The sequence below is a fragment of the Micromys minutus genome (genome assembly GCF_963924665.1).
Source record: "Micromys minutus genome assembly, chromosome: 29".
Classification (NCBI taxonomy): domain Eukaryota; kingdom Metazoa; phylum Chordata; class Mammalia; order Rodentia; family Muridae; genus Micromys; species Micromys minutus.
The window spans coordinates 20,454,210-20,525,474 of NC_137964.1; the positions used below are offsets into that span (position 1 = coordinate 20,454,210).

Genomic DNA, 71,265 nt, shown 5'->3' on the forward strand with positions numbered 1-71,265 from the left:
AACAGAGGGGACCTTGGCAAATTGATCGTAGCCTCCGAAGATTCGGGGAGGTGGGGGATGGGGGAATAGGGATGTAGGGGTGGCTGGGCAGGCAGGTTGCCAGTAGAGGATGCTGCGCTTAGCCAACAGCCTGTGTGTTTGGGTTGGTGAGGGTTGGGGGTGGGGCAAATGCAGAGGCTCTTGGGATAGCATGGGAGGGTGTTTTTCTTGTTTTTGAGTAAGGCTCTCCCTATGTAGCCCAGGCTGACTTTGATCGGGCAACCTCCATACCTCAACCTCACAAATACTAGAATTTCAGCTATGTGCTACCCTGCTTTTAGGGTCCTTATAAAAAGTGAGAATAGCTTTAAGATACTGTCTAGTACTCAGGCTGAGGACTCTACCCCAAAGGCCCCCAGAAGACACAGCCTTCTAGACAGAGGCCGGTGCCAGGAATGGCTCTGAATCCTTTCATTGACACTAAAGCCCCTGGAGGAGAAGCTGGGAATCCCCACTTTTTAATTAAAAATGTCATCTAATAAAAGGCAAGATACCATGCCTTCTGAAAGTTCCCGTAGGCCGCAGAGGACCTGCCAGAGATCCAACCGTGTCATTGTCCTAGGGGTGTCCCCAATTACAACAGCTCACCTACCTGATGGAAACTCATTCTTTTTGGATTTCAAACGCCTCTGTCCCTCCTCCCCCCAGCTTGGCCTTCGCACTCTTAATAAAACATGAAAACCCCCAGCCCCATGTCATCCTGGGGCTCCCCTGCAGCCTGTCTGCATTTCTCCTCTTCAAGCTGTTGCGGCTGCGCGCCATTCGTTTGTGTGGGGAGGAGTCCATACCGTACAGAGAGCCCTTGTCCCTGGGAGGTGGCTATGATGTGAGGGTGTTCAAAGTCACAGAGCTAGGATCCCCCTCACCGGGCGAAGCCACTGCGCCACCGCCTTTTACACTTGCAAGATCAGAGGGTACTCTCGGAATCCTGTGCCTGGCATCCGAAAGTGTTCCCGTAAGGAAACCTCAAAGCTCGTTCTCTTTGGAGACCATTAGCGAGGCAAGGTTGACTCTCTGAGGGGAGGGGCAATGGATATATTAAGTAGGCCTGGCCTCTCCATTGTGGCACTGGGCTGTACAGGGCATAGTGCTCCTCCCACATCCTGGCTTCTAGGAATATCGGAGGGATCCTGAATGTGAACCCCTTGCTCCCTGTCAATACTGGAGTGTAGCAGTGTATTCGTAATTCCGGTGCTAGAGAGGCAGAGACAAGAGGATTGCCTGAGTTTACTGGCCAGTCTTGCTAAACTTAGTTTAGCGACCCTGAGTTCAAAAAAAATAAGCTCTGAGACTTTAGGCTGGACTCCAGAGCTGGTGTTTCTTGGATCCCCCACCCCACCCCACCAACCTCATCTACTGAAAGATGGCTTCCTGAACCAGTGGTCCAGAGAGGTACTCATATCTGCCTGTGCTGTGACCACATGTTCTTTCCCTGTGGCCTGTACTGCCTGAAAAAGATTGTGAAGGGGAACCACCCAGGTCCTGCCTATCACTTTTTCAATGGGGTGTTCTATTCCTTACCCTTAATTCTGCCTTCGCCTTTTGCATGACCCAGCAGCTTCACTGTGCTCTTGCAGGGACTTGTGCTGGATCTTCCAACCCCAGGGGGAACCCCTGCCTCAGGATAGCTCCTCGATATTTGGAACTCATGTGATGTGAGCTGCTGTCTCCTCTATGAGGCTATGGTTGCCCTAAGGCAGGGCTCCCTACATCACCCGTGAGCCATTGCTGGTGGTAGGAGACCAAGAGCGGAGTGCTTACATGACCTTGACATTCACCTTCTCTGGGCAGCTTCTAACTATATCACTTCTCTGTGGTCCTGGAGTGAAGCCTGCAGTCTCCAAATTAAGCAAGCGGTTCCCTTCTGAGGTATGGACAGAGCTGAGTGGGTCCAAAGATAAGCGGTGTGTTTGTGCGTGCATATATGCGTGCGGATGTCCGCTTGTGCGCATAGGCTTACACAGCTTGGGTGTAAGCTTCCTAACCCTTAAGCTTTGATGTTTTCCTTTAGAACTACCATCATGTTGATGACTAGAGTTCATCTGCAAGAGACAGACAGATAGATACAGGTAGAGATAGAGAGATGGGACGAAACGAGAGAAGGTGCAGGAAAAGTATGTTAGAAGCTCAGGCTGTTGTCACTGTGGCTCAAGGAGTCCATGTTAAAGCATACTTGTCCAGGGTCACTGGTTAGAGTCTCCTGATATTTGTAAGCAAGATCCCCGTCGCTTTTGGGGATGGGGCCACTGGCAAGCAGGTTCACAGCTGAACAAGAAAGGTTTTATCCATGTTCTTGGCCTTGGCATTCCTCTGGATGAACTTTCAAAACCTACACAACTAACCACTACAGCTTATGTGGCGCAGATGAGCCTGGGTCTGGTAGCTTCTGGGAGGGCAGGCAACAATGGTCTAAAATATAGAGGTTTTATTTCCATGATTCTGGATTCTGGGTTTTATGCTCACTGACGGCCCAGCTGCCTGGCACTTGATTTCTAGAACTTGTTCCCAGACTACCCAGTTCACCTACCCTTCCTGCTCAAGCACCCATAGCCCTGTGATATTTCCACAACCTTTCTGGGTCCTTCATTCTGGTCTGACTGAAGGGAGAGCACCCTTCCAGATACTTGCGTCAGAAAGCCGCAAGCAAGCTGGTATGTCTGCTTCAGAAGGACTCAATAGTTTAAAGTGCTTCTGAGTTCTGGAGGTCAGAGTTGGGGATGGCACAGTAGGTCTACACTGAGCACCCTTTCCCCCAGCTCCTCTGAGATGAACTGTGGCCTTGGGTACGTCTAGCTAGAACTTTGGCTTAGTCAAGCCTTAATACAGCAGATCCTGGGTCTGCTCCAGGCCTTATAGCTGCCCCAGTGATGAACAGAAAGGGTACCGGGAGCTTTGAGGTGGCCAAGCTTCTGAACTTGTTGCTGGTAATCCGCCCCCCCCCCCACTTACTTCCACTTTCACCAATCTAGCTCTGAAACGTACCCCTATGGCCCCAGAACTGCAGCAGAGTGGTGCACTCCGAATGGTAAACACGGTGTCAGGAAAACACTGTTACCTCTCCTCTGCTGGCTCCTAGAGGGACTTCATAGGATTCTTGGGGGAGTGTGGTTTGGGCATTCCATGTCCCTGGAGCCTTGTGGGCAGGAGTCACCACCGGCTTTACCCATTGCCTGCACACATGCTTCGGAGCTCCAGGATGATTTATTCTGCCAGCCTCAGAACCTGCCTATCTCCAGGTTCATGGTCAATATCCAACCAGCCTTGCACACCCAGAATCTCCCCCTCCCCCCCTCCCCGCCACCCAGAAATGGAGAAAATTCCCCCTCACCGAGGCATAGCAACTAGCAGCAAACTAAAGAACTGTCTTTTATTTTTAATAAAATAGTGGAGCATGAAAAATATCATATATTACAGATATACAGAGGCAGGCATCGCCCTTCCCTGGCTGGAGACAAAGTTTGTCTTCCCAAGTGCTTCAAGACCACTCATGGAAATCATTTGTTTAACAATTCAGAGAGTCAATAAGCCCTCAGGTGCTCTCCACTGATTTCCCCCCTTCCCTTTCCTCTCCACAAATCAGTCCCAATGTGTAGAACACACTGGCTTGGTTTCCATTAAAAAGCCACAAAATGTATCAAGCTGAAGGTTTTTTTTTTCTTTCCTTCTCTGAGGCTTGGGCCTTTTAATTCTTTTGTTAGATGATTTCTTTTGTTGCTTTTTATTTACAACAAAATACTTTTTTTCCTCTCATTTGTTTTCATAGGGAGAGGGGGGAAAATGTTTAAATAAAAAGTATTGCACACCATTTGAATTCTCCAGTGTTAGATCTGCAGTGGAATGGGAGGGTAGGGTGGGTTCTGTGTTGGAGAAACATGGCTACAAAGGCTGGGGGAATTACTCTCTTTAAGGAACCTGCAGGCAGGCCTTGGGTTTAGGGTGCCTTCTTTTATCCCCCCCCCCTAAATAGCAGCCTTGCTGGGGAAGGGAGGGAGAGCAGGCCCTTGGGTGACTCATTTGCTGGCCCAAGGGAAGCTCTTTAGCTTGCAAAGGAGCTCTCCAGCCTCAAGCTTTTACAGAGGCAGCAAAGTCTTCTGTCTACACAGATGTGTGTTTGAGGCCTAGACAAAAGTTTTCTTGAGGGTGGTTGAAAATCAGCTACTTTACCACAAATTAGTTACACAAGAGGCTCCTTCCTTAATGAGCGACCCTTCAGGGAGGCAGCAAACTGAACAGAATCCTTTACCTTCAGCCTATGATGTCATTCTGAACTTCAAGGTAGACTTCATGTGTGTGTGTGTGTGTGTGTGTGTGTGTATACACACACACATACACTTTGATTTACCAAGAACCAGCCAACCAAGAAAAGCTGCCCATTTGGGCTTTGACTATCTTGTTCTTGCAGCCAGCAGCCTTCACACGCAGGCTGAAGGCTGGGCAGGAAGTTCATACTTCCCAAGATGAGGTTTCTGGGGGTGCTGGGCTTTTTTGTAGATCCCTGCACTGGTGACCACACTGGCTGGTTTCCTCCGGCTTTTTCTCTTTAGCCCCCGGCTGCAAACGTGTTGCCAGGACTGCAGGGTCTTGGAAGTCCAGACCCACACCCCACTGGTAATGCCCACCACCAGAAGCATGGACACTTTGACCATGAAGACCTCCACAGCAGGGATGGAGGTGGTCATCAGGCAGTCAGGTGTCTTGGTCTGATTGTTCATCTTACACTTGTGCTGGGTGGCCAGCATCTTCCAGTAGTCCATGTTGAGACGTTCATAAAAGTAACAAGCAATCACACAGGTGGCGGGCACAGTGTAGAGGAGGGAGAAGACCCCTATGCGTACCATGAGCTTCTCCAGCTTGTCCGTGTTCTCCCCACCTGTTTTCATCACCCTCCGGATGTGGAATAAAGCCACAAAACCGGACAGGATGAAGGACGTGCCGATGACTAGGTAGCAAGCCAGTGGGACCAGCACGAAGCCGGTCAGAGCATTGACATCCATGCTGCCCACGTAACACACACCAGTGAGCTCATCCCCCGCCACCCTGCGCATCACCAGGATCAAGATGGTCTTCACAGCCGGGATGGCCCAGGCTGCCAGGTGAAAGTAGCTGCTGTTGGCTTCGATGGCTTCATGGCCCCACTTCTTGCCAGCAGCCAGGAACCAAGTGAGGGTGAGAACCACCCACCATAAAGAGCTGGCCATGCCGAAGTAGTAAAGTACCAAGAAGACTAAGGTACAGCCCGTGCTCTCCAGCCCTTCCTGGATAACATACAGCTGCCCACTGTCCCGGTCGCAGGCGATGCTCTCCGCGCCCGCGAAGAGGCGGATGATATAGCCCACCGAATAAACGCAGTAGCACATGGAGAGGAAGATGATGGGACGTTCCGGGTACCTGAAGCGTGATGGGTCGATGAGGAAAGTGAGCACGGTGAAGGCGCTGGAGAAGAAGCACAGCACGGACCAGATGGCCAGCCAGACCACTGCGAAGCGCTTGTCGTCACGGCTCCAATAGACATCCACCCCCGGAGTGCAGAGCGGTGCGCAGGATTCGCTCTTCTCCACGTGGTGGAACTTGCCTGGGTTGTCACAGCCTGCGCGCCCGGTACCCCCGTCCTTTAGTGGGTGCTCCTGCGCGCTGTGAGGCCTCTGGGGCCTGAAGAGCGGAGGGAACATGCCAGAGCCCCGACTGGGCTCATCTGAGCCGTTGTTGGGTGCCTCCATGCACAGGTAGTTGGGGTCATTCTTGTTGGGGAGCTTGCTGCAATCCAGGGAGTCCGGCCACCTGAACTTAAACTGCTCCATGATCGGCGAGCACTTGAGCCGGGCCTGCTCGCACATGACCCGGCAAGCAGGGATGGGTGTGGAGACCTGCTCGGTGCACATGGGCGCGTACAGCGAGCACAGGAAGAAGCGGAGGTGGCCGTGGCAGCCGTACTCCACGAGCGGCGCGAACTCGTGCAGTTGGATGGCCGCCTCCCGCTGGTTCTCGTGGCCCATCAGGTTGGGCATGCGAGTGGTGTTGTAGCCGATGTCCTTACACATGGGAATCTCCACCGGTTGGCACTTGCCGTCTCCTGGGCGCTCTAAGTCCATGGAGCTGATGGCCGCACACGAGCCCATCATCACCTGCAGCACCAGCCACAGGCGCGGGCCCGGGTGTTGCATGGTGGCGCCCGCGGTGTCCCTCTGCCTCTCAGGGCTGCCGCTCCCGGGCACGGGCTGTAGCTGCTGCCCGCGGCTCCGCGCCCCGGCTCGGGCCCCCGCGCATGCCCATCCAGTCTGGCTGGAGCGCTCGCGGCGCCCGGGGCCACGGCGGTGGGCGCGCGGCTTCAGCCGAGTCCCGGGCGGCGGGGGAGGGGAGCGAAGTTTGCAAACAATACTACCGAGCGAGCGCGGCTCTGCGCGCAAACTTTGGCCTCTTCTTCCGGACGCGCGCGATCGCGGACCGCAGTGGGGCAGCGCGGACGCACGGTGGCCCTGGACCCCGGAGCTCCTCCCTCCCGGCGCCCGCAGCTGTTTCCAGCTCGGCGTCCCGGGATGAGAAGACTTGCAAAGAGGCAAAGGGTAGGAAAGAGGAGAAAAAAAAAAAAAAGCAGATTGGTGACAGGCCCCGCCTCCGCCCGCCGCCCCGCCCCGCTGCTGCTTTGCATCAGAAAGCCTTGCGCCCCGGGCAGCCTCCGCCCTCAGCCCCAGCTTGGGGCTGGACCCGGGCCTCCAGCCTCACCTCCTGACGGCCTCTCCGCCTGCCCACCCCGCCCCAGGTTGTTGGGGGGAAAGCTTGCGATTGTCCCCAGTACCCCAAGGACGCCAAGGTTACGGGAAGTTTGGGGACCCGGGTAAGGGTGGTCCTCATTGGGGTCGGGGGCTGGGGAACGCATCTTCTACTTTTACGACCCAGCCCTGGCGGAGGGCACTTTCAAAGAGACACGGGATTTGCGTTTTATGACCGTGCTCATAAAGTGGCCCCTCGGCTTGTAAAGCTGCCCGCATCTTCCCGACGCCGGGGGTTTGCTGCCCGGGGCGCGGAGCTCCGACTCCGGGGAGGGGCTGCCTTTGAAATTTCAAAAGGGCAGAGCGCTGGGGAGGGGGAGGGGAGTTTAGGGCCTCTTCTGCAAGGTCTACTCAAAGAAAGAGGGGAGGGGACGGGGAGGAGACTTTCCGGGCCGCTGACACCCCGCACCCCGAGAAGAGGGGCTCGGCTTGAATCGTAGTGACCCTTGCCCCGCCAAGGCCACTGTGTTGGGGGCCATCGTGCCAAGCGGACTGGCGGTTTCTCCAAGCGGTTGGGTTTATTATAGGAAATTGTGTATTTATATTTGGCGAAAGATGTGCTTGGCCTGCGCCCTCCTGGGAGGCGGAGGCTGAGTCCCGGTCTACACGCACACGGCTGGTTCCCACGCAGAGTGGAGAGACCTTTCCTTTCTGTGTCTTGCTGGGCTGGCTCCCGTCTCCTGGTTGGTTTTGCGCTAGTCTGTGATAAAGACCTAGAGCTTCCACCTCCGTTCCCCACACAGGGAGTGAGTGTACTGTGGGAGTCCACACCAGTCCTTAGATGTCCGAGAGATCTGGGATGAGGCACCTGTCGCAGACTCTTGGCTTTGGATAAACAGCCTTCAGGGCGGTGGCCCACTCTCTGCTTAGACCCCACCCCCATTTAAGTCTGCGTTTGATATGTTTGGAAAACTACCAGTACCTCCAGTGCGGACTCCCCAACTGAAGTGGGGCAGCCCCCTGCTCATCTTTCGACCAGTCCTGCACACCCCAGGGCCGAGTTAGGTGCACTCGTGCCTGGAACCCCTCGGAGGCCAGCTTCAACAGCCAAGTTAGGAGCGAGGCCGCCCAGGACCCCTCCTCTCCGCCCTGCCCTACGCTTCCTCCAGAGGATAGACTACTAATTAAAACAAGGCCTCTGCGTCCCATATGCAGGGAGTTAGTTCTCCTTCCTCCTCCCTCCTTTCATTTGTCGGACTTAGCGGACAGACCTGAGGCTGGGACGCGCCCTGGACCCGCTAAGTCCTGGGGGGCAGACTCATGCCTCACCTTTGGATCCCCTGGTCCTCTGCCTTTCACGGGAGGAAACTGGGTCCCGGAGAACAGTAGTCTGGAAGGCGGAGGTTAACATAGTCAGAAACGCCACCCACCACCGTGTTAGTGACCCAAGAAAACACCTGAGGTATGGTGAGAGCTTGCAGCTTGTGTAAGGATAATTTTCTTGGATATTTATAGTCTAGTACGCTGTTTCCAAAACCTTTTAAGTTAGGTAAGATTCCTGGGCCTTCGCTTAGCTTTAAGACAGGCTGGTTTGCAAAGGGTCCTTCCTGACACTTTTGCCTTCTGCTCTCTTTTTTATTTCACATCCCCCCCTCCCCGCCCCTTGGGGCGTGGGGGCGTGGAAGTAGCCTGGGTGAGCTCAGCTCTGGAGCAGGGTGTGAGCTATTTGAGACTGCCCCCACGTAATTGGTCTTTTATGCTCTGGTTACTTCTACAGAGTTCCGACCTATTATTTTAACCATGACCACTTCACATTCCTTTCTCCCCCCCCCCACTCCCTTTAAATATATTAAGAAAAGAGGGAAAAAAAAAAAGCTAACAGAATTTCTTCCATCTGCTCAGCCCAGAAAAGAAAAAGGGAAAAGAAAAGAAAAGCAACAGATACACAGCGACTAAAAATAAGGGCCCCGAGATATCGAGAGTGGAAGGCAACTCTAATAAATGAAAGGACCCCTTTGATGGCTCCAGCTGAAAAGATATTTTATTTTTCTCTCTCCTGTGTGTGGGATTTGAGACGTGTGACTCCAGAGCAGCCGGGTCCCCTGCTGCTCAGCCCTGGCTCGGAAACTGGCCCCCCTCTGGCAAGCGTTAAGGAGAGCTAGGAGGAATTTTATGGCTGTCTCTCTCCCCTCAGCTCTTTTTTTTCTTTTGTCTTCTTTGAAGAACGACTTTAGACATTTTATTTACATATTTAACCAGGGATAAAAGAGGGAAGAGAAAGCTTTGGGGTGGGTGGGTGGGGGCTAGCCTGGGAATAGGGCTATGTTTAAATTAATGGAAATCTTATTAAGCTTCTCAAAAATTTGAGCAAGGATTTTTTTTTAATGAAACTTGATAATTAAACATGATTTTAAATAACATCTAAGAGAAAACGATACTTTGGGACCCCCAGTCTCCTAATATATCTATCTAATGTGAGATCTCAAAATACTGTCTGTGGATATTAGCTTAGAGTTTTTGTGAATGTCTACCTAGGAAAGAGCACAAAGTGTTCTGGAAGGAATACCCTCTTTAAGAGTCAGTGTCTTGAGCTAAATAATTTTGGGCATGGTGGGGAGTTGAAAGGAAGGCCCTGTTTAATTGGTAAAGTCAGAAGTTTTTTTAAAAAAAGTTCTTTGCCATAGGTTTCAGTAGTAACCAAAGCTGAATCCTTCCTCAGCATGTCTTGTGTGAAGAAGCCATAAACTTTTGAGAGGGTTTTTCTGAAATGGGATTAGAGAGAACTCAAATAATCTCTTTAAGGGGGAAAAAAAAGTACTGTGTCTTTTACAATAAAGAAAAATTAAGCCAGAAGCTTAGCCTGTTACAAGCTAATTGCAAGAGTAAGCATGCGGGGCATGGGCAGAGATTATAAAAAGACATGAACATCCTGTCTACCAGCTTGAAGATGAACCAGAGCCCTGTCTCCTTAATGTTTGTCTCGGTAGCTTCACCTTCACCGGCCTTTTTTTTTTTTTTTAGAATTTTCCTATTTGTGGGATCCAGTTGAGATTCCTGTTTGCATTTCCAAACTGTCCCTTGCAGTAAGGAAAGTGGTCCACTTACTAGTAATGGTCTCTTTTCCAACCACCTGGGTTTGGTCCCACTACTGCCTCACGGTTTTTTTTTTTTTTTTTTTGTAGGTAGTACATTAAAGTCATCCGAAGTGATACTTAGTTAACACGCACAAGCAAATACTCTCCGAGCAATAAAAACCACACACCTCATACTACAAAGCATTGCAGGCTGCCCCAAACTTAAGGACAAGTTTTAAGTCCACTTCAGGACATGTAAGATACTGGGTGGATGGGGGTGGTGAGGGGCAGAGAGAAAAGGCCCTTGGCCCTCTGCCTTATAAAATGTGCATGAAGGAGTGTCCGGGCCACGGCAGAACAATTTAGGCCGCTATTTTAAGGCCACTTCCCTTGAAATGTGGATTGAAATATTACCAGAGGTTCGCGGGGCGCTTTCGTGTGAATTGCAAATCAAGCATCGCTTTAATCCTCTTTCAAGGCCGGGCCTTGGATCGCTGGCGTCGCGCGGCTCCCCACTGCTTCTGGCGTAGAAGGGACCATTCAAGGGGGCAGTTCCCCTCCTCTGTTCCCACACTCCAAAAAACAACACCGCAGACAGACACCCTCCAACTAAATTAGATTAAACTCCTACTCTTCCACAGCGCATTAGCCTTTTTACAGCCCAGCTTCTGCCGATCGCTCCTCCCTGTTTAAAGACACAGAGCAGCTTTTCCCGGCTCAGTCACCTCCGCACAAACGCGTTGAAAAAAAAGATCTTTCAAAAGGTGGAAAGTGCACCAGGCGAAGTGACTTCGGATTGCCCCTTCAGGCAATCTGTGAGCAACACTTAAACCCGAGTATATAGAGTTCTTTAATTAAAAGAAAAAAAGATAAATAAACTTTACAGAATTACCTCACAAGAATGAAGGAGGCAAATGCGTGATTCTGTTCTGCGTTAATGCCCCAGAGAACACCAAAAGACAATTTGCTGAAATTAACACCCACTTCTACCGTTGTTCTTTGGGCTCATGCTTCTGAGGCCTCTGCCCTTCCTTAGCTGCTGGGCCAATATCTTTGTCCACCATCCCAGTTACCTCTGCTTCTTTTGGCCTTATTTATTTCCTGTCCCCAGTCTGGAAACTGCATGGTTGAGGGAGCCCACCAGGGTGACACAGTAAACTGCCCTATTCGGACATAAAGCTGGGATAAGCTTTAACCTCTGGCTCCCGAGAGTGGGTCTGAAAATTTCCTCTACCAGTTTCTAAAAGCAGTGGTTCTCCACCTGTGGGTTGAACCCTCCTTAAGCTCCCAAGGGTCCTTTCACAGAGTATGAGCTATCCTACAATATAAGATGTTTACATCAGGATTCATAACAGTAACAAAATTGTAGTTACGAAGTAGCAACAAAATAGTTTTATGCGTGAAGGTCATCACAACATGTACTTACTGGGTTGCAGCATTAGGAAGGTTGAAAACCACTGGTCTAGGGCCACCTGACTAGGGCTGAGCTATTTTCGGTTTCTGGGCCTTGGTTTTCTCATCAGAAAAATAGGACAGGCGCAAGGCTGTTTCCAAGGTGACATGTAATGTCAGTGCATCGTGAGACTTGACATTTTTCTTGGGTAGGGCATTGAAAAGGTGACAACATGTCGACCACAGTTAATACATCCCAAGCATCTCATGGTTAATCTCGATTTGTCAACTCTAGGACCCAGAAGTCATGTAGGAGCCGCTCCTCAGGTCACTTCTGTGAGGGGGTTTCTATATTAGGTTAATTGAGGTTGAAAGATTTACTCTAGCTGTGAGCAGCACCACAGGACTGAAGAAAAGGGAGAAAGTGAGCCAGACACCAGCATCCATCTCTCTCTGCTTCCTGACCGGATGCATTGTGAGCAGCTGCCCCACAATCCGGTTACCATGGCTCTCCACCATGATGGACTGTGCCTTAAACTATGAGCCGAAAATAAGCCCCGACTTCCTTAAGTTGCTTCTTGTTGATTAATCTATCACAGCAAACTAATAGTAAGACAGAATCCCAGAAATAAATCATTTAAAAGCCAACATGAGTCACTTTAACAGTGAGCCTTTGACACATCCATCTACTGAGCTCTGGGGGGCAAACCAAGATACTTGATTGTACAGGAACTGGTGAAACAAGATGAGGAAGAAATCTCTTCATCTCACAGATGGGAAACTGAGTCCCAAGAGTCATGTTAGAGCTGTGATCTGAGAAGCCCCATGTGGTTCAGGGGTCCTGGGTGACATCTGCCTCAGAACAGCATGTACCCAGGAAATGTCAGCAGTCAACTGGGACTTCTAGAAACAGACTCTGTGTGGCTGTCATCGTTCCCCCTGGATGGAGAAGCATCTGTGTTCTACAGTCTCTTAAGAGGGCTGTTCAAAGTCAGGGATTGTAGGGGAGAGATGTTTATTTATGACCTCAGATGTGGCATCTCAGGCTGGTTACTTAACCTCTCTGATCTGATTTCTGTTTCCTCTGCATCAAAATGAGGGTAATGATGCCATTTTAACTTATTTTTAGATTTGGGATGGAGTGAAACCTGACAGCTACAAGGAAGGATTTAGCAGGCTGGTTGGGATTTACTGGCCAGCAGACTCCCTGGCCGGCTGAGTGTGTGAGTGTTTGCCTGCAAGTGTGCGTGTATACATACCTGGTGGCTTCGGAGGTCAGAGAAGGGTGTCAGATCTCCCGGAACTTGAGTTATAGGTCGTTGTAAACCACCATGTAAGACCTGGGAAACTGAACCTGTGTCCTCTGCAAGAGCAGCAAATGTTCTTAATGGCTGAGCCATTTCTTCCACCCCTTTTAAAAATTCTCCATTGTCCTGCTGGAAGGCAGGATGGATGAACTGACAACCTCATGCCAGAGGGGTACCAATCTCCTTCCCCATGTGCGGCTAGGCACCTCTTTCTGTCTTGTGTGTAGCCAGGGAAGAGGAGCTGCAGATCTTCTCTGGGTTGCAGAGTGAGAGACAAAGCAAGGTCTCCTGAACAGTTCTCTGGATGCTTCTGGCTACTGAATTAACAGCAGAGCTTCCTCTGCTGCTGGGATCTGACAGTGTTGCCCCTCCTGGCCTTACCTACACATAACCAGCTCAGCCTCGCAAATGATTCAATGGTTCCTGAAGCTTGTGCTCTGCCTGCCTGCCTTCATCCACAGGACAACTTGGGAGCTAGAATAGACCAGAGGCCACCATGGGACCCTGAGTGCACTTTGCCCTTACTTGGTCAAAGGAAACCTGGGAGGCCCTTGTGGTTTGCTTTGGTAGTGGAGACCCCTTCCCTGAAAAGACTCAATCACTCCGGCAGTCACGTGTCCACCTGTTGTGGGCCAGCCCCCACCCATGCTTCTGTGGTGTAAGGTAAGGTGCCCTCCAAGGCCTGGTCTTGCACTCTAAGCTGCCACTGGCTTATCCCTCTGCCTGCCGACCCCTATAACCTCCAGCCTCATCCCTGTGTTTTTTTTTGTTCACATTCTTGGGGATAACCCATTGATTTGTTGATGGGTCATTCTCTGTTCTTCGCTGGGACAGGGATGAGATGGGGGGGTGGCACAAAGAGCCACAAACAGATGACTTTGCAGTCCCACAAAATGGCTTCCAGAAGGAGGTAGAGGGTAGGCCTAAGCATGTTAACATGGAGAACAGCCAAGTGGATCTTCAATGATGGGAGAGCAGAAAGGCCCAGAGGGCTGAAGGAGGTGAATGAAGGTAGCTGCAGACCTAGGCAGGACAGTTAGGGACAGTATCAAAGCCAAAGGTGTTGTGATAGAATCACAGCTCACGTCTGGACGGACAGACCAGACCAGGCAGAAAGGTTCCACGTGGAAGATGTTTGTTGAGGGCGACAGAGATGGGGGAAGGGGGGAAGAAGAGAGAAAAGGGAAAGGGGGACAGAAGGGTCTGCCTTATATTTAAATTATGACATAACTGCTGCCAGGTAAAGGTGAGAACCAAATGTATGCAGTGAATGTATGGGCACTGCCATGGCAACAAATGCACAGTTCCCTGTCGCCTGTAGATGATGTCATTGCTGGTATCAGAGGTGAAGGCAGTTCCTGATACCAACAAAAGGGACATCTGAGAGAGCATCACGTGAAAGAGAGCCACTTGGACTTGGGAAAAGAGTCAGCTAGCTGGTCAGGGCTGCATCTAGAGCAGCAATTCTCGACCTTCCTAATGCTGTGACCCTTTAACACAGTTCCTCGTGGTATGGTGACTTCCCGGACCATATCTTGTCACTACTTCACAGCTGTGACTTGGCTACTGTTATGAATCGTAATGTAAATATCCATCGAATGGGCAGGATATCTGATACACGACCCCCTGAAGGGGTCACGACCCACAGGTTGAGGACGGCTAGTCTAGAGCCGGATCAGTGTCTGGGTGTTCAAAGAAAACAGACCGCAAAATAGTCAAGGAAAGACTGAATCCCAACAGGCCGCAGAGCAGAGGCCGTCTGGGGATTCTGGCTTTCTTTGTCATCTGCCGCAGGGATAAACACTGTGATCAAAAACAACCTGGGGAGGAAAACAGGTTTCTTTCACCTTACAGCCCGCCATGAAGGGAAGGCAGGAACCTGAAGGCAGGGATTGAAGCAGAGACTATGAAGGAATACTGCTTACTGGCTTGAACCCCAGCCTTTGTAGATCAGGCTGGCCTCGAACTCACAGAGATCTGCCTGCCTTCCCCTCCCGAGTGCTGGGACTAAAGGCATGAGCCACCTCGCCCAGCTTTGGCTTGCATATGCCTAGGGATAGCACTGCCTTCAATGAGCTGGGCCCTCCCACATCCATCATGAAGAAAATGATCCCTAGTCTTGCCTACAGTCCAGTGTGATGGGGGCATCTTCTCAAGTGATGTCACTCTTCCCAGATGACCCTAGCTTGTATCTAGTTGACAAAAATCTAAGCACCACAGCAGAGAGACTCTTAGGCCTCATTGGCAGGTTTTAGTGGGCCTGTGATTATTTTCTGCGTGAAAGGCAGGGCTCTCTGGGCTCTGGGGAGATGTATGATTCTATCTGGCTTCAGTCTTTCCAAATTACTGGTGGCTGTGTCACACCTGGGTTGGGGTGGGGGCGAGAGGAAGAACTCAGCTGAGACACAGTTGCAAATAAGGCTTGGTGAGGTCTGGACCTGAGGTCAAGACATCCCTATTCAGATAGCCAACCTTGTATATGCCGAGGTCAGAGAGAGGTCTTTGTCTTCCACTTAAGATGAGACAGGCTGGGGGTGGGGTGGGATCTCTTGTTTTGCCTTTGTGTATACTAGGTTCACTGCTCCTGGGGATTCTGGGAATTCTACTTCTTCCTCCTATCTCACTGTGAGATAGGCTGGATGGTAGATACCCTCTACCATGCTCAGCTTAAATAAGTTCTAGGGATTTGAACCCAGGACCTTGTGCTTGTATAGGTCCCAGAGCCCCCCCCACCCCCATTCCCCTCTGTCCCTAATGCTTTTGTCACAATCCTCAGTATTGGGAAACTGAAATTCTGGAGCTAAAGGCTCCAGGCCAACACACCAGGCAGACCTTGAAGCTGGCTTTCCACTGTAGTTGTTAAGGACCCAGCGCAGAAGCCCAGTGGGCACCAGAGTCAAAGGGCAGAGGATGAGGAAGGGCAAGCTCTCTAGATTCTGCAGCTGCTGTCTTCGGAGTGAGCGATTCATGCCAGATCCTCTCCAGCCCATAGAGGCAGCTGAGCTTGCTGGGACTGAGACAAGTGAGCCAGGACTTGCCTGGCAAGTCTGGGCAGTCAGCTGCCACCTAAGACTGGAGATGGGGGCCAAGATGCCTACTGTCCCAGGAGGAGAACGTCAGGTGTAACAGCCAGCAGCGCTAGGTATCTGTTGGTCAACTGCTTTCCCAAGTCAGCTAGTCAAGTAAGTGCCTGGGGCTGGGTTAATGGGCACCTGCCTGCTCATCACCCCGAGGCAGGGGCCACTGTCATTGGCATGGGGCATCCAGCACTGAGTACTAAGAAGGCCCCATGAATGGATCTGGGTTTCTTGGTGAAAGAGGAAGCTACTCAGGGACTTTATCCTCCTGTGAGGGGGTTCAACCTCACCCAAGGACCCGGAGACCTGTGATTTGTCTTATCTGTCCCCAGGAGCATGTCGGGCATATTTGGATCTTTGGTGTTGAAAACAGGACTGTGGCCATGCTTGCCGTTTGCTCTTCTTGGTGCTGTGACAGAACAACTGACTCAAGGAGAAAGGGTTTGTTCTGCCTCACGGCTGGGGGATGCAGTCCACTGTGGAGGGAAAGGCGTGGTGGCCAGAGGTTGAGGCTATTGTTCATAGGGCACTCAGACAGGAGACAAAGATGGGATGGATGCTGATACCTGCTCACATCTCCCCTCCCGCTCAGTGCTCTTGCTGGAGGTGAGACGTCATCAGAGAAACTGAGTCTCATGGGCATGGCCTTAAGGGTTACATGGGAGATGGTTACATGGCAGGGGGGGTTCTGTTTGGCTCTCTGGGGCAGCAGAAGAGGTGGGGAGGTGGGGTGGGGGATGGGGAGGTAGAGTGGGGGATGGGGAGGTAGAGTGGGGGATGGGGAGGTAGAGTGGAGTGGAGGATAGGGGTTGAAGTAGGGAGGGAGTTAGGGAGGGAGAGGGGGTTAGGGAAGGGGAGTTGTTCAAGTTGGTTCTCTACTTCCTGTTTCTAAATAAATTTCAGTATCTGAGAAGTCACAATACCATGTTGATTCCACCACCGTGGGAGGCTGTGTGTGCTCAGAACATGAGCCAAGAGAAATCCTTCTCTAATTCACTTCTCGTCTGGTTTTTAATTATAGTAACAAGAAATGTGACCATTGTGCTGTGCTAGGGATGTCAGGTGGCTCTCCATCAACCACAATAATAACCTTGCCCATCGTCCTAGTCGCTGTGATAAAACACCAGCCAAAGCTCATCTGGGGAGGAAAGGGTTCAGCCACCACACTCTACCACTTTAACTTACAGGAAACAATCCGTGGTGTTGGGTTTGTTTGGTTGGTTTGGTTTGGCTTCTTTTTTTTTTTTTTTTTTTTTTTTGAGACAGGATCTCACTGCAATTCTGGCTGTCCTGGAACTCACTCTGTAGATCAAGCTCGCCTTGAACTCAAAGAGATCCCCCTGCCTCTGGCTCCCAAGTGCTGGGATTAAAGGCATGTGCCACCACAACCCTGGTGATGATCTTAACCTTAGTGGGAGACTGGTGTTCAGATCAGCTTCATCCAGAGGCACTACCTAAGGACCAGTTAGCGAAGGGGCTGGTTCCCTGGCTCATGTGTTCTAAAAATCCATGGATATTGAGTTCTTCTCCAGCTCTTGGCTGTGCTTCCCGTGGGGACTCTTTTGTGCTGCAAAGGAGACACTTCCTGCTTTGTAGCCTGTTCTTCAGAGAGAGGCAGGCTGAGTCCAGTCTCTGGACTCCCAATGCCTCATTCACGGCCCTGGATGCTCACTTGGGGGCATTTCTTTTCCTCTGCCCCTTTGCTGAAGCAGTCTGGTGTGAGCCTGGGAGGTAAAGGGCTGGAACTCTTCCTGTGTCCATGTTTTCAGAGATCTCTGGGTGGACCTTATCTGAGCCAAGCAATTCTTACACATACTTCATTCAGGAAGGCAAGGGAAGGATTCTTAAATCTTAGTAGTCTCTGGTACAATGTACAACAACAGGTCAGGTATTAGCTGAAATGGCAAAGCCACAACCAGGAAAACTCCAGAGCTGAGTTATTCAACAGCCGAAAACATTGTGAAGGATTTCACTTCATTTGCTGCCATTTTCAATCTATAGTCTTAGCCTCGACTAACTTCCCTCTTACCCTCAAGATTGCTGCTGTTGCTCTTGCCATCCCATACACAGTCTCTGCCCAATGGGAACAAAGAGGAGACACATTGGCCTTGATGACACTAAGCAGACCACCTGGGATGTGTCTTGGGAGAAGGACAGACCCTTGAGTGGAGCTGAGGGATTGGTGACCAACAGGCGTTATAAGGTCCTCTGGGTTTGGTCCCCAGGGACAGATTGTGGCATTTGGACTGTCCCAAAGAAGGACTCCTGCACACCATCCGTTTATTAACCACAGATCTGTTTCTGTGGGGTGAGCGCTTGCTGAGGTCAGCTCCTGTGTCAGAGTAATAACTGAGCCCAGAGCAGTCACCCACTGCCCCTGTTTGAAGGCATGATTGGACCCCATTCTAGCTCCCTCGAGAGTCATCTGATGTTTGAAGTAAGGTTTTCTTCTTAGGGTGGGGAGTTGGAGCTGGGTCACTGGTGTCCTACCTAGGGAGGCACCTGTTTCCTTCTGGCTTTGGCAGCCTGTGTATGTATTCACTGGGCCCAGGGAGTGGCCTAATTACCCACATAATAGCAGGTCACTGATGGCTTCAGGTTTCACAGAGGAGAAATATCTCCAAAGAGGCTTTTGATGTGGTTTATGAAGCCAGGAGGCTGAGGGCACCTCAGATTTTAAGTGCTTTATCAAATGCACAGGAGAAGAAAAAGGAAAAAGAAAAAGAAAAGAAAAAGAAACATTCCCAGAATGCTTTGCCTAAAGGACAGCGAAGTTCCAGAGTTCAGGTTTGGGAGTATGTATCTGTTCCTGCTTCTAGAAGGAGCAGGTCTCTGCCAGCCCATGGGCTCGGCTCTTCTTATAACATCAGTGTACATAGTTTCCCCAGAAAGAAGCGGCAGGACCATTGCCAAGTTTTGTAATTACAGAGTGTCTGTCATCTAGGGTCCCCACTGCTGAGCTCTGAGTGATCCCTCCCAGTCTCCTACATGCTTTCTACCTGTTCTTTCATGATGTCTTCTGAGCCTTGACGGGGTGGCATAGAAGCCCTAGTGAGTCTTTTCATTAACTGCTGCCCACCATAATGGGAAACTTCTCTGTGGGAGCAGCACAAATCTATAGGTATAAAAATAACCATGTAAAAGGCCGTTTGATGACATGAAACTTTAGAGAATTATTATCAATAAGTCTCCCCCTAGGGCCTAGGGCTTCCTGGGCCATGTCCTTTGACCATGTTTACAGTGACAGACATGAATTGCCTCCTGTGGAGGAGGTCTTAACCCAGTCGAGAGAGCAGTTGGTTACTTCATCAGCAGTGTTACCATGATTGCACCAGTGGGTTCATTTTTGCCTAGACCCAGGGCTACATAAAACCTTTGATGATTTTCCTACACAGACTGCATAGCACCTTCTGGGAAGGGTAGCTGTCAAAGTTGAAGGTGCTATGAAAACTATGTAGCTGGGCAAGCACCTCCTGGTCAATTCCAGGTTGATTTCTCTGTACCTGCAAAGTGTGTGGTGTCTTTAGCAGTAGGGTCTTTTTTTTTTTTAAGATTTATTTATTTTATTTATTTATTTATTTATTTATTTATTTATTTAATGCACATAAGTATACTGTAGCTGTCTTCAGATACACCCGAAGAAGGCACTGGATCCCATTACAGATGGTTGTGAGCCACCATGTGTTTGCTGGGAGTTGAACTCAGGACCTCTGGGAGAGCAACCAGTGCTCTTAACTTCTGGGCCATCTCTCCAGCCCAGCAATAGGGTCTTAACATGTAGTTATGGTGGGTGGCCAAGCCAATGGCAATAACCTTTCTTGTTTTCAGACTTCTTGGCTGATAACCTTAGCTCAGTAGTTTGAACCCACACATTGAGAACACATGGACCAGGCACTGGATTTCTCTCCTCAAATCTTGATTTCCTTTAGAGCAAACCAAGAAGGGCAACAGGCATCACTGCCAGGGCTCCCACCAGACAGACCTCAAAGGGAGCTCAAAAAGTGCAGGCTGGGGCAGGAGAGGGAATTCCCCCTTTGAGGACTGTGCAGCAAACCTGTGCTGCAGAGAAAGGTACATTTGGGGACGGGGAGAGTGATCTGGCTTGGTTTAAGGGTTATAGAAGAGATATCTGGGGTTCAAACAGAGCCTTGGAAAAGGCAATGGGAGCCCCTCTGACTGAGCAAAAATGTGGGATGCAGCCTGTATGAAGATACTATTGCTGCCAAGAGAGCTTCATGGAACTCTCTTGTGTTGAGGCGCTGGGATCACAGGCTGCAGGAGTTGATTCTGGGAATCCTGGAGGGAGACGGCTGAGAGGCAGAGCCAAAATTGGGGCAGCCAGTCAGTGTGATCTTGATGAAGAATGGGATAATAAAGCAAGAGGGACTGTGTGGGATTGTCCTCCGGCTGTTTGGTGAGACAGGCAGTGAGTACACTTTCTGGCCTGAGCACTGATTCTCAGGGCCTCCAATATCCTGACTGGACCTATGGTTCCTGATTTTCCAGAACAAGCCCAATGTGGATGGAGAAATGTTGAATACAAGGCACCTGGGGACAAGACACCGAAGGATGTGCCACCTATGTATGGAGTACCCAGAGGAACAGGTCTGTAACCATTTCCTCTGAATATACATTTAAATAATACTTTGGCTTATTGGGTTGAATAGTATTATTTTACATGCTTCTCTCTCTCTCTCTCTCTCTCTCTCTCTCTCTCTCTCTTTCTTTTCTTTGTTTGCTTGTAGGATTTCATGTAGCCCAGGCTGGTTACAAAATCACTATATAGCCAAGGATGAGTGAATCCCTGATTCTCCTGCCTCCACCTCACCTGTGCCAAGATGATAGACACCCCCCTCCACACACACACCACTTCTAGTTTCTTTTTTTAGATATCTATTTTATTATTTATGTATGTGTGTGCATACCTGTCTGTGTGGGGGCATATGCACATGAGTGTGATGTCTAGGTGGAAGAGGGCATCAGACCCCCTGAAATGGGAGTGGTTGCAACCTGCCTAACATAGGTGCTGGGAACCAAACTCAGGTCCTCTGCAAGAATACTACATGCTCTTATCCCCTGAGCTATCTGTCCAGCCTCAACTCCCAGCTTCTGTGGTACTGAAGATTTAATCCAGGGTTCCATGTACGCAAGACAAGCATTGGCCAACTGAGATATGTCCCTAGTCCATCTCTTCGATCTTTAAACAGTAGCTACAAGGGCAACCACTTCATTCCTGTATACACACACACACACACACACACACACACACACGCACACACACACGCACACGAACGCACGCACGCACTCACACACATACATACCACACACTCACACATATGTGCGTGCACGCGCACACACACACAGAAGTAATAAATACTTGAAACCCTGACTTTAGCTTTACATTACTCAGCCCCTGTTCCTGTTTGTTTCTGTTTCGTTTCTCTTTTATTTTGTTTTGTTTTTGTTTTTCAAGACACTGTTTCTTTGTGTAGCCCTGGCTGTCTTGGAACTAGCTTTGTACATCAGGTTGGCCTCGAATTCTGCCTGCCTCTGCCTCCTGAATGCTAGGATTAAAGGGGCCACCTTTCTCTATACAAGCAGGAGTAATCACAGAGTAAAGAGCCTCAGTTGAGGAAATGCCTTCATGAGAGCCAGTAAGGCATTTTCTCAACTAGTGATCAAGGAGGGAGGGCCCAGCCTATTATGGGTGGTGCCATCCCTGGGCTGGTGGTCCTGAGTTCTGTAAGAAATCAGGCTGAGCAAGTCAGGGGAGCAAGCCAGTAAGTGACATCCCTCCATGCCCTCTGCATCAGCTCCTGCTTCCTGACCTGCTTGAGTTCCAGTCCTGACTTCCTTTGGTGATGAACAGCAATGTGGTAGTGTAAGCTGAATAAACCCTTTCCTCCCCAACTTGCTTCTTGGTCATGATGTCTGTGCAGGAATAGAAACCCTGTGCCACCTTTCTTAGAGGCTCAGTGCACCTGGCTTGTCTCCTTTGTTCTATACAGGGGTTTTAAAAATGTGAATTTGCTCATGACCTCTAGTGACTTTCAAAGTATTCACTATTTTCATAAAAACCAGAGCTTCTGTATCAGCTTTTCCAAAGCTCTCAATGTTGGGTCAGGGCCCAGGTCTGACTGCAAGATGGAGCTGTTGTGCCCTACAGATGAGATTCAACTATTGAGTCCTGGTACTCAACTTGGCCCTTTCAATGCCTGCAGGGCCTCAGTGCAGACAGCAGATGACATCCATTCTAGTCACCATGAATGTGGGAACTCCCTGGGTCAACTGGGGTGACCCTGCACCCAGTCACACAGTGAGATAAGAGTGCCGGGGCCATGCCCCAGTTGCAACAGAGAAGGCTCTGGCCCCTGCCTCTGTTTCCCTGCGTGGGAAGCAGTGTAATTATATGTATAGGGCAGAGCTGGGAAGCCTAATTACTGTGTGGGAAGCGGGATTCTTCCCACCTGGGCGAAGATGGTGGTCTCCCTGGCCCCTCAACCCGTGGGAGGCCCAGACTGCTTGGATACCAGGGAGAGATGAGTGTGCTCACTTTAGGATGCTGGCCTAGGCAAACTCGAGAATCTATAGTGTCGTCCTTAACCCTGTGCTTTGGAGGTTGAAAGAGACATCTGAAATTGCCAAGCATGGATTTCCACCCTGGACTTTCACATTGGCTGCACCCTTGGCAGAATTAATACTCCTAATGTTTATACCCTCTTCTCTCTTCCAGGCCCCAGTACCCAGAGTTCTCCCAGGAGAAGGAAGACAGTACAAAGACAGTGAGGAAGAGAATGGAAGTCTCACACTGGGATGCATGTCTGTGTGGAAGAGATTTCATGTCCCTGAAGGTCAGGATAGTTCTGGCATAGGGACCTGAGTGACCTAGGGCAAACAGATCACTGGGTTTCAGTTTGTTTGTTTGTTTTGTTTTTAAACTAATTTATTTTTATTTCATGCACATTGGTATTTTGCCCACATGCATATCTGTATGAGGGCATCAGGTCCCCTAGAATTGGAATTACAGATTGTTGTTAGCTGCCATGTGGGTGCTGGGAATTGAATCCATGCCCTGGAAGAGCAATCGGTGCTCCTAACCTCTGAGTCATCCCTCGAGACACCCAAGGTCTCTGTTTTGATGCTGAAGGCAAAGCCAACTCCTGTGGAGATTGGAAGCACCTGCAAGTAAGTGTTCATAGAATTGGGGCCAACCTTGAGGGGTTTTCTGGACACCCTCCGCTGGCTCCCCAAGTCAATAATAAAATTGAAATCAGAAGAGAGGGTCTCTGGTGGGCCCAATCACTGCAGGTGACCATTTGCTCTCCTGAGGACTTGCAAAATGAGTTGTGTTTGACAAAGCAATATTGATATCACTAGAGGTGTGTGTTGGCAGGTAAGGAGGTGTCTTAGGAGCCAGATAAAAAGGATGGTATTCCATCTCAGCCTTCCCCCCAACCCCTGGGTCCTTCTTGGCCCCCTCTGCCTACCTTACCTAACTCCTGAGCTCTTGATCTGGTACTCATACTCACACTGACCAACTCTTGAAGGTATTGCCTCTTTGAAGCATGGTTCCCATTTGTATTTATTTCATAAACAGTGGGTATCTCTGAGGTATCCAGGTTAGGGCTGGGAGGTCACAGACTCTTAGACAGATAGGCAAAGGAATGCTATGGGTAGGAGTCTGGCCAGCTCTTGCTTTGCATTGTCTTTGTTCCTGAGACACCAGTCCCAACTCAGTGTGATCTTGAACTCTGCATTCCTTCACCCAACAGATCCCAAGAAGACTGTGGTCACTGTCCCTATTTCAAAGCCAGAGAATAGTGGTAGAAACTCAGCAGCCTGCCCATGGGTGCAAAGAGACAAGGCCAGGTGCAGCCTGTGCCCACGATCTTGGAAGCTTGGTGATGGTGCTATGTAGGGTCTAGGGAGTTTGTCTTGGGGTTGTTGTATTTTAGAATAGGGCCATCTATGGCTGAGGCCACAGAGACCAGGACCTCTCTGAACTCTTGCATGGTACCTCACTAGGGTCTTCCTGAGAGAAATGATTCCTGTCCATCATTGAAGATGCCCATTGTGGAACCCCGGGAGAAGCTGTGGCTCCCATGATACATAAAGGAAGCAGACCAATGATGGCATGTACTGGACTCCTGTAAGGCTATGGATGTTATTCACTCCTGTAAGGCTATGGATGTTATCACAGACCTGTCACCAACTACAGCAGCATTTGCACTCTGAGGCCTTACTTTGTCCTCACTTCTCTTTGACAATCTGTTCCTGGATTCTCACTATCACTCAGAGAAAGCAGGGACCCCAAACACACTTGCATTGTTGTTCACATATATGGCCATTAGAAAAGACTTAGGCAAGATGGTTCATCTTCATTGGCAACTTGGTAGGACATAGAATCACAACAGCAACATTGCTGGGTGTGGCTATGACGGTCTTTTAAGACCTGGTTAACGAAGGAGAGAAGATGTACCCTGAATGTGGTTGCTACTGTCCTATGGGCTAGGGTCCTGAACTGAATAAAAAGCTGCAAGTGAGTTGAGTACCAGCATCCATCTCTCTTTGCTTCTTGAATGTGGATACAGTGTGACCAGCTGCCTCATGCTCCTGCCACCATGCCTTCTCTACCATGATGGAGTGTACTTTCAAACTGTGAGCCTAGATAAACCCTTCCTCCAGTTGCTTTTGTCACAACAATTAGTAAGGTGACTAGAACTCTGTAAAAATACAAACTTCCGGCGGAGACATGACAGTCACTGGATCCTCACGATATAGTTACTCCTCCTATATCTGCTCACACTTTATTCATTCTGGAGTCATGCTTACACAAAACAGGCAGGCTGGATCTCACTACATGAACCCTGTTGAAACCTTGTGTTCTTTTGTGTCCTGAGAGCGCCTCCCCTCCTTTTCTCCCCCGAACCACTTTCTGTGTGCCTGTGTGTGCACATTTCTGTGCATGTGTACGGAGGCCAGAGGGCACCCTTGAATGCCATTCACTAAGTGCCATTCACATTTTGTTGTGCTGGAACTTTACCTAATAAGTGGGGTAAACTGGCCAGTAAGCCTCAGGCATGTTTCTGTCTCTACCTTCTCAGTGCTGAGATTGCAAGTTTGAACCTTGTATCTAGCCTTTAACACGAATTCTGGGGATCCAACATCGGGCTCTCCCGCTTACAAGACAAGGGCTTTGCTGACGGAGCCATCTCCTCAGCCCTCGGTGTCACGCACTTGCTATCTTGTCACTCACCCAAAACAAACTGTTGAAGGCTCTCGGTTCTGAGTGCTGAGGGCAAGCTAGCCAGCTGGTCATCCAGTTTGGGGACTGGGATCAGAGTGTGGGATGGGTGGGATTTATCACCCCAGTCCCCTGTCTAGACAGACAGGTTCCCAGAGGTTTGGTGATGCTTCCTAAGGGCATGCAGAAAGGATCCTGAAACTTCTTGTTTTCTTTGGCTGTGACACACTTCCCTTGGCCCCTTTAAAAGTCTCCAGCGTGGGCTAGCAAGATGACTCTGTGGGTAAAGTTACTTGCTGCCAGCCAAGCCCGACTGATGACTTGAGTTCCACCTCTGGGACCCACCTAATGGAAGGAGAGAGCTGATTCCAAGTTGTCCTCTGACTTTCGAGTGCATCTCTCTCTCTCTCTCTCTCACACACACACACACACACACACACACACACACACACACACACACACACTTTTTTTTTTATTGCCCTCTTGTGGGGGATGGGGGAAGAGGCTTCATGTCCAGCATGTCCAGTGGTATCTTTTATAGACCTCCATCTCCCAGGGCTTGGGGATGAACACACATATAAAAAGACTCCTTCCCTGTCCACAAAGACAGAGACAAGCTTTATAAGACAATACCAGCGGCTACCAAGGCACGTAGCAGGGGGCCTGGGAAAGCCGAGGGACAAAAGCCTTCCTCCAGGGTTGACTCAGAACACAGCCCGGCCTGTAGCCAGGCAGTTGGTGCCCCTGGCTTTTTAAGGGGCTCCTTGAGAGGATCCCAGGATCATAAGGCTGTTTTGTGAAAAGCTTCTCCCCCAGCAGATTCCCATTAGTGGAGGCTGGGGGGAAGTGTGGTGAGTGGGCGGGTGGGCTAAGGAGTGGGGTTGAAGGAGCACTCTGGGTGGTCTGAAAGCAGGCATGGGGCTGGGGACCGGGAGGCGCCAGCCAGTCATCCTTACAAGAGACTTAGAGAAATGCAGGCTCCACTGCGAGGCTGGGTGGCGGCTGTGATGGCTGAGAGTCAGGGTTGGGGGGTCATCTTTACGCTCAAATGTTCTTTGCTGGTTTCCAGAAAGTACAGGGAATGAACTCTAGCGCCTGGCCTCTGTTTCTCTGCTGCAGAACTCAAAGCAACATATATACAGTACCCCCTTACCCCCCCCCCCAGCCTTGCCTTACCACTCAAAATATGTCCTGCACCCCAGCAAGAGAGAGGGCATCACCCTAGCCTCCAGCTCTCCTCTTAGCTGTCGAGAAGGCAGCTAACAGGTGACGTGTAGGTGTGCTTTCAGAGCCAGACTTGGAAAGACCTAAGGGTGAATGAAGGTAGAGCTAGGACTTGTGAGGAAGGAGTAACATTACCCAAGCTTTCAGCTCATAGCTGTGTTACAGAAGTGAGTCACTGTGGCTTCAGAGCAGGGAGCCGGCTCCGTGGTACAAGTGAGACTCCATCTCTGTGCAGCACCTGTCCTGACCCTGCTTGGGGGTTTGCATACGGTCTCTCCTGCCCATTAGCTATCTACATTATGATTGGCAACAGTAGCAGAGTTACAGTTATAAAGTAGCAATGGAAGTAATGTTCAGTCTGGGGGTCAAGAGGAGTTCCAAGAGGAACTGTGTTAAAGGGTCACAGCATTAGGAAGGTTGAGAACCACTGCTTTATCTTATGCCCTATCTATCTGTCACCAATTCATCATTTATCAATCACCTGTCTATATATTAATTATCTGTTATCTGTCTAAAATCTGCTTGTTAGTTATCAATTCTCCATCTAGCTACAATCTATGAATTTCTCTATCATCTACATATATTCCTACAGACCTATATCTTTTATATATGATCTGTTACCATCCCCTGCATCTCTGTCCCTCCCTACAGCTTTCTCTCTGTCCAGCTCCTGGTAGCTGACCCCTCCCCTCAGTCCTGTCTCCTCTGCAGCCAATGGCTGGCATGAACTCATCTCTCTTTCTATCTGACTACCAGGCTCTGTTCCTACACAGGGGGACTTAGGTAAAGAACAGGCAGGTTACCGAAGGCCCAGGGTGCTCTCCGTATTTAGATGGCTCACACAGGTGTGGGCTGGGTGTGTGAATCCTTAGAGGTTGAGCAACACATCTGTTCCCATTGACCCTTCTGTTGCTCCACACTAGACTCTGCCCTGTGCCAGATGAAGGCCCATTAGGATCCATTATAACCCTGTTCATCCTTCCCAAAGAACCCTGCCCCTAGGCAGACGGTGAGGGACGGTGAAAGGGACAGGGAGACCTTCTTGACACACTTCAGACCAGGTCAATCCCAGAAGCACCAGGCTGTCAGAAACCTTGAGGACCAAGGAATCAGAGCAGTGGTTAGCACAGGGATGCAATGCCAGGACCAGGAGCTCCCCTGAAATAGAAAGCAGGAAATTCTGATGAAATGCCTGTTCACCTGGCAGGGTCATGAGGGCCGGTCACTGGCCGCCTCAGCTGCCTCCCCCCATCCCCGGGTCAAAAGCCACTTCCTGCCTTCCTTCCCTCCTACCCTGGGATGGTAACGAAAAGCTGACTCCTCCCTGTGTGGTTCGAAGCTGGCTGCCTCCCCTTCTCACAACCCTCTCTACACCCAGGAGCTGCGTGCCCCTCTCCCTGGGGCATAGGCCTCCTCTTCAGACAGACAACCTGGAGCAGGGAACCCCCGCCTGTCCGTCCTCACAGACAATGCGCTCAGCACCAGGGCCCGGAGCCAGCCTGCTTGTTTGCCCCTGTGACTCATGGTTGCTGGAATCACCACCATCAGCAGCTCACACCTCCTATTCTGGCCAGCTTGGGCTGTGCTCTGCACAGGGAGTGCCAATGGTTCATAGGAGTGGCTTAGGTACAGACAGCAAACTCTTTCTTTTTTTGGGTTTTTTTTTTTTTTTTTTTTTTTTTTTTTTTTTTTGGTTTTGGTGTAGACTTACATTTAGGCATAGGGCAGCTCCTGTTTGCCTAATTGTGACTATTGAGTCTTTGACCTACTGGGAGGTCAGTGTGGTTCTCCTGACCCCCCTGGTGTTTCCCTTGCAGGTGTTCTCCAGGCTGCTCAAGTATTTACCGGCTCTGTGTGTGACTCATATCCAGGAGATGAGGCATCCAGGCGGCTTCCCCGGGGTAAATTTCTGCATCCAGAAGATGAGCCTCCATCTTCTAGATGAATGTGTTGTCCCTTCAGCCCCAACGATTCTTTAGGACGAGTGGAGAATCTTCCTTGCGGTTATTTACCAGGCATGTTAGTATCCGTGAGCCATGGAAGCAGGGGCGTCTGGAGTTAGTGGGGAGGGGAGTGAGATAATAACATAAATTCATAGGACAGACTCTGAAGAGTGTGCTCAGCCGGACTGGCCCGGAAGGTTCCAGAAAGCTGCCCCTTTGCCTCTTGTCCTGTTTGCTGGTTAAAGCATCCCCCAACTTGTGGTTCTTCAAGCCCCTCTGTTTCTTCTTTAAGTGGCTTCTTTCTTACGTGTCTCTGTGTACCAACTCTTCTGATGGGCAGTGCCAGCTCACCTAAATGTTCTTAGTTCCAAAAGAGTCACATCCTGGGGTCTAATTTAGGATTCGGATTTATCTTTGGGGGATTGCTCCTCCACTCTTAGTACCTTCCATAATTTTGAGACTGGGTCTCACCAAGTTACCCAGACTAATCTCAAGTTCACTCTGTAGGTGGCCATGAACTTGCCGTCCTTTTGCCTCAACCTCCCTAGAGGCCAGGATGACAGGCCTGTGATATTAAACCATGCTAATTTCCTTCTTATTAGGATTACTAGTTTCCTTAGTCAGCCATCAAACCCGACAAATATTATAAATGTGGATGGCAAGAAAGAGGGTATCTGAGTATGGAGTCTTGGGTCCTGATGCCCAGGAGCATAAGAAGGGGAGGCTAAGGACCAGGACTAGAGGAGGCTGGTTTCTTTCTGCCCTGTGAAAGAGGCTAAAGTAGAAGCTATTATACTCCTGCCTTCACCAGGACACATTTCAGGAAAAGAAACAACTAGGCCATGCTCTGAGGGACAATGAAAGAAGAGGCTCCAGAACTTTCTAAGAAGTAGCTTCTAAAGCAGTGATTCCCAACCTGTTGTTTGCAACCCCCCACGGGGTCAAACAATCCTTTCCTGCATATCAGATATTACATCATGATTCATAACAGTAGCAAAATTAAAGTTATGGAGTAGCAATGAAAATAATTTTCTAATTGGGGGTCACCCTAACACGAGGAACTAGCTATTGAAGGGCCACAGGGTTAGGAGGTTGAGAACTGCTGAGCTGCATACTTCTTGTCAATGGCTGCCTAGAGTGCAGAAGTCAGTAGGTCAGAGCCTCGAGGCCTGGCTGGGACAGAACCAACCCAGCTTACATGTTTATGAGACTTATTAACTACAATGGGTATCTTGGGGACTTGGGAGCTTATGTCATCTTTCCTGGTGGGCACTGTCCTCGGTGAAATTTCTGATTTCAGTCCTAACCACTCTTGCTAAGCTTTTGCATGTATCAGCCATGTGGCTCCTCTAAGGTTGTATAATGTCAGTCTTATTAGAGATTTAAATTCCCCACTCCATTTTAAAGGTGGGGAAATGGAGGCACAGGTGGAGATTGAGCTGCGTTCAGCCAGCTCTTTGTGGCAGAATAGATGTGACTCACAGCTTCACATGGTTTAACTATACTTTAAACAGTACTCAGGATAGAACTCATGCTTGGGAGGAGAGCTCTACCACTGAGTCAACTTTTGGAGATCGTTCAGGATCACAGGAAATAACACAGCAATCCCATGCACCCTTGGGGAAGCTGTTTCACAGCAGATCTGATGTCTTATCCAAACATTGTCCTACTCTGCAAACTGATACATTGTTTTAGTTTGAATCTGATGTCAGTGTTTCTAGTTACAATGATGTCTATTGTGTACAAGGTTCCTTAAGAAAACCTCCAGAGAAATGGAGATGGTGGTCCTCAGAGATGCTTAGGGGTGTAATATCCTACCTGGGCCCCATCACAAAGTAGCTCCTCCATCGGTGTGAGCTAGACTTGCAACCACTTTCCCGATCAGGAGGAGAGTCAGGTAATCCTTGTGGGATTCTTGTCGGCTTGTGATAATAGATGAAGGATCCTAAATGAACAGGAGAATAAGTCAAGAACGGTGACCGAGCATTATCCGGCTTCCTCTGAGGATGATGCTACGCTGCGAGGAAACCCTTGCTCCCTCTGTGGAGACACTCGATGGACAGACCACAAGAGGTTGCTATGACCCCAGTCTATAGAAGGCCACTAGTGATGGGGACGTGCCAACTTCCAGCTGTAACAAGAGAGACAAGGGCAATGACCCTATTCTGTTGCATCCTCACCCCGCAGGAAACCAAGGAAGTGATGGTGTGGTGTTTATGTCCTTATGGTGTTTATGTAGCTCTGAGAACTGTGACCTAGTCCTGCAATTGCTTCCTGGGTAACTGCTGATCATACTTTCACCTTCAGTGTGCTGAGTACAGGGTATGTTATACTGGGTCGTGGTGGCCTTGGGCACCTCCATTCCGGCAAGCCCAGAAGGTGAAAGTGGCCTGTGGCTTTCTCCTCTGCCAGGGTTTGTTTATGTTGCTGTTTTATTCTTTTTTTTTTTTTTTTAATGAGAAGGAAACTTGGCCTGGATCCTCGAAGAGCTTTGAAGCTCCTGCCAGACAACTCAGCCAAGGAGCTCTTGGGTCTGATGGTGCCACTTCAGCTGGCCTGAGCAGAATTAGCTATGAGCCACTTTTTGTGGCCTTGTAGAGGTCTTTGTCCAGCCTTCAGCGTCTAACTTGGGTTGGGTTCAGAGACATGTGAGGAAGTAGAGTGCTTAGGCCCTGGCTCCGAGTCCCTTAGGGTCACTCCTTTTGAAGCTGTTTATAGAGGTCCATCTTGGGCTTCTTGGGTTCCTCCTCATAGTCTTCTAAGGAAGAAGTAGGGGTCAGTAAAGATGGGAAAAAGCCAGTTATTTTTCATGGGTTAGGCCGGGGCTCAAGTTTGCAGAGTCTATAAAAATAAGCCTTAGAGCAAGGGTTTCCAGTTCATCAGGGAGGGTGGGCAGGAGGAATTCCTAGGGACAGCTGCGGGGTGGAAACTGCCCATGGAGAAGCCAGAGACAAGAATGACCTGAGGTTGGGCACTGTGGCCCAGACCCTTGATTAACTTTCCCGTGGGAACTAGGGACAGTGACAGAGGGCCATGGCTCATACTGGCACAGTGTCTGGAACATGTATTTTTTTAAAAAAGATTTACTTATTATATATAAGTACACTATAACTGCCTTCAGACACACCAGAAGAGGACATCAGAACTCATCACAGATGGTTGTGAGCCACCATGTGGTTGCTGAAATTTTAACTCAGGATCTCTGGGAGAGCAGTCAGTGCTCTTAACCACTGAGCCACCTCTCCAGCCCAGAACATGTCTCTGTAGCATCCTATCAGCAAAAGGTGTCCTAACGTCCAAACACCCAACCTCTCTCCCCCACATCTTACATCCTAGGGTCCTATGCTTTCTTGAGGAAGCTTTCTTCACATTCTTCTCATGCTCTCTTACTACCTGCAAGGGTGGCCGACCACATTGCCATATCTCTTGGCCATGCTAATTGGCTCACAGGCAGGTACCTGACCAAATTCTGGCCAATAATAGCCATGCTTAGAATTTGGTTCAGACCTATAAGTAGAAGGAAGGAAGCTCACTTTCTATAGAGCATCAATCAGAGATGCAAAGCTGAGACCCCTAACTGGGGGACATCATGGGGACAGCGCACATTGGAGAAAGCAGGTGGGAGCATACAGTTGCACCCATCCCCACCCATTCCCTCACCCTCTGTTAAGTGAAGTGTCTTAATTACGTTTGTTATTACTATGACCAAATGCCTTTAGAAGCAACTTAAGGGAAAAGAGTTAATTTTGGTCTACAGTTCCTGCAAATCGTGGTGGGAAAGGGAGGGTAGACTTCATGGTGGCATAGTATGATGTCTCTCATACCTTGGCAGATCAGGACACAGAAAGCCAGACTAGAAGCCCCAAATTAGAGCCAGGCCATTACCCTCTAAGACCCTACCCCCAGTGACCCATCTCTGTCTTCTGTGTCTGCCGCCTCAAAATTTCCTCAAAGTTTCCACCAACTCCACAAACAGCACTACCAGCTAATACCAACTGTTCAAACCTTTGACCAGAGGGGAAAATGTCCCATCCCAAACCCCAACTCAGCAAGACAATCTTTGTATTTTATTAAGATTTATTTTTATTTTCAGTTGTGTGTGTGTGTGTGTGTGTTGTGTGTGTGGTGATGAGGATGGCACTGTTGTGCCTGCCAGTTACACAATTAGCAAGCACTCATTATGCACCTATGGTTTACCGTAAGAGTTGTTTAAAAATTAAAGAAACTTTTTTTTTTTTTTTTTTTAAATTTAAAAGCATACAACAAAGACTGTTCAAAGTGTTTGCAAAATGTCACAAATCTCAAAGGGCCAGGAAATGGCTCAGTAGGTAAAGTATTGCCTTGTAACCATAGGTATGGGAGTTCAGTTCCTAATGTTCATGTTATTAAAGAACAAAAAAGAAAAACAAAACAAAACAGAATGGTGGTTCACACTTCTAATTCCAGCACTAGGTAGGTAAGAGACAGGAGGATGCCTGGGACTTACTGGCCAGCCAGTCTGCCTAGTTGGTATGCTCCAGGCTAGTGAGAGCCTCCACCTCAAAGCACAAGATAAACAGTTACTTTGGTAAAAACCACCGTGACATCAACTTGGGGAGGAAAGAATTTATTTCATCTTACAACTTACAGTGCATCATGAAGAAAAGTCCAGTACTACAGGCAGGGACCTGGAAGCAGAAACTGAACTTGGGGCCCCAGAGAAATGGTGCTTCTTAGTTTGTTCCGCTTGGCTTGCTCAATCTTCTATCAAGAAAATGCACCATAGGCTTTCTCACAGGCCAACTTAGTGGGGGAATTTTCTCAACTGAGCTTCCCTGCTCTCAGGAGACTGTGGTTTATGCTACATTGACATAAAACTTGTCAGCATGGTACCTTAGGGAGGACAAGGGCAACCGTCTTCTGGTGCAACTCCCCCCCCCCACACACACACACAAATTATGCAACTGAAAGTTCAAATTCCAGGGGGTGACTGAGTTGCCCCTCTGGCTTCTTGTTAACAGCCTAAGTAAGACAGACTCACTCTTCTTCTTTGATTTATACAAAAGACCGGCACAAAATGTCACAGAGACAAAGAAATACTTGCCAGCTGAGAGAGTGTGTATGTGGGGTGGAGTTGTCCTGGTCAGCCCCTGTGAGCCCCCTGCCTGGATCTCCTGATGCAGATTGAGCCGGGGCACTATACCTGTCTTTACTGCATTCAATTTCCTCCTCTTGGGAAGCACGGGTCCTCTGTGGGTGTGTAACCAGGGCAGAAGAAGCTGTGGGTCTAGGTAGGAGATTAGAAGGACATGCATTGGCAGGTACACCAGTTCCTGCTGTGGAGAGCAGCAAGCACTTCTCTGCATCCAGCCCCACAGGTGCCTACTAAGCTCTGTGGGCCTTAGTTTCCTCTGGGCATGCCCATGAGCAAGTTTCTAGACTAGCTCCAGCGAGCTAGAAAGACTCACTCTGGATACCGGCAGCACTATTCTGTGGTCTGGAGGTCTAGACCAAACAAAAAGGAGACAGTGAGCTGAGCACCAGCTCCACCTCCCTCTCTTTTGCCTGACTGCGGACACAATGTGAGCAGCTGCCTCACCCTCCTGCCGCCATGCCTTCCCCGTCATGGTGGACTGTACCCTTAAACTGAGCCACAACAAACCTGTCCATCCCTAAGTTGCTTTGATGGTTTATTTTGTCGCAGAAAAAAGGGAGTAACTAAGACAGTGAGGAGCCCCTGGAATGAGAAGCTGCTTTTGTTAAGTGATCTTGGGTCCTCAGAAGGCCATTTCCAGATTATTCTTCAAGCCTGAGGCAGACTGCCTTGTGCAGAGATGCTCCCTCATCCATGCTGACTGCGGCAGTATTGTCAGTGTTCAAGTTACAGACTCAGCTGGATGCCCTCCAATAGATGAAAGAATAAAGGAAGGTAGCATGCACACACAGTAGGGTATTAGTCATAAAGAAAGAAATTACATCACCACAGGGAAATGGATGGAGCTGGAGACCATTGAGTCAAGCAAAATGAGGACTCAGGAAGACACAGATCCTCCTCTCATGAGGAACAAAGATGATACATATGTATATGATACTATATATAAATATATATATATGGTGCAAACAGAGTAGTGTATTCAAATATAAGGTACACTTGGATTAAAACGTCACAAAGTATGAAATTTATTATTGTGTACAATAAACATATGCTAATATATTTCCTATAACATGAATAAAATCGTAAACCCTCATCTTTTGCAGGTTTAGAGAGGATGGACTGCGGCAACCCAGGGTGGAGGAGATCAAACCAATAAGGATCCACCCATTAATGTGTCTCTGATGGCCACTGCATCAAACCCCAGACTGGGCAACTCGCAATCAATAGACAGTCACTTGCGGCTCCAGAGGATGCAAGGTCAAGACAGCTCTGTGTCCCCCAGTTCAGACATGGCATCTTCTCTGTGTCCTTATAACTGGAAGGGATCTGGGGCTCTATGGTGTGTCTTAATGCTGGGTTCTCGACCTGTGCTGTGCAAAACAATATAAGAAAACATTTATTCTGCCTTACAGTTTGAGTGGATCTAGTCACAGGGGCATGAGGTGGCTGCTACATCACTTCTTCAGGCAGGAAGCAGAGAGACATGGACGCTAGTGCTCAGCTCTTTTTCTCTTTTTTATTCATACCTGAGACCCCAGTTAGGGTGTGTCCTTCCTCCTCCATTCAGTGTCTCTAGAAACTTCCTCCTAGACTTACCTGGAGGTTGGTCTTCTTGGTGATTTGGCACCTTGCCAAGTTGCTGTCACTATTAACCATCACCATCATTTCCACTTTGGAAGGGAAGGTGAAAAAGGAAGGGAGGGAAAGAGCGGGGTGGTCAGGGGAGAGAGGGGGAGGGGAGAGGAGAGGAAGGAAGAGGAAGGAGAAGGTAGGTAAAGAGGAAAGAGGGGAAGGGAAGGTAAAGAGGAAGGAAGGGGAAGGAAAGAGGGTAAGGAAGGGAGCAAAGAGGAGGGTGGGGGAGGGGAGGATGCGGTGTCCCTGGAGCACTCGAATTCAGCTAAATTACGTCTCCCCCACCCTTGTTCCTAGGTTCCTAGGGCTGAGGAGGCTCTAAGCTAAGGCTGTCATTTTACCTCCATGCCTAGGTAGACAGCAGAATCCCCTGAGCAGCGCACCTCTGTATGCTGCTGTGTGACTCGCTGTCCTCGATAAAGAAGGAGAAGGCTTTTTCCACTGCCAGGGACCTGCATGAAAGTGTTTCCAGGGGAGGAAGAAGTGATTGTGGCACATAGTGACCACCATTGGCCAGCACCTCACTTGTCGCTCTGACTTGCAAGGTAGCCCGTGTTTCTGCCACACCCACTTCTGCAGTAGTGGGAGCTGGGAGCTTGCTGGACCAACCACAGATACGGCTGGGCGGGGCTTCTGGGGGCGGGGATCAGAGGAAGGTGGTCAGTTTCTCAAAAGATTGACTTAAAAGGCCAGAGAGTAGAGCTGACCCCAGGACTAAGAGAGTCTCCCAAGGGTTGCGACCCTGAGCTCATCCTGCGAAACAGACTCTGGGCACTGTCCCAGCTCAGGATCCCCCCAGTCATGGGGGCTACAAGTCTTGTCTTGTGTTTCTACCTGAACCCGAGACTCAGAACTACCCAGTGGCCTGGAATGTGTTTCATCCCCTCGCCTCCTTCTTAATTGTACGGGGGAGGTGGGAGCTTTATTACTCCTTTGAGAATCTTGAAGAGCTGGGAAGACGATTCCCATTGCCTCCATCCAGCTCAGAAAGAAGTTGTAAGCTTTTGCCAAAACTTGTGTGAGTTGTTGAGAAACCACCCAGAAGCCTGTTCTGAAGAACGTTTGGGGGAAAGAAAAGAAAAGAAAACAAAACAAAACAAAAAAAAAATCAAAAGAAAGTTTGAGAAGATAGGACCAAGGGATTTTCCTGTGGTTTCTTTCTCTGAGCTGCAGACATCTCTGTCATTTTCTAGATTGTGCTGCTGGGGGTGGGGAGGTAGATGTTTCTTCAGATTCCTCGGAAGTTCCTCTGTTGAGGTGCTTAGCCAATCCCAAGAGACCTCCCAGAAGCCATTCCCACCTGCTCTGTCTGGGTCAAGTGTTACCTTAGACTCTGAAATGTTCTCTATTCATAGATACTCTGGTTCCCTGGCTGGGTGGGTTTGAAGTCCTTGCTTTTCTGTCTTTTGCCTTCCCTACGCTCTACCCTCCCACCATTGGTCCCTGAGGACCAGGCTGTGAAGCCTCTAGCCTCTTAGCTTAAATTGGTATTTTTTTTTTTAAATTTGTTTTATGTGTATGAATGCTTTACTTGCATGTATATATTTATACCACATACACATGCGTGGTAGGTCAGAAAAGGGCATCAGATCCTCTAGATCTGGGGTTTAAGATAATTGTGAGTTGCCATGTGGGTGCTGGGAACCGAGGCCAGATCCTCTGTGAGAGCAGCCAGTGTTCTTAACAGCTGAACCCATCTCTCCAGCCTCTCGTTTTGTTTTCAATTATGGGTATGTGTGTGTGTCTTTCTGTGCGGGTCTATTCATGTGAGCACAGGCTCCCAAAAAGCCCAGAAGAGGGTGTTGAATTCCCTGGAGCTGGATTTACAGGAGGTTATTGAGACACAAGGTGGTCACTGGGAACTGAACTTCCAGTCCTCTGCAAGAGCATTCATTGCACTTAACCACTGAACCATCTGCCCATCCCCTTGATTCTTAGAATAAGTCTTTCTCTGTCTTACCAATGCTGCAGTCACCTGGGGTGGGGCTTGTGGTGGGATTCAAAACTCCAGAAGTTCAATTCTGAGCAGTCAGTAGCTGTCATCCCAACACACTTTTCCCAAGGAAGTTCTCAAGTTCCCAACATACCAGCCTGGTTTCCACCGGGTAACTCCCTTCAGAAAGGGTTGTGAGAGATAAAATGTTGCCACTTCATTACGGGTCACTTGTTGTCTTTTACAATCTTTGTTACACTTGAGAGCATAAAAGGGCTCTGGCTTCCGTGACTTCCAAGAAGCCCAAACAGAAAAGCACAAAGGCTCAGGGCCCTCAGGGTGAGGCCTCCTGGGGCCTCTGCCTCAGGGTCAGCTGCCTCCAGGAGCTGGAAGTCTGCCCCGCAGCCCATAGGGACCAGCAGGCAAGCTGAAGCTCTCCCTGCCTCTCTAGGAGGGAGTTTCAGAGAGAAAGCAGGCAGCCCTGCTGCTGTTCTTTGAAGCTGCAGCTTGTCATCCCCCTGCCTCACCCCTGCTGCTCCTGAGAAAGGCCGAACAGGGTCAGTAAGGGCTCAGCCTGGATGGTGGGAATGAAGCTTAGCTTCCCTGAGCTAAGCTGCTGTTTGCAGCCAGTCCTAGGCCCATGGCACTGCCCCTGGCCAGGGTTGCAGAAGGTGCCAGAGCCTCTTGGAAAGGGCTGCCCAGTAGGTATCAGCCAGGCTCACCCACTGCAGAGGGTGGGAGATACCCAGGCTCTGTATGCCACTCAGCAGCTTCAGGTTCTAAGTGTGTATCCATCCACCCTGCAGCCTGGAGTCACACAGCTCATCAGAGCTGTGCCCATAGCCATGGCTTCGGGTGAAACCCCCAGAAGCATGGCTGACTCCCCATCAATCATGATCATCCCCTGGGATCTTGGAGTGGGGTCTGGCTGGATACAGCTGTTCATTCCTTACCCTCTTCTTGGGGCGAGGAGCAGGCCTGGCTCCTGCTTCAGAGCACAGGCCCATGGAGCCCTGATCCTGACTCTGTCTCCAGCTACATCTGCAGAGCTCTTGTTCCTCAGTGCTGAGGATTGAATTCACATCACTAGCCCATCTGCAGAACTCTCTGTGACCCTTGAGTCAGGACCCAAATCCTTAATATACACTAAGCTGTGGGGAGAGCTGATACTGGGAAAGGCTAGGTTCCTGAAAGCCACAGAGTCTACTAGAAAATGACTCGGGAGTGTAGTCTGCAGGCAGTGTGCCGCTTCCTGGGGACTCAGAGGTGACAGGTGAATCTGAATGTGAAGGTTGGGGAGATGAAGAGTGACAGCCAGCAGGTATTGCTCTTGAGAATCCAGGCCACGTGGCTGGAGAGATGGCTCAGTGGTTAAGAGCACTGGCTGCCCTTCCAGAGGTCATGAGTTCAAATCCCAGCAACCACATGGTAATGCAATTGGATCTTCTGGTGTGTTCATATACATAAAATAAGTAAAGAAATCTTCCCAAGCTTTTAGCTTCTCATTAAGGTCTTTCTCAGAAATCACCACAAAATTAAAAAAGTCACGGAATGTCCAAACCTGCTGAGCCCCCCCTTTTCTCTCCTTCCCTCATTCCTTCACCTCCTCTCCCTTTCAACCCTTTCTCTCTCTCCCCTTCTTTTCCCTTTCCCAGACTAGGATCCAGGTCTCAACCTCAGGGCCTTGAGACCTTCCCTGTCAAAGAACCTGCAGCTGCTGCCGCTGCCCAACCACTATCTATTGAAAGGCTGATAGTCCTAGGAAGGTACAATTCCAAAACTTGACATAACTGAATGCATGCCAGAAGTCAGAAAGTCCTGTGTGGAAGCACTGAAAAATTTGAGATTATCTACCGTCATCTGTCTATCATATATATGTCTTCTGTCTTTTGGTTATTATCTATTACCTATCTGCATACTATCTATTATCTCTCTACCGTCTGTCTGTCTGTCTGTCTGTCTGTCTGTCTGTCTGCCTGCCTGTCTTTTGGCTGTCTATCATCTATCTGTGAACTATCTATCAGCCATCTGTCTACCCATCCACTATTACAATTTGCTACTTTCCTATGTGAAACCATCTGGTTTTAGTGAACCTCCGGTTCAGGCCATCACGATCAATTTCCATCTCTAAAACACTGCCATCACCCCAAGAAGACACACACTCTGGCTATTAGCAGCCACTTCCTGTCATTTTCCCTTCAGTCCACTAAAAACTACAAATGTGTATTTCTCTCTCTGTGGATTTGTCAGCTCCGGCTTTTTTATTTCAAAGGATGTACCTGACATGAGCTTTAAGCCTCACCTTCTTTACTTAGGGTGATGTTTTTAAGATTTCCCCATACTGTGATGCAAATCACTGGTTCATCCCTTTTCATGGCTGACTGTTACCCTACCCCCATTTCACTCATCCGAAAAAGGTGGATAGAGTCCTAAGGAGTGACACCCCAGAGGTTGACCTCTGGTCTTCCGATGCATAGAGACACAGATGTTCAATATGACCAAGTGCACAGGCACACTGAGGAATGAGCACTGGGTGACCTGGCAGGCTTCTTGCCTGTCCACACTTAGAAATGGAAGCCACTGGACATGTGAGAAGCATAGAAAGTACCTTTCTAAAAAAGTTACTTTCTAGAAATATCTAACAGTCATTTGACCTCTTCCCCGACACTTTCTTCAGTTGTGAATGAAGAAAATCACAGCCCCTACCCCAGATGCCATAGTCTATGGAGACAAGCCCGTCAGTGTGTCATTTTGAACCTTCGATGTCACACCACAACAGCTGTGTGACTTGTTTCCTTCCAAAGCCCGTTGCCAGGGTTCATGTTCATGAAAGTTTAGGAGAGAGCCTGTGCACACTGAGGAAGCCCAGCTGGTTCTGGCTGACTTTCAGAGTGTTTGACCAGCCTTACAACACAGCAGGGGAGCTGTCCCTCAGCTGCCTTAAAGAGCTGGGATGAGAATTGCGCATCCAAAGCTTAGAAAAAGGTCCTTGGTACTGAGTCTGCGCTTGAGCCAAACGTTTAGAAGGTTCATCTCTTTCTCTCTCCAGTCTGTCTAGACTTGGGACCTGTTGCTGTGTCTGTTCCCTGGAAGTTACAGGTGCCAGGAGAGAGAGAGAGAGAGAGAGAGAGAGAGAGAGAGAGAGAGAGAGAGACAGACAGACAGACAGACAGACAGAGACAGACAGACAGAGACAGAGAGAGACAGAGAGGAACAGAGGAAAAAAAGAGATACATAAATACATAGATAGATTCATAGACACATAGACAGACAGATACATACATACATATATACATAGACACATAGATAGACAGACAGTTGCCAATATACATACATACATATATACATACATACATACATAAACACACACACATACATACATACATACATACATACATACATACATAGACAGACAGACAGATAGTTGCCAAGCCTAAAGCAGAGAGATACACATAAGCCTCTGCAGACACTAGATGAAACCCAGAGAAGGGGCAGGACCATGATGCATTTTCTCCCAGCTTTCATTTGCTGTTGACAACCTGAGAACTAACAAAGGCATTCCTCAGAGACATATAGAAGGGCTAGAATCGTTGGTTGGTGCAGGGCATGGCAGGCTTCTGAAATACAAGTTAATTTTCACAGGTCAAGTTTGCTCCTGAATACCACCCACTGGTAAAAAGTCAAAGCCAGGCTACTTTATGTATCTTCACTGTGTGAATGTGGAGTGGCTGTTAGTTGAAAAATGGTGTATTCCTGAACAGATCACATCGAGTCAGCACACTTCCCATGAGAGAGGTCCTTTATTGAAATGGCAAAGAAGCAAGGAAGAGAAAGAGATGGGTTGGGGTCTCTGTCTTTTATCCCCGCTGTGACGTAGGTAACCCAGGTGATGATGTGCACAGGTGATGCAGGTGAGGCATGCACAGGGAGTGTGTGGTGGTTGCCATGGCAACAGACACAAGAGGGTCTTTGTCGCCTAGAGATGACATCACTGGATTCAGAGGCTGACTGTAAACAGCTTCTGATGCTACCAGTGGGTGGAAAGATAGAATGGAGAAAGCCATCCGGTCAGGGATGTAATTTGCAATGTTTATTTCATCTGTCTTGTTTTGTGGTAGCCTGGGTGGAATTCAAACTCATGATTCTCCTGCTTAAGCCCTACCTATGCTGAGGACACTGGCACAGCCCCTGAACTTACCATCCTCCTGCTTCCATCTCTCCAGTACTACATATTTGGGGTGCAAAGACAGACATGGAGGTAAAACACTCATACAAATAGAATAAAACAAACTAAAACAACTAAACAAACAGAAACACAGGATGAATGAATGGCTCTTAAGAAACAACATCCAAGGTTTTCTACAAACACACACACCAACACCAACTCTTCACCCCCAAGACGCTGTCCACAGCTTTCATCAGTACAAGTGGAGACTCACATATAGGAAAGGTGCACTGTGCCATGGAACTGTGCCAACCTAGGCCTGGTCCTGTAGGCCCCTCTGCTATATGCCCGTGGCTGCCATCCTCCCTGCTCAGATCTGACCCTTACCCCTTTTCTAATCACATGATCACAGAGCTGCTCCCATGGAAACTGCAGCCTCTTAGCTTTTTTTTTTTTTTCCCATTCCTAGGGAGGAGTCTTAATGGGATAATGCCTGCTCACCAGCCAGCTGCTGCCTGGATGGCACCCACAGTATCCCAACACAACTCCTGGTGGCTCCTTGATACCACCCTGTGAGCCTGTTTCAGGAAAGGAGGCTACATAGAGATCCCTATTGCTGAGGCTCTCTGAGCTTATCTTCTCTATCTTTCCCATCTCCTAGGTTTAGATGACATTCTCTGCCTAGTGACTGTACTACAGCAGATTCTCAAACCTGGAGACATCTCCTGGTCCCTAGACTCTTGATTCCTGTTTTTGGTAGAACACCTCAGGGCACTTGATTCCTGGACAGAGATGACTGCAGCCATCTAAGGATTCCAAGATGTTGTGGCACCGAGTAGCGACTGTCGCATGCTTTGTTGATGTGCTCGCCTGTCTCTGGGATTTGGCGGGGATGGCTCCCTGGCTCCGTACAGGGCTGGCTAGAAGACTCACTGCCCATGGCTTCCTCACGGCTGGAGTGGCAACAGGGTAGATGCTCAGTGTTCAGAGTGGTTTGAAGATCTCTTTGGTTCTACTGAGGCCTATGCCTTTCACAGCATGACTGTCTCAGGAGAGATACACAGCACAGGTAGGAGCTTGTCTCTGTGTTGTGTTCCCAGCAGCCAGCATCACAGCTGCAAGCTCCTTAGCATGAAATCCAGAATGCGCAGAGTGTCCCCTCTTCTTTGCTCTGTTAAGCCATTGTAAAAGTAGCTTTTACTCACCATGTGTAATTGCTGTCTCAGAGGCTTGCTGCTGAGTAGGTACAACCACTCACTTTCTAGCTCTTTCTGAGCTCTGGCTGGCTGATTCAACTCAGCTGTTCCGGCTCAAAAGTCTCCAAGCTGACTGATTCAAACTGGCTTCTTTCTGCTTCTCACTGAAGTGCTCTGCTTGGAAAAACTGCATCTGAAACTCCACGAGCTAAAGTGCACTGACTGCACTGACTGCACAGACTCAACTGAATTCAACTGCATTCAGCTGAACTGCACTGAACTCAGCTGAATGCCATAGTATTGCCTAAACTGAACTAAACGCCACTCAGTGAACTGCCCTTCACTCCTAACTCACTCTGGGATGCTCTTAAGTAGTCTCTCTTTCCTGTCTGTTCTCATAGGAGTTGTGCATATCCTATCTGTGACTCATCCTGTCAAATCTTTCTCTGATTCATCATTTTGTCTGCCCCTCAATTAGACATCACTTTCAAAACTTCACCTTCATTGTTTGGGATTAAAAGTCTGTACTAAAGTTGTATCTGTATTCCTGCCAGAGGAATTAAAGGTGTCTTATTCCAGTTGTCTTGACAGACCTAGAGAGTCTTTTGTTGTGATCCCTTGCCAGAGCAACCAGGTTGCTGGATAAAGATACCTCTACAGCCAGTTACCAGAGCTAGCTCATTTCCAATGGACACACACACACACACACACACACACACAACCCCTGAACAGGGTTTCTCTGTGTCGTCCTGGCTGTGCTGAAACTCAATCTGTTGATCAGGCTGGCCTTGAACTCACAGAAATCCACCTGCCTCTGCCTCTTGAATGTTGGGATAAAAGGCGTGTGCTACCACCTACCATCCAGTCATCTTTTATGTATCAAGAATGGTGCATAACACTAGGCTACAGAGTAGTTGTATTGGAGACTTTTGTGTAAGTCGACTTGTTCAAAACTTGTGTCTTTTGTGCATAAGTAAATGCAAAGGTCAGTGTTTTTGTTTTGCTCAGGGAGTCAGAGAGACACTGCAGAGCCACCCGTAAGATCTTCTGCCACTTAGTCAGGAGACACTGGCCAGTCTGAATAGGGGCACAGAACACTAGGCAGGATTTGCTGTATGGAGTGCACTAGGAACAGAGCAGCCATGCTTCTGTGGGTATCTGAGTGCTCCACTGGCTCATGCTGTTGAGGGAGGTATGCAATGAGAGTCTGCAACAGATCGCTTGGAGCAAGACCACCAAAGGATGTGTACAGAGAGGGGTCTCTTTCCTCCTACCCCAGCTCCAACAAGAGCCATTAAGCCCCACCTCAGGAGCGACTGGGTGCTCCCTCGTTTGCTATTCTGCAAAGCTGTTTTAAGCCTAGACATGAATATGATGCAGGTGGGCATCAAGCATGTGCCTATGAAGACACATGTGAGAAAGATAGATATGCAGTCTATATAAATCTATGTGGCGTCTTCTATGACAACATATAGGTAAGCATATGTGTTAGGGGTCTCCAAAAAAAATGGAACCAATAACACACAAGTGCACACACACACACACACACACACACACACACACACACCCTGACATATCTCAGTAGGGAATGTTTGTATCTGACTTCCCAGGGGCACAACATGCCTTATTATTAGGAGATCTTCCTTTTGAAGGCAGTCTCTATCCAACACCAAGATAGCTCTGAAAACTGGATGCCTACCTCTTTGGTCCTTCTCTCCTTGACCCCCCTCTCAGTAGCAGTTGGGACAAGTATCTTTAGTAGCTTCTACCCACAACATACATGGTGTATGACTTTTCTCATGGCACTGTTGAGATGTCCTGGGGATAAGTGGCTAACATTTATGCCACTAAAAATGTATTGATGTGGAGAGTGGGTGTGGCGGCAGTTCCAAGATGGCTCTTGGGACTCCGGCCGAGTCTTGTGACTAGCACCTGACTTCCTCCTGCCCCTGAGATTAGCCACTCCCACCGTGCGAGCTGCGCAGGCGCACCCATGACCCATGACACGGGATCATGCCAGATGACTCGGACCTATGAACTGCAGCCACGCAACGTGGACTGAGGAGGTGGAGTTGAGAGAGGATAAAAGGGACTGCGCTTGGGGGCGGAGGGGGAGAGAGGGAGAAAAAGGAGAGAGAGAAGGGGAGACAAAAGATTTTAACTCGCATGCTGTAAGGTCCCTGAATAAACCGCTTTGAGAAGAACGCTGTGTCGTCACTCCTTTGCTGCTGGTCAGAGACGGTAGCGACATATTTATTATTTGCAAATGAGATACAGTAATAATGTCTAGAAATTATTCCAAATATACTAGGGTTGAAGGGGTGAGCAGGAGAAAAGACAGCAGGAGCAGGCCCAGCATTGTAAAGCTGAAGGAATTATCATGTATAGGAGGATGCATATGTTCTAGAGCAGATTCTGTTAGTGTGGTAGAGTTCTCTCAGGGAAAGTGAGGGAAAGGGATCATTTCAGCTCATATTACCAGATGCAGTGTGTGCTGGCTGGTTTTGTGTCTCAATTTGACATAAGCTCGAGTCATCACAGAGAAAGGAGCCTATGTTGAAGAAATGCCTCCATGAGATTCAGCTGTAAGGCATTTTCTTAATTAGTGACCGACGGGAGAGAGCCCAGCTCATGATAGGTGGTATCATCCTTGGGCTGATAGTCCTGAGTTCTATAAAAAGGAAGACTGAGCAAGGCATAGGAAGCAAGCTAGTAAGCAGCATCCCTCCATGGCCTCTGTTTCAGCTTCTGCCTCCAGGTTCCAGTCCTGCTTGAGTTCCTAGCCCGACTTTCTTTGGTGACGAACAGCAATGTGGAAGTATAAGTCGAATAAACCCTTTCCCCCCAACTTGCTTTACAGTCACGATATTTTGTCCCAGCAATAGAAGCCCTAAGACACAATCCATCATAGTGGGAAGTCAAGACTAGTCACATCATAATCACAGTCAAGAGCAGAGAGAAATTACTTGCTTGTGGTCAGCTGATTTCCCTACTCTTACACAGTTCAGGACCTTTTGCCTAGGAACTAGTGTCGCCCATAGTGGACTAATATTTTTACATTCATTAGTTTAAAATGATTCCCCACAGACATGTCTGAAGGCCAAACTGATCTAGGCAACTCCTCACTGAAACCCTCTTCCCAAGAGACTCTAGCTTGTGCTAATTGACAATTACCCTTAACCATCACAGTATTTTACACACTAAGATCTAGTCACTGTACCCAGGAAGGAGCACTGCGTTCTCTTCATCGATGTCTCTGGGTAAGATACAGAGACAGCAAAGGTTCCTGGGACCCGTGTCAGTTTTACAAAATCATTTCGGCAGCATCCAGGAGGCAGCCAGGATTCAACAGGGTGGGCGCTTCCTTTTTTGGCAACAGTTTCCATCCACTTGTAGAACGGGCCAATCCCCCCTTTTTATCCCTTAAAGACAAAATCCTTCAAAACCTTCCCGACAGCAGCCAGATGCCATGAATTGGCTGTAAAAGATTTCAAGGTCTCTGCACAATTGAATGCCCCATGACAATAAAATAAATTGTGTACAATAATTCCGTCAGCTTGGGGAACTGTGTAGGGGTGGGTGCTAAGCCATGTCACAGATGGTACCTCCGGGCGGTTCACTAAAGCCAGTTTCATAATTTAACAAAACCATCCTGGCATCCCACACAAAGGCTTCCCTGTTTGATCCCCTAACAACCCCGCTTAGCACTTTCTGAGGAACTGGGCTTTGGAGCCTGAGCTGTTTCCAGCATTAGATAATCAATCATCAAAAGGTACTTTCGACACAGGGGGCTGGCTCGGAGTCCTGGCTTGACCTCTGTGGTTGGACGTGTAGTAAGGGATTTTTTTCAAGGTCAGGGCTGGGTGTAGTGGGGGGGTTGACGGACAGGTCACTGCTGGGGTCTCGCCTGCAAGTGGTTTGCTTCTAACCGTTGCTAACCCCTTTTCTTTAACCACAGGGTTCACCTGCATAATCCCAGCTGCTGATAGCCCCTCACCCATCTGAGTGCCCAGTCAGCACTGTGTTTATCAAAGCTCAGGTGTGAGGTTGGTGTAGCTGCCTCATCCTGGTTCTAAGAGTGGACCACATCCATTCTGTTGTCCCCAAAGCAGAGAGAGCTCTGTCCCTGTCTGTTCAATGGCTTCATTATTATTATCATTATTGTTGTTGTTATTGGTGCTGTCTGTGTGTGGCGTTATAGGTTTTAAAGTGAGAAGTAATAAAGGATCTCTGGACCCTCCAGTAAGAATTCATTGAGAGAGGTGCTGAAGGAATATACTGTGGTCCCGTGAGCATATTGAGGTGTCCATTCGGCCATCTCAACTGCTACCGCCACTGTCATGTAGTCTCTGGTATTTGTCCCCAAATCCAGGCTGACTGTGATGAGGTGAAACTTCTGCAACCCTCCTCTCTTGTATTCGCCGAGGCTCTCTTATCTGGAGTCACAAAGCAAGGAACAGATGAAGAGAACACGGCCTGGGGTGGGAGAAGGCTAGAGAATCGCACACAGGGCCTTCTCAAAGGAGCCCTGGAACACAAAGGATCTTATAGTAAAACAGATCTAAGTGGAGCGGGGACTGGAATGGTGTGGCTTTGTCAACCTGGACAATAACACACAGGAAGCTGGAAACTGATGAGGGGAAGCAGGTATCCACGAGGTTCTCGATGGTGACTGTCACAGAATCTATGCCAGAGTGACCATCTGGCATGGAAACCCCAGAGTCATCCTCAAGGATAAAGGCAAGGGCGTGTGCCCAGCCATAGTCTGCTGAGTGTCAGAGTGACCTTGTTCCACTACTGACCAGAAGTTCTGTATTGGACTGTCCGATGTTACCTTCCTCGGCTCTCTAAACCTTCCATGAACTTTTCTGCCTTCTTGAGAATGCACGATAAACTCTAGCAATGGTGTTACTAGATACATATCAGCGTTCATTATAGGCTTTCTCCCATCTCTCCCCTCTGATAATAAGTAGACAAGGTATTGGTTTTTTCTGATTATATAATCATAGCAAAATGTCACTGTGGGTGTAACTCAAGATACACACAGATCCAAAAGGCTTTCCTTCACTCACAAGTTCAAAAAGGCTAAAGGCGCTTTGGTGATGCTGGGCACTTTAAATCTCCTGGGTCTGCGGAGATGGGAGTGGTCAACTGTAGTGGGTGCCAGGGAAGGCTGTGAACCAAATTCTTTGGTTCCCAGTGAGATGGTGTAAGCCAGCCAAGGCCCTTGGCGGTAGTTTTGGTAAGTCCATCGAGATGCCCATAGCCCAAGGAGGTCACTGTGATGGTTAATACTGTCAACTTGACAGGATCTAGAATTGCCATGGAAACCAACCTCTTGGCAAGTCTGTTAGGAAGTTTCTAGATTGAGCTATCTGAGGTGACAACCAGCAACCACCACTCTGCTTCCTGTCTGCTACAAGATAAGCAACCTTGGCCCTTCTGGAACAACACTGCCTCGTCACAGGGCACTGAACCCTCTGAAACCATGAACCAAAGTAAATGTTTCTTTTCCTTAAGTTGCTTCCCATCAGGTATTTTATCACAGCAAGAGATCGGTCACTAACCCAGGCTTAGATTTTAAAAAGCCTGGTGACCTTAACGGTTTGAATAAGAATGGTTAAGTTCTTACATTTAAGTGCTTAGTCATGGGAAGTGGCACTATTTGATTTCTGTTTGGTTTTTGTGTTTGTTTTCCCAGACAGGGTTCCTCTGTGTAGCCTTGGCTGTCCTAGACCTCCCTCTGTAGACCAGGCTGGCCTGACTCACAGAGATGCCCCTGCCTCTGCCTCCCAAATCCATGGGATTAAAGGTGTATATACCACCCTTGCCCAGCGTCAATGGCGATATTTGAAAAGGATGAGGGGCTGTGACCTTGTTGGAGGATATGTGACACTGAGAGTGGGCTTAGAGGTTTTGAAAGCCCACACCAGCCCCATCCCCACCCCACCCCAAGTCCCACCCCTCACACCCTCACTCCTGGACTGTGGATCAGGATGTAGCTCTCAGCTGCTGCTCCAGTGCCATGCAAGCCACCACACTCCCTGCCACGATGACAATGAACTGAGCCGGTTTTGTGTAAGTCGGCCCCAGTTAAATGCTTTCTTTCATAAGAGTTGCTTTGGTCACGGTGTCTCATCACAGCAACAGAACAGTGACCACAGACTGCAACACAGGTAGGCCTGGGGGGTCCTCCCTCTAGCCAAGAAACTATTTGCAATTGATACCTTCTGGGAAGGGGGGAAAAATCCATTTTCTCCAATGGAATATCACTGGGTCTATCAACTACTTCCAGGGCAGGACCCATGTACATGACTAGTTGGCCAACACAAAGCTAACTCACGGTTTGTCTTAGTTAAGGTTTCTATTGCTATGATGAAACACCGTGACCAAAAGCAAGTTGGGGAGGAAAGGTTTTAATTGATGTGCATTTCCATATGTATAGTCCATTGCTGAAGGAGGTTAGGACAAGAATTCAAATGGGAGGCAGAACTAATGTAGAGGTCACTAAAGGGTGCTGACTCCTGGCTTGCTTCCCATAGTTTGCTTGGCCTACTTTCTTATAGATCCGAGAACCACCAGCCTAGGGATGGCACCACCCACAGTGGACTGGGTCCTCCCCAAACATTCACTAAGAAAATGCCAGATAGGCTTGCCTACAGCCGGAGCTTGTGTGGCTGCATTTTCTCAATTGAGGCTGCGTTCTAGCTTGTGTCAAGTTAACAAAACTAACTGGTACACTACTGCTTATCTAGAGAACTTTTTGTTTCATTTTGCTTTTTTTAGCCTTTTTTTGGTTTTTTGCTTGTTTATTTTGATTTTCATTTTTGCGGGTTCTCCTTTGGTTTGTTTTTGTTTTTGTTTTTGAAAGAGAAAGAAAAAAGCAGTAGGGTGGGTAGAGAGGTGGAGGAACTGGAGGAAGGGAAAACATAGTCAAAAGAGACTGTAAGAAAAATGTAATAAAAAAATGTGAAGATCGATATCAGAAAACACTTGACATTAACCTTTGGTCTCATACACTCCCACCCTCACCACCCCCACCCTACCACCCCCACCTTCACCATCCCCCACCCACACCCTCACCACCCCCACCAATACACACATGTGGTACACCTTCTCCACACCACACAGAAATATGTGAGCAAGTTTAGGAATTTCTTATTAATATAATGGTGCTTTTTATTAGTTTCAGTAAGCAAGCAAAGCCATATGTGTTCACCTAAATGTATCCAAGTGGGCTAACCAGATGTTGTACACAATGTAATTATTGGGTCTTTTTTTTTTTTTTTTTTTTTTTGGGTGTTGTTTGTTTGTAAGGATTTAAGAAAAATCTCAGTAATTAAAATAATTAGAAACTAAACTGGGGAAAGCAAAGAAAGGAAACCTGTAATGGTAGCTACTAGTTAATGAGCTAATAGGTTAGAATGACCTTTCACCTGGAGGAGAACAGGGGGGAATCAAAGATGATGCTTTCTTGGGGAGGGGGCGGGGGAATTGTTTTGAAACAGGGTCTCACTAAGTAACCCAGACTGGCCCAGAAATTACAGTTCTTCTGCCTCAGCCCGTGTGTGTGTGTGTGTGTGTGTGTGTGTGTGTGTGTGTGTGTGTGTGTGTGTGTGTGCTGAAATGACAGGTGTGGTGTGGCTACCCTGCCTGAGTTTGAAGAGGGTCGATTTTCCGCAGATCAGGCTGGAAGCTGCGCTGGTCCAAAGGACTGGAAGAGAGACTGGGAAGCACATAGAGATGAGCTTGGAACCGCATAAAAACACAACCTGCAGAACAAGGATGCTCTGCCCTAGAGGGTATGCCTAATCTCTGGGCCGTTTCCTGATACCCACAAGTATGTTTGCAGACTCTGCAGGGCTGCTTGGGACCAACTTGGCGCTCATTCTCAAGGTCACACACGGGTAGAGAAAAGAGGCTGACCTCTGCTCCAGGTAGGCACCCCCCCCCCCCCCGCCCTCAGAACTGAGCCTGGCCTTTATTTCGGGTGCTCTTTGATAAAGTAAAGTCCCCTCTGATTTCTTTGCATTTTTTTCCCTAGCAGATCCCGCACGCTGAGAGAGCCTTTTACATTATTAATAAAAGTTTTGAGTTCGGTTACTTTGCTGTGGAAAAATGAAAGGCTCTTTTTGGGGGCCTTTGAAATGTCAGCGTTACACACCTCCCATTAAGGCACTTAGAGACCGAACACCCAGAGGGTTGAAAAAGCAGAGCCGCCCACGGAATCCAGAATTGTGTCTGCTACTGGGGGAAAGCGTGGCAGACACTGGCGACAGCTCTACATTTGGCGGCGTAATTAAAAGTTTACTTTCTTTCTTCTGTTGCCATGGCGATGATGTTTGGTTGCCCATCTGAAATCATAAAGGGCGGTGGAGATCTATTGGGGGAAAGCAAAGGTGACTTGGAAAAAAACGGCTTTTAAGACCCGGTGGCTTGAATGGGGGCGGGGGGGGGGTGGTTGGGGAGGTAGAGAACCCAGGAAGAGGACCGACAAAAGTCGGAAACCGCCTAGATCTTATTTTGCTCGCGGACACATTAGGTGCAATTCTGTAAACAGAATCAGCCTTGTCACCAACCTTTCTTCTTTTCTTTTTTAGGAAACTTTTATTTTTTTTTGAGACAGGTTCAGGCTAGCCTCTTAACTCACCATGTAGTCACGGAGGATGTTGATTTTTTTTTAACCCCTCTGCCCACACCTTCCAAGTGCTGGGATTACAGGTCTATGCCACCATGACTAGTTTATGTAGTGCTGGGCAAGTTGACCAGGCAAGCTTTCTGCCACCTAAGCCACATCCCCAGTCCCACAACACTTATTTTAAAATTGGCTTCCCCTTCTGTCTAGTGCAACCGTGGTCCTCATGTTCAGATGTGTACAATGTATGGGTTGAAGGGCAGTGAGCTTTACTGCCTGGGGAGGGGGATTATTCCCTGGCTGCTAGGCTCTGTGTGTGACCCGAGTATGCTGAAACCCTGGAACATGCTGTCTTGACCTTTTAGTTTGAGCGTGATGGCTTTAGCATCACTGTGACCAGAAATGCTTACGGGCAGGATAGTTTTGCTTCCCGGACTCAGAGGGCTTAGTCTCTTGGCCTTTTCCCTTTGTCCTTGGGCAGGTCATCCTGGTGGTTGGAGCTGAGACCAAAGGGTGATCTTCACAGAAGACAGGAGTATGGCTGAAAAGGACCAGGGACAAAATATCCTGGAGACTCACCCCTGGGGGTTTGCTCCCTCCAATTAGACCCTACTGTTTTCTACAGTCAAGAAATAGCTTAAACACACACACAATAATTTCCCACACACACACAAAAAAAAACCCCATAAGTAGTGTTGTTCTTTTATATTGCTTTCCAAAAACCAAACTTGCAATTTGATTATTTTTAAATAAAATTTTTATTGCTTCTTTGGGAATCTTAGACCATAGTCACTCCATTTTGACCAGCTGTCCCCTACTCCATATCCCTACCTAGCCACATTTGAATTTTCATTTTTCCTTGGGTTTGATTTTTTTCCCCCCATATCAGTCTAGTTTGTTTTCCACACCTTCCCTTGGGAATCTGTCCTGCAGTTTCGGTCGACCTACCAGGGGGTCCTGGTGTCATTAAGCAGAGTTCCACTCCAGGCAGCAACCAAACGCCAATGGTTTCTTGGCTTGAGCTGGGACTTTGTGCCCACACCCCCCATGCTAGGATTTTTGTCTGATTTGATTTGCACCAGTCTTGTGGGTGCTGCCATAACAGCTGGGGGTTTATAATGCGGCTGCCCTGCTGTGCCCAGAAACATTGTTTTCTTGAAGTCATTCACCACCTCTGGCTCTTACAGTCTTTCCATCCCCTTTTACAGAACCTTAGGGGTAGGGGGTGCAGGGTTGGGAGGATGAGGAGTCTACAGTCTTTTTATGACATTTTTTCTTTCTTTTTTTAAAAGATTTATTTTATTTTATGTAAGTGAGTACACTGTCGCTGTCTTCAGACACACCAGAAGAGGGCATCGGATCCCATTACGAATGGTTTGTGAGCCACCATGTGGTTGCTGGGAATCTGAACTCTGGACCTCAGGAAGAGCGGCCAGTGCTCTTACCCGCGGAGTCATCTCTCCAGCTCAGTCTACAGTCTCTAATTCCCTACATGCCATAATTCCCTACATGTCAATCAGTGTGAGAATTTCATTCATAAACATAATGCACACTGACTGCTCTCACCACAATCTCAGGGCTGACTGTGTGACCCTGGGTTTGAAACAATCAATCTGTTGGCACCTGACAAGCTCCACAGTAGGCATACCATAGTTCAGCAGGAAGGGGTGTGACGTAATGAGACCCTCCCCCATTCCGATGATTGATTGCTGGTGGGGCCAATCTTGAGCAGGCCCAGGTAACCACTGTTGTGCGTTCGTGACCACAGTGGTTTTGTTGAGAGAAGATGGTGTGTAATTGCCGTTCACTCTTATTTTTAAGGTCTTAACTATTTTTCTACCTTCTCTTCTGCCATATTTCCTGAGCCTCAGAGAAAGAATAAATGTCTTGGTTACGGCTGGGCCCTCAGCAAGTTAGGCATTCAGGAGTCTCTGGATTCTTACTGCAAAGAGATTTCTCCGATTGACACTGAGAGCAGATTTGGCTATGGGTTTAAGAAATTTAGAAGTGTATGAGATTTAGAAACAGATTTGGCTATGGGTGTATGAGATTTAGAAGGCAGTTTAATGCTATGTCAAACCTGGGCCTACAACATCTCTGGGAATGGGTTGTTAATCAGCCCTACCTCAGTACCAGGGTATGGCTTCCTCCCAGGGAACAGACCTCAAATCAAATCGGAGAGCAGTTGGTTACTCCTAAAACAAACCTTAAGCCCCGCTTTTTACAATTTCCAGAACCTTCCAAAATAGCCCCACTACCCAGGGCTACAACTTCTGCAAACAGGAGCTCATGCAGTCATTTTATATTTAAGCCATACGGGATAGGTTTTAACACGTGTAGATTCTGAAGTCAATCTTCAATGCAGTCTCTGGCCAGGTTACAAAAACATATGGTAATAGGATGTACCTCCCCAGCCTGGTGGCAAAGGAGTTGGGGGGGGGGGTCTGTTGTGGTAAATACTATTCTGAGGGTTTTTACCTCACTTAGACCATATAGTTCCCAAATAAAAGACACAAAACTTTTAATAGAGCTGGGGAGATATCAACCCTCTAAACTATTTTGTCCAGTATCCTTGAGAGTTCACTAGCCATGTTCTGCCTGGGTCCCTCCTGTTCCAACAGGCTGGCCCTCATGACTGTGCACTCAAGATGCATGTGACCCCATGGAGACCTCTTCCTTCTTTTTCCTCCCTCTCTTCGTGGTCCCTGCCTGCCCAAGTTAGGGTTTTCCTGCTGTAAATAGACACCATGACCGCACAACTCTTATAGGAACAACATTTAATTGGCTCTGGCTTATAGGTTCAGAGGTTCAGTCCGTTATCATCAAGGTGAGAACATGGCAGTGCCCAGGCAGGCGTGGCGCAGGAGGAGCTGAAAGTTCAACACCTTGTTCTGAAGGCAAACAGAAGTCTGGTTTTCAGGCAGTTAAGAAAAGGGTCTGAAAACCCATGCCCAGAGTGACATACTTCCTCCAACAAGGCCACACCCACTCCAACAAGGCCACATATCCAAATTCCCTGGGCCAAGCATATTCAAACCACTACAGTCTGTTATGGATGGAAGGCACAGCAGGAAAAGCATGGGGCAACTGATCCCCAGACTCTGGGGAAAGAAATGCCTGCAGTTGGTAAGCCATTTAGTCTATGGGGCCTTGCTATGGTAGCCTGTATTGGATTCCAGCTACACCCAGCTCAGGAAGGTAGGAGGGGACATGTCATGTTCTCTTCCAGGCAGGGCTCTGCATTCTCTTGCTCCTTGGCTTATACTCTCCTGCTATTGACTATGGGTCAGCTACTGCCCAGCACTTCCCTGCTTAGATCTTATGCATTCCTCCTGGTACCCACTTGCATATCATTATCCCCACTTGGCGAGACAGGGCGACATGATGCAGAACGTTGGCCAATCTCTGCAGCCTGGTGCCAAAGGGAGGCAAGCTTAAACTTGGGTCTAGCATGGCTGACTCCTCCTCGGGCTCTGCAAATCCCAACCTCTTGAATCAAGTACTGGGCTTGGCCAGCATCGGGTGCAGAAAACACTTAGAATCATTTATAGGGAGGTTGCCTGATGCACAAGGTGGTCGTTGCTAATATTCTGGGTCAATTAGAGAAAATTATAGACTTTTACTCAGTTGAAAACTCAGAGGCTCTCTCAGGAGTCTTTAAACACCCTGTAAATCACCAAATAGCCAGATGGCAGAGGGCTTGCTGGGTGTGACTCTGCTCACTACTTCTGTGTGTAAGACTTAACATGAATTTGCTATTCTTTCATGATGACTGACCAAGGTAACCAGCCTACGTGGTTCCCTGAGCTTGGCCTCATTCAAGAGCCTTCTAACCCCAAAGTTACCTTCTCAAAGGCCACCCCACACCATTTTCACGTATCCCCGTCTAAAGTGGAAGTTTCTGGATATGACATGTGATGCTAACACAGACTCCTGTAGTATTTTGCTGAAAAAAAACCTATGGGAAGGCACATGATGTTTGAAGAGAGTATTTACAGAACTCAATGGACCAGGAGTAGCTAGCTTTGTAATGCTTTGTTGGTCTTGTGTCTTCTCTGTCTTCGATGAGCTTTGCTTCATTGAGAGACATGCAAAGAGCTTCTGCAGGTGGCCCAGCTGATTCTGGTCCTTCCCATTGACTCATGCTAATTCAGCGGAGGCCTGGCTGTTTCTGCTGGACTGTGCCACTGCTGCTGATTTGTGTTTGCTATCCTAACACGACTGAACTGGACTGCTGGTATCCTTACAAACAGAATCACCCCCTTCCCCCCAAGGAACTACTTCTAAACAGGTCCTGCATCCCCCTGTCCTATTTACCATCTTTTCTCCCCTACCTTTGGACAGTGAGCTAGAAGGGGGAAATGAAGAGTTTGTGAACCCTTATTAAAAGTAGGTTTAAAAAAAATCTAAGCCTACTATACCTGTCATCCTGGATATGGAGACTCAGTCCAGCTGACAGCAAATGCATCCTTTTTCAGGCCAAGGAAAACTAGATGCAGACTGAGTATCCCCATCTCTGTTGTGTGACCGATTTTTCCTGGAGAGACACACCACGCACAAGTCCGTTCATCCTAGAAAGGGAACCCACATCAGATCAAAGCAATGATCGTGATGAACTTGAGTTACTATTGAGGTTACTTAAGGGGTTCTTCACAGGAGAAGGAACGACGCAAAAGCAGCAACATCATTAAAAATTCCACCCCAAGATGGGTGCTGACTCTTGAAAGCTGCAACCAGGAAACTCTCTGGACAGTCTGCAGGCAGCTCCCCAGTCCAAATACCTCTTCTTTCTGCAGTTCAGTTCTAGTCAGTCTCCTTTTTTTCAGTGGTTTGATCCTTTTGATACTGCTTGTGAGGAATCTTCCAGAACCTTCTCAGTTTCCCTTCTCCTGGACATGTGACCTTTCCTTTACTCACCAAAGCCCAGGAGACTCCCCCTTCCATCTCAAGGGAATATTTCAACAGAGAGGAAAATACCATCTAACACCCCAGGACATCTGGCCTTGGTTGGGGGCGATGCTGCCCCCAGAGCATCTGATGGAGCAATTCCACCATGATACCAGCTTTAAGAGGTGTCCTTCTAGAAGCACCCTTGTTGAACCTTTCCATGTAATGGCAATTGTAGCTCCGTGGTTGTTTGTATTGATACTGGTTGTTAGAAAAAGGATGAAGAGAGTTGGGGAAACATGGCCCATGGAGGTGTGGCAAGGCCTGAGGGCAAGGGAGATGCCTCTGGAGGATCCATGTTGGGAATCCCTTCCCTGAGGGACCAGCCACATGATCATATAGTACAGAATAGAGTTTATTTAGGTCATGGGGGAGTTAAGAGGATAATAGGGGCAGAGAGAGAGAGAGAGAGAGAAGAGAGAAATAGAGGAGTAGAGGCCGCCAATGAGCACGTGGAGGCAGAGGGGGTAAGAGAAGGGGAAGAGAAGGGGTAAAGGCTGGAGAGAGAGAGAGAGAGAAAACAAGAGAAAGGAGGGGGCAAGCAACCCCTTTGATAGTGTCAGAGGTCACTGGGGCGGAACATACCTGGCTATTTCCAGGTAACTGGGGGGTGGGGTTTACAGAATCCCAACACTGGTTTCTCTCTCGACTCCTGAGCTCATCCTTCAGTGTAGAGTTGCAAACAAGAATGCTTCAGGATTGTGACAGGGCCAGCAGGGTCTAGTCTGGCTTCAGCAGGGAGAGAACAAAAGCAGAAGGATAGCTCCTTGCTCCCCTGTGCTCTTAAGTAGATTATCCTGACATAACAGGCCAGAGACCCATAGGTACAGCATACATACCATGTCTCTAGGTTATTAATGTGCTAGAAGCCTAAGCTCAGGCAGTACCTCCTTGTGGCTTGAGAACCAATCAACTGCCCACCTCCTGTCTACATCCCCATCTACAGGACCTTACATTCTTTACTTCTTTCCTTAGTAATGGTCCCTGGGGATGGTTATGAAGCTGTTCCACTTTGGGCTGAGCACTCCAACTCACTTAGAGAAACTATTTGATAAGATTTGAGCTTTATGGAGGTGAAATATATATATGTATATACACATATATGTGTATATAATGTATATATACATATACATTTATACATAACTTGGGTTTTATTAAGAGTGAAATTTAATGAGGTTTGAAAAAACTGTGAACATCAACGCCAACTTTGTCCCATTAGAAGGGAAACGCTATGGTTCCAGAGAGTTCCATTTTGCTCTTCACTAAGCAGTGTCTCTCAGTCTTTCTTTTTTAATTATTTTATTTATATGAGTACACTGTTCCTGTCTTCAGACACACTAGAAGAAGGAATCATCTCATTACAGATGGTTGTGAGCCACCATGTGGTTGCTGGGCATTGAACTCAGGACCCCTGGAAGAGCAGTCAGTGCTTTTAACCTGTGAGCCATCTTTCCAGTCCAGCCTTGACAATCTCTCAACAGTGATGATCCCACATCACATTGAATCCCTTTTTAGAGAGCTGTCCCCATCCTCATTCTAGGAGCCTGAGAGAGTTTGACTTCTTTTTTCTGCCTCACTGCTATTTTGGGCACAAAGGACTTCATGACTTAAAAAAAAAAAAAAAAAAAAAAAAGGAATTCACAAAAGGGAGGAACTATTTTTTTTCTATAGCAGACTTCCATATTCAAATGAATGTCTTTCCTTTGAGTCTCCCAACTCCCAGACTCATCATAAAGGGCTGATGGGAGAAAACACGTCCCTGGCTAACAACTCCAGTGTCGGGTTTGCATATAACGAAATGGTGTTGGTATAAAACTGGAGGCATATGGCTACATCCTGCCCCTTAGCTAAATGGCTTTCTATTTGCACTGTGTCCTGCTTCACCTAGAACCTAGGCACCTAGAACCATGTCTACCCAGTGCCTGCTAGACTCGGGTGCTCTCCACTTTAGGGGCTGCTGTAATTAACACTGCTTTGAGTCGAGTTCATGTTCAAGTCCAGCACACATGCATTGTCTTGCTCCCCTAGGACCTCTATCCAGGAACAGAGGTGGTGGCTTGTGGGGGCAGGTGTATATATAGCTTTCCTAGGAGTTGACAGGTGAATTCTCACAGTAAAATTCTTTATAGGCTTGACCACGCCCCGCATCCATTCCTATGTGGAAGCTCTAATTCCAATGCCTAGAACATGAGAGTACTTGGAGTAGCAGCTTTATAGTAGGATTGAATGAAATGATCACATGGGTCCCGATAGGCTCTGACAGTGTCCTTGCAAGAAGAGGAGACCAGAACACAGACACACACAGAGAGCCAGGCACTGGCTTAGGGGGAAAGATGCTGTCTATGGGCTCAGGGTGTGCTCTGGAAGAGGATGCTTGCAAAGCCAGTCTCCTGCCTCCAACCCCAAGACACAGATGACTATCAGTTTGGGCCTCTGTCTGCAAGACGTTGTTACAGGGCTCTTTGCTGGCCACATAGCAATGAATCCTATTCGTACTGTGGAGATGTGGCTGCCCTGTCTTGGTGCTATTTACAGTTTCTCCTTCACTGTAGCTATGCTGGGCGAGGAACATCTCTGTGGTTAGATTTTCCTTTACTTTTGCTCTGAATGGTGTATGTGTTGTTAGATGAGATAGGTAGATAGATAGATAGATAGATAGATAGATAAATAGATAATTGGGAGAAAATGGATAATTGGTAGATAGATAATTAGTAGACAATAGATAATTGGTAGATGATAGATAATAGATAGGTGATAATGGATATAGAGAGATGATAGATTATAGATTAGAAAATAGATGGTTGGTAAATGAAAGATAGGTGGATAACAGACAGATGATTGACAGGTAGCTAGGTAGATGATAAAGACCTTTTTCAGGACTAGGGATTGAACCCATGGCCCTCACATCTGTCGAGTAAGCAGGTACACAAATTACCACTGAGCTACACCCCAGACCTTCTTTGGCTTTATACTTTGAAAAAAGACCTCACTTGCTTTCTCAGGCTAGCTGCCCCGAAGACTCACAGGCAGGGTCACTGTTCTCATCTGCCTAGATCCTTGCTGGGAAATCTGCATTTATAAGGTTTTTCCAAACTCAGGAAATATGTTTGGAAGTCAGAATCTGTACCCTGTGGGCTGGGGCGGGGTGTGTGTGTGGGGTGATTCATGGCCTGAGATGGTAGCATCAGGCCCTTCCTGCCAGGGTTCCTCCTCAGAGATCTGGATTGTTAGCGGGTTGACTATACACACCATTGTTTCCCTCTTTCTGATCATAAGGCACTGCCCCATCACAGACTGAGTTATTCTGAAATCATTCATAGACAGACAAAAGCTACTGGAGAGGAAAGTACTAATGGAGGTTCAGCATCCTGGGCAGCCGTCTATCCAGATGAGAAAATGAAAACATTGCAACCTACTCCTCTAGGTACAGAGGGATCAGCTTTGCCTGAATCAGGAAACTGCTTTCTGTGGGGGCAAGAGCATCCCCAGGTCTGAAACGGAAGCAGAGCAATTCTCTTTCCTTTTCCTGACAAATATCCTTATCCAGGGCTTTCAGAACAATAGGGAGTAACTCAGGGCTGGTGGCTCTTATGAATGTCTGAGGCACATTAATGCCGGCATTCCCAGAATTCTCACTGAACCAGTATGTGGCACCGGAAGCAAACTGTCACACAGGTTTAACCCAGTCACCTCAGAACAGGTGATGTTCTGTCCCAGGCTTGGGGTACAGGTCCTTAATTGTCCTCAGATGCCTATATGTTTGAGTTTGCTTTCTGTTGTGATGATAAAGTACCAGTCATCACAATCTTGGGGAGAAAGGGGTTTATTCCTCTTACAGCTTGTAGTACATTATAAAGGGAAGTCAGGGCAGGGACTCAGGGCAGAAACCTGGAGGCAAGAGCTGATGCAGAGGCCATGGAGGGGTGCTGCTTACTGGCTTGCTCCTTATGGCTTGTTTAGCCTGCTTTCTTATAGCATCCAGGGCCATCTGCCTAGGGATGGCCCCGCTCACAGTGGGCCGGGCCTTCCCACATCAATCATTAACCAAGAAAATGGTCCATAACATGTCCACAGGCCAAGCTGATGGGGGCATTTTCTCAACTGAAATTTTTTCTTCCCAGAAGACTCTAGTTCATGTCGAGTTAACAAAAACTAAACCACTGCACCACCCTTCCTCTGTTTGGGGAGCTTGGTGGTGTTCTATGTTATGGCTACACAAACTTCCCACGGTGTGAGCTATTTCAGACAGCACATACAGAATGGTCTTGTAATTGTAGGGTACAGACACATGAAGGATTTCACAAGTTTGGAAAACAGAGATGCATGTCTGGGCTCTCTCCTATCTCCTCTGTATCCCCTCCTATCTCTTCCTTCTCCCCCTCCCCCACCAAAAAGCACAATTAACTCCAGGCATTTTGTTCTCAGACCTGTGAAAAGATGCACAGTCCTGCATCTTTCTGCGTTTATCATCAGCAGCAGGTCTCTGGGATGCTGGGGATTTTGTAGTTCCACAGTCCAGGCCCCTGAGGAAGCTGCCCAACTTCTGTGGGTCTCTGATAGCTGTCTGTCTGGGGGTGACAAGGCCAGACCATATAGGGAGGAAGTCAGTGGGTCAGGCAATCAAGTGGGGCAGGGGTGGGGGTGGGCTGATGCCTTTGATCTCCCTTACTGGGGAGCTTGACAGTGGTTCCCTGAAGCTCAGCTGTTGGGGCCTGGGAGACAAAGGGAGGGAAGTGTGAGCCTGGCAGGAAACAGGAAGCCACGGGGCAGGAGCGGCGGCTTTGAAGGGCTCCTGGCCTGGCGCTGCCCTGCGCACCGGCTGGCCGGCTGGCCTTTCGTTATCTGCTCTCCAGGAAGACTGTCCTTTCTCATCCTCTTTCATCTGGAGACGGGCCAATCCGAGCTCTTGAGTTGGGTGGGGCTTGGGAGATTACTCCCTGTGTCCCCACTGGACACATGAGGAAGAACAAGCCGTTTTAGGGATCCCTTGAGCCTTGGCATCCTGCCTCCTTTTTCCTTTTCCACCTGTGCTTTTCGCAGTGTATACACTTCTGTTTCAGGCTGGTGTGCATGTTGGTCTCTGCTAAACCCACACTGTCAGGCAGCTACAGGTGACCTGGGCTGCCCTTCAAGACGCTCAGATTGTCACAGAGTCTCAGAGGCGAAGCTAATTCTCTCTACCCTCTCCAAAGCAGGGGAGCCCTGTCCTGAGCTCAGAGTGTTAAGGATGTACTGAACTTTCTGCTCTTGCTCTGCTCTTGTGAGTGGGGGTGGGGGGATTCTGGGTTGTCTCTGCATTGCGGAGGCTGTGAAGGGTAGGGCCAGTCTCTGGGAGCCTCTGAGGGATGGCAGAGGCATTGAATGCTTCAGGAACTCTTGGACAGAAGGGTCCCGTGGTCATTCTGTGTGAAAGCCTCCTGGGTCCATCATTCCTTTCCTCCTCTTCTGGGTCATCCCCCCCCACCTTACTCACAGGCAGCCCTACTGCGTGCCAGAGGTGTCACAGGAACCAAGCATTATTTTCTCTAACCTACAGACTGAAGCTCGTAGTCAGCCAGTGCTTTGAGTAGGATGAAGAGTTGAGTGGGGACAGAGTTGGTGTGAGATTGACCTGGAAAAGCCTCCTTCCTAAGTCGGGCTTTTCCCCTGAGATCCACTGGACTGGGATTAAAAAGGTTGTGTAACCACTACCTAGTTTAGGGTTTTTGTTTGTTTGTTTGTTTGTTTTCGTTTTTTTTGTTTTTTGAGAAAGAAAACTCATTCACATTTGATTCTGGATGATAGTAACTGGTAAGAGGTCAGGGTTCACTTTTGTGAGTCCTTGGGTCCCTTTGTTAATATTTTAGAAAAATTCCTTTAAATTCATATCATGCAAAAGCACCCAGCTAGGCACGGTGGTACATGCCTGTCATCCCAGCCCATAGGAGATGGAGGCAGGAGAATCAGGAGTTCAAGGTTATCCTGGAGCACATAAGGAGTAAGGTCAGTCTGGAGCACATTGTGCTTTATTTCAAGATAAATAAATAAAAAGGCAAAGCCAGAAAAGCAGCACCCACACTATGGGCAGTCATGCTGTTTGTTTTCAGGCATTTTTTGATACTCAGATTACCATTTCTGACACCAGATGTGGGAGAAGACATTTCCTGCCATTCTTCATGGACGGACAAAGCCAGCAACCAGGGAGTGGAAAAGAAAATGGGAGAATTCTAGGGGAGGCCAAGGAGACCATGGGCTGTTTAAGGGCTATGTCTCTGGAGGGAAGAGTAGGTGGTTCCCCCACAAGTTCCCAGAGAAGTTGTCTCATTGTCAGGCCCCTGGTGGAGACAAGTTTCTGGGGTAATAACTCTTGGAAGGAAAGGAGCTAGACACTGTTGCCACGGTGTCAGAGAAAATTGTGAACCTGGGATGGGGCAGGTCAGCATGCTCTCCAGTGGCAATGGCCCCTCTCATTGGGGTCTTCTAGAATTCATGACCATCCAAGGATGAGGAAACACGTGAAAGGGAGACCTGGAAATGTCTCTAATTGCCGGCCATCACAAGGTGGACTTTACCGTGAGCCATCTTCAAAGGTTCACGGTCTTTTCTTCCCCTGGCCCCAAGGGACCCTTACTCTTATTTTTGCAGCAGCATTGTAAAGAGTAGGAACCTCTGTCCCTATGTTCACTGAGATTCCTACCTGTGACATTTATTTCCTGGATCATCTCAGGCTGCCATTTTTCCATCCATCCATAAGGTGTAGGGAACATGGGCAAGCTCTGTGTCTGATGGCTTGTGCTCATTTTTGTGAGCTAGGTTTTGAGAACAGAGATAATTAACATTGAATGGCAAAGGACCCTGGGAAATTCAGATCAGCTTTCTACCAGGGAGGAGGAGGAGGCCGATGAGTTTTGGGGAGCAATGTCCTCAGCATTCTCCCACATTGGGTAGGCTCTGTGGATCTAATCCTCAGGGCCCCCCTGCCTCCAGTCTTGGCTAGGCATCTGGGCCACAGTTGTCCAGCTGGAAGTTTTCTCCCATGGATTCTGAAGTTCAGGGGTGTTCACCAGGGCAGACGGAAAGAACAGACAATTCTGTGGTAGCAGATGAAGCCTTCCTGCTCCCCCTGCTACGGCGACCCTGCGGGTCAGGTTCTTTGTCTACCCCCAGCGTGCCAGCTCACTGAAGCTCTCTCACACCAGCACAAAAAGTGGTTTGATTAAAATGAGACAACGATGTTGCCAGAGATGCTAGCCGAGAATGTTCACCCCTAGGGCCGGACACTAGAGGGGATTCGTGCAGACTCATCTTGATGGTCAGGACAATGAAGAGCTGCCTGGCAAATTCTGCTCATCTCTCTTTGGGTCCTGTTCAAATGCCCTCCTCCTGGTCTTCTGGAGAGAGAGAGAGAGAGAGAGAGAGAGAGAGAGAGAGAGAGAGAGAGAGGAGAAGGAGAGTGAGAGTGACAAAGAGAAAGTGGGGAGGGAGAGAGACACACACAGAAAGAAAATGAGACAGAGACAGAATGTGTATGTAAAGAGAGACAGAGAAATAGAGACAGAGACATAGAGAGACAGAGACACACAAAGAGAGGGGGGTAGAAACAGAGAGAGACAGAGGACAGAAACAGATAAACAAGACAGAGAAAGCCAGAAAGAGAGAGAGAGAAAATGTGTGTGTGTGTGTGTGTGTGTGTGTGTGTGTGTGTGCATATGCATGTATAAAAGACAGGCAGGCAGGCAGGCAGGCAGATTGATCGAATAGAAAGTGTCTAAACAAAAGAAGAGTCTTCTACTCCTGTGAGTATTTTTATGTCTCTGTATGTGCAGAATGTGTGTGCAGGTGCCAGCACAGACAAGAAGAAGCCACTGGCTTCCCTGAAGGTGGAGAGAAGGGTGTTGTGTGTCCTGAGAACCAAGGTCTGCAAGAACAGCAAGTGTTCTTACCCACTGAGCCAGTCTACAGGCCCATGAAGCATTTTTCTTTAAAAGCACAAACGCTACACTGATGTAAAATAATTTTATGTAGACACAAAGCAAATGTGTAAGAGATGCAAGGTTCAGTTGGGATGTACCTTACTAAACCAAAACAACCAAATCCCAGATCTGTCTGCTCTGAAGGGGAACAATATCCCATGATGTGCTCTTCCAAATAAAAGCATGTAGCAAGTCAGGGAGGGTACTATGCTGGGCCACACAGGTCCTCATGGGTCTGCTTAACTTACACCAGGCCTGAATGTTAAAATTGTCAAAGTCTAAAAGCCAAGAAATATCAAGCCAATGTTTTAAATGTATCTTTTTATATTTTTGAGAATTGCATACATGAATACTGCATATAATCTCTGCCCCTCTCTCTCCTACTTCCACTCCTCTCATGTTTCCGTCCTGTTCCAATTTCCTGTTCCCACCTTCTATAATTATTACTGTTACACTATGCATACACAGACGCACGTATACATATGTGTTTAGACGGATACATACATACACCAGTCACAGAGACCAGTTTTCCTCATATAGTTCATATGTTTAGGGCCGACCACGTGTAATCGAATAACCTATCAGAGGGCTTGTTCCTGAAGAATGAATCTCCCTCTCTTCGCAGTCATTGCTTGTCTATAGCTCTTCACTGAGAGGCGGGGCCTTGTGGAATTTCAGGTTGGTGTGGTGCTGCTGACTCCGTGTTCCTCGAACCATCTGGTACCTTGTTAGTTCATGTTTGTTTCTCCATGGTGGCTCCCATCAGGGGAGGCTGGTAGCACCTGTAGGTCTTTAGACAACCTGCTCATCCCTTTATCCATTACCAGCTCAACCTGCATCTGCAGTTCCCCCACAGTGCCAGCGCCACGGAGAGCAGCGGAAGGCATGCTCCAGGAAACATGGCCGTGTACCTGAGCGACGAGGAGCCGCTGTGATCCACACAGAGAGAGACGCCCGCTGAACACATCGCATCTCTCAACACCTTCCGGCCCACTTCTTTCTTGTGAGTGACAGGATTGCAACCCACACGCCCTGGGTTCCAGCTCTCTTCTCAGCTTCCGCTACCATTTCCCGCCCCTGCCCCCTTGCCAGGTTTAACCTGCATCCCCTGGGGGCCCCTGTCCATAAGTACAGGTGGAGGGCAGCCTCTGCAGTCTCAGTGGCTGGGAAGAGCGCCATACAGATGGATCCTAATTATTACCTGGAACCAAATTACTTTTAATGACTTCTGGTAGTTTCCCTGGCCCAGTTCCAGCCCCCACCCACCAGTTGCAGGCCCGGGGGATAGTTGGTGATCCTGAAAGTATTAAACTGCTTGGTCAATGAGGAGCAGGGCACTTAAGAAGCATCAACTTGGATAAGTGTCCAGGAGGGTACAGGGTTCTCATGCTGATCCAGGAAGCCATCATTGGACGCAATGGTGTGGAAGGAAAGGCAACGTTAGGCAGGGTGCTTTTCCAGACACAAACACACACACACACACACACACACACACACACACACACACACACACACGTCCCAGAAGACTGTGATCGTAGGCTCCTAGGGCCTGTTTTTTTTTTTTTTTTTTTTTTTTTTTAATGAATGTTTAAGGTGAAATGCATTTGCTTTTTTTATTTTCTCCTCAATGTCTCTTGCAACCAGTCTGACCCAAGGTTGCTGCCCACTCCTAAGTCTTAAGAATTTCTTTATGTTTAGTCTCTCAGAACCGAGAGTATAAAGGTATTGCCTTTTTTCTCTATCTTTCCCCCAACCCACCCCTCAGCCCCAGCTCTTGACCTCTGACCCTTGACCCCTGGCTCCTGATCCCACATTTCCCCCAGATCTCCTGATTTTGGGTCTTTCTTGCTCGGCCGGTCAGGTGTTAAAAGGCAGCCAATGCTGATTGAATACCTAGTGAGCCTTAGATATCTTAGCTGGTACCCAAGAACTGATCAAGATCCAGTCTGCCTCTGCCCTCTCAGAACAATCCTCGTAGTTTAGAACACTCTATACCTGACACACTCAGTTTCCCAAACTTCTCTGAAGCAGAGATGGTCATGTGACCCAGTCCTGACCCATAAGATAGAAGCAAGCAGGTTGAGTAGTGGGTTTCACCATCAGCGGCTCTCTTGTAAGGGATAGGGGCTGCTCCTCCTGCTCCTTTGACCTTGGGTCGTCACTGTCCTGAGCACGGATGCGTTGTGCCACATGTGCATTCACAGGAGGAAGGGTCTGGTGTCCTAGGCAGGGGAAGAGTCCTACCTGTAGGATGCTGGTGACATTAGAGAAACAAACCCCCCAGAGTCTTGCTGTGGTAAGATTGCTTATGGTGGTAGGATTTCTACATTTGCATCCGAACCTAACTTTAATAATGAGAATCAATCACCCAGAAATTAATTGACTTTCAGATGACCAGCCATCTTGTCTCTTGGACTGTTTCACTAAGAATGCACCGACATGCCGGTGAGCTGCCCCGCCACGTGCCCTTGCTCTGGGATGTGAGTGGCAGGGTTGGGGTCCCACCATTAGGCACTCTCGGCTGTGACATTTCTGTCATAGGATTGCAACAGCAAGGGCTTGGCAGAATGAGGAGGGGGCCTTCTGTACCCCGTCTTAGAACCCTTCATGCTGGTATCCTTCCAATGAGGTCTGTGGAAGAAGAAGGCACAAATGGCCCGGGTCTAGGGCAAAATATAATGACTCTCTTTCTACTTGGTGAGAAGAAAAACTAGAGAAATGAGGTCTGCTCTCAGACCTTACAGCCTCCAGGATCCCTTTTGAGAAGTTTGCCCTCAGCACCCAGGCCTTCCTCGGTTTCCCACTGAGTAGCTTTAGAGACATTCGTTTGGCCTTTAGTTATGAAGGTTTGACATTTGTTCCCTCCATGTCACTACAAGTGACTACTCAGAGTGTGGTCTGAGGGGCATAAATGCTGTCTCTCTTGTTCCTCCTTAAATGTCTTTCTCTCTTTGCCTGTGGAGGGGATATTTTAAAGACATCAGAAGAATGGTCTTTAGAGCCCAGAGAGCTCACTGGGAAATTTGAAATTGTAATTAGTATGTCATGAGATCAAACACATGCAGACCTCTGCACCCTGTACAGGGCATGACCATCACTGTCATCCCATCACGGCCACCACCAGTATTATTGTAGTCATCCCAGTGACCTCCGCCACTATTGTCAGCAGCAGCAAAAGCATCACCGTGATCACCATTGTCATCACTGTAACAGTTGTCAGCATCATCATTACCATCAGTGACATCACTATCAGCACTCCTGACATCATTATCGTAGTTGTTATCACCACGACCTTTGCCACCACTGTCACTGTCAGCATTGCAATCAGCGTCACAATCATTATTAGAATCATTGTGACAGTCATCAACATTTTCAGTCTTTATTGTTCATTATCATGGTCGTCACTACCACTACCATCACCATCACTGTCCTCACGGCCTTCAGCATCACTAACTCTACCATCATCTCCATCACCATGACTACCGTCATCACATATCAGCCTCACCATCAGCACCAACCATCAGCACCTCCTGTCACTTCTGTCTTCTGCACCTTCAGTTTCCTTCACACACATCTGAATTTCCCTTTAAATAATCCTCAGCAATGGGGCTTCATTGGGAGTAAGTACTGTCTAGACCTATTTAGTTAAGAGTCAGGACAAACAGACAGGAGGAGTTTGGGACCCAAACCTTTATAGGAAGTCTGGAGAGTGTTCAGAACATTCTATCACCACTGAAAGCACAGTAAACGGGGGTGAGGTGTCTTCCTGGACAGAGAGCAAGAGCATGAGGATGCTGCCAAGGCTGGGGGAGAACCATGGGCACCAAGACAGGATTTTTATGTGGAGCTTGAAGGCCAACTTTATACTTGGTTTTGTCAGGGTCCTGGGCATCATTTTTTGCAGATCACCTTGACATTGGACGAAGCTTCGGCAGGCTTTTAGTGACTCACTCAGGAGCAAATAGACCAAGGTGTCTCCAAGCATGTCTGCCAAGATGGATGGACCCCACCGTATACTTAGGACCAAAACCAGTGAAGAGCCCACACGTGAGTTCTGCTTTGCACACGTGTGATGTGTTCTGAGAAAGAACACCAGAGCTTTTCAGCCAAGCCCGAGGGGCCTATTAACGGGAATTCCCCAAATTTTCTTTGCTGACTGTGAGCAATGAAAACAAATGTGACACCTTATTCATGACCTCCACTGCGTGTCCACGGGGAACCCTCTTTCTCTGTTCATTTGGCCATGGTTGTTAATAAATTGGATGTCAGTATACCCTTAGTTTTAAAGCTTAGTTGTTGTTTCCCAAGGACCGCGTACCCTGCCACTGAACAGGTCCCTTGGCCTCTGACCTCTTTAACTTTAGCAGCAGATACCATGACAAAGGAACTCACAAGGTCATAGGTAGGTGTTGAGGTTTTGTCTTTTTACCATCTATTGTAACGCTAAGTGCATTGTCAAGACCTGGAGTCTACTCATAGTTCCTGTCCCCAAGTTAATTCTGATTGGTAAATGAGGGTACCAGCAGCTAATAGCTGGGGAGGAGAGAGCTGCCATGGGTTAGCTGAGCCATAGCAAAGGGGCCACGTGGGCTGGCTAATTGGAGCTAAGAGCAGCCCAGATAAAACACAGTAAGTAATAAGTTGGGTTATAGATAGGAGGTGCAGTCTAACAGCATGGAGGGTGGACAATTGCCCAGCTATTGTGCTGCCTAAGGCATGTTTAAGTATAAAGGCTGTTTGTATGTCTTTCCTCTGGAAACCTAAATGATTTAGGTGGGGTAGAAATCCTGTTCAGGGATTATTTTTAATATTTTTTTACTACATGTAAAAGTAAAAATTCTATATGTTATAGCTCCTGATGGGTTTCTTGACACATAATTAAAAATGTAAACCGCATCTCGATTTTGTCTTCTAGAAGTCTCCCCTTCCTCCCAGGGCTCTCTCTCTCTCTCTCTCTCTCTCTCTCTCTCTCTTAAAAAATAAATTATTTATTATATATAAGTACACTGTTGCTGTCTTCAGACACACCAGAAGAGGGCATCAGATCTCATTTCAGATGGTTGTGAGCCGCCATGTGGTTGCTGGGAATTGAACTCAGGACCTCTGGAAGAGAGTCAGTGATCCTAACCACTGAGCCATCTCTCCAGAAATCAGGGCTCTCTTACCTGAGCCACAGTTGTTGTCATCTGTCCTCTGATGGGGAGACTCCTGGATCCATCTCTCCTTCTGTCACTCTGACTCCATCCATGGTCTCACGGGATGATAGCCCAAGCCAGTTTCTGTTCCTGTCCCTGTCTTAAAGGCTGGTTTTCTACCTAGGAGACATGGCAGGTCTTGTCTCTAGCATCTCTTGCCATTGTCCCGACAAAACTAAAGATATCGCTGGGCCTGGGAGGTCCCATGGCTCTTGTACTGTGGCCACTCAGCTTGGTTCTCTGTCTGGAAACTTAACCTGTCATACAGCCCTTGTTGGCCCTGGTCTATACCCGATGACCTGCCTACATGCTGGTTGTTGTTGTTGTTGTTTCTGTTCAGGCCCTAGTCACCTTAAGGTTTCTTTTCTAGAGCTACCTCCAGTGGTGGTACTTACTCCATGTAGGAGGAGACTGGTCCTCCAAATTCTAGCCAGCGATTCTCGATCTTTTGTCTTTGAAGGCTTGAAAATGTATGTGGTGGGTGTGTGGGTGGGTGGATGTCCTTAGAGGCCAGAGGTAGAGTTGAAGTTATAAGCAGTGTGAGTTCTGGGATCTTGAGTGCTCTGAAGGAGCAGTATCAGCCTGTCACCTCTGAGTCCTCTGTCTAGCCCTGAGAACCTTGCGATCACATCCAGGCGCCCTTTAGCCATGCTCCGTGCGGAGCTGCTGCACAGTGGGCCCTGCCTGCCCAGGCCAGCAGAATGCCATAGCAACAAGGATGGAGTCCATGCGGAGAGTTGCATACCTCTCCCAGAATGCAGCCGTAGGCTGTCTGAGTGTTCTAGTGTCATTTCTGTTGCTGTGACAAAGCACCCTTGACACAAAGCAACTCAGGGAAGAGGGGGTTTGCCTGGCTTACAATTCTAGCTTTACAGCCGAAGAGATGGCAAGGCAGGAACTTGAACTGGCTGATCACGTCCGTAGTCAAGAGCAGGGAGAGGAATGAAAGTATGCAAGCTCGGGTGCTCAGCTAGTTTCTCTACTCTTATTTAGTCCAAGGTTTAAAACCAGGGGATGGCAATGCCTATTTTTACACTGGGTATTCCCATGCCTCCAAAGGCAGCTGAGGCAATCCCCTCCAGGTATCCCCTCGGGCTAAAACCTCACCGTGACTCTCTTCCTTGGTTAATCCTAGGTTGTATCAAGCTGACAACTAGAATTAACCAGCACACCGAGCCTGGGGTTACCTCTACTGACCTGACACTAGCTAAGGTTCTGATCCCAAGTTTGCATGAATTCTGCTGTAGGCTTAGAGTCCTATAAAGTAGGAGTAAGAGCTTGATAGAAGGTACATTGAGGACCCTTGGAAAAAACATTTTTCCCCACTGTGCTCACCACTGCACACTTAATAACTAAGAAATTCAGATTATTTAAAAAAAACTTTAAGGCAGCATTTAGAAATTATTTTACAGTATATGAGTACACTGTCACTGTTTTCCGACACACCAGAAGAGAGCATTGGATCCCCTTACAGATGGCTGTGAGCCATCATGTGGTTGCTGGGAACTGAACTCAGGACCTCTGGAAGAGGTTAACCTCTAAGTAGGCTTAACCTCTAAGCCTACTGTCCAGCCCCCCAGATTACTCTTGATGACAGGCTAGAAAGAGCCTCCCTTTGGGGCTGGTGGTACCATCCTAGTGAGATGTTAAAATTTCACTTTGCCTAACTGTCATTCAATAGCATCACTTAAGGTTTTATCTGTTAACCGGTGCCTGTGTGTCAGGAGCCATAGTCAGAGTACAGTGAGGTTTACAGGGTGGATGAGCACTTACAGGAAGTATTGGTGGACTCTGCAAGTCTCTTCACAACTGGAAATGTTTTGCTCAACCTATGTATTGAAGTTGGGGCTCTGTTCTTCCTCCCAGGAATAAGACTCGAACTCAAAATAAATTTACAGGTACCTTGGACAGATTGCTAGGCTCTTCTCTGACTAGATCACAACTAAAGATAACCCATCTATTCCAGCCTACATTCTGCCACGTGTCTGGTTACCTGTGCAAGTATTCTGCATCCGTCTTGGCACATCTTCCTGGTCATGCCTGGCTCTATCCCATAATTCTTCCCCTCCCCCACATGTCCTGACTTCTATTCTACCCTTTCCTATAGTCCATAGGTTGTTTTCATTGATAGGAGATGCATCCGTACAATACATAAGCTGTTCTCCATACACCTGTGAGTTTCCCATGGCCAGGCTCTGTGCACACACAAGCCAAAGAGCAACAAGGAAAAAGCAGCCTTTACATGGTTGGTCACCCCATGGTGACCTTGGTCCCCTCCTTAAAACATTTTTGGTGGTTTCCAAATGTACTTTGAAGGCATCAACCACTCATTATCCACAATGCATAAGCAGACTCCTCTTCCTTTAGTGTGGAGTCGAGTGGATTCTAAGTAGTGAGGGATGGTTGGCATGTTCGAGTACGACTACGTCATCAGAGACTATGTCATCAAAGGGTGATGGCTTCTCCCTT

General features: G+C 48.2%; 2 protein-coding genes across 2 annotated transcripts; one reads left to right on the plus strand and one right to left on the minus strand.

Moving 5' to 3' along the window:
• Positions 1-3,815: 3,815 nt before the first annotated feature.
• FZD10 (frizzled class receptor 10) lies at positions 3,816-6,521 on the minus strand. The gene has a single exon (XM_080940871.1). It carries the CDS (start codon positions 6,198-6,200, stop codon positions 4,452-4,454), a length of 1,749 nt encoding a protein of 582 aa, XP_080796997.1. The 5' UTR covers positions 6,201-6,521; the 3' UTR covers positions 3,816-4,451.
• Positions 6,522-6,781: 260 nt separating this feature from the next.
• On the plus strand, positions 6,782-34,424 carry LOC308439389 (uncharacterized protein). Its single transcript, XM_080941177.1, has 5 exons — positions 6,782-6,871; positions 20,103-20,201; positions 22,330-22,447; positions 27,882-27,965; positions 34,245-34,424. Exons 2-5 carry the CDS (start codon positions 20,127-20,129, stop codon positions 34,295-34,297), a joined length of 330 nt encoding a protein of 109 aa, XP_080797303.1. The 5' UTR covers positions 6,782-6,871; positions 20,103-20,126; the 3' UTR covers positions 34,298-34,424.
• Positions 34,425-71,265: the final 36,841 nt, after the last annotated feature.

Excerpts from the sequence above, each read along its gene's own strand:
- FZD10 (XM_080940871.1), bottom strand. The coding sequence starts at position 6,200 with ATGCAACACCCGGGCCCGCGCCTGTGGCTGGTGCTGCAGGTGATGATG.
- LOC308439389 (XM_080941177.1), top strand. The coding sequence starts at position 20,127 with ATGTTGAATACAAGGCACCTGGGGACAAGACACCGAAGGATGTGCCAC. Across the intron at positions 20,202-22,329 it reads TGGAGTACCCAGAGGAACAG|GCCCCAGTACCCAGAGTTCT; the intron begins GTCTGTAACCAT and ends TCTCTCTTCCAG. Across the intron at positions 27,966-34,244 it reads ATCCAGGCGGCTTCCCCGGG|GTTTAGAGAGGATGGACTGC; the intron begins GTAAATTTCTGC and ends CATCTTTTGCAG.